The following is a 58,369-nucleotide window of genomic DNA, read 5'->3' as shown; positions in this document are numbered from 1 at the left end:
ACTTTAAAGAATCTAGTTTTGTGATTTTAATACACTGCATAATAGCCATACTTCTATTTTATTTTATTTATTTTTTTGTATTTACTATTATTCTAAAATGTGGTCTAAATATATCAGTCAACAGGATTACTGATTTTTGTTTCCCCTTGGAGTCTACATTATCATTTCTTTAACATTTTCATGTTAAAGTGAAAAAATAAAAATTGCGTCTAAAATATAGACTGACATTTGTTAGGAAATCATTCACCCTTGTTATATAAAAAAACAAATGACCCATGAGTCATAATAAGTAATTAATTTACACTGCAGCAGTATAGAAACTATGAAAAGATCTGTAATCTTTAAAGTCGGAGCTCCACTAGAGAAGTTTACTCTTAAGCAATTCAGCAACATATGATTCTGATTAATGATCAAGACACAAAAAGTGATCAAGACACAAAAAAGAAGCTACCATTAAATTAAACTATACGTTACCTTTAGGTTGGTTATCAAGAAAGTGAATTTATGAAGGCCTCAGACCTAATTTGACATTAGACGTAATTTTAAATAAATTATTTAATACACAAATATACAAAGCTCAGGACTGCAGTTAACTAAATTATACCAGGGAATTAGTTGGTGCTGATCTAAGCTTGCAGCTGTTTGTTCAAACTGCTTATGGTCCATGTTAGCAGTTGGCATGGTCAGAAATAAATGTAGCTTTGACAGCGGAAACCAGATAGAGGAATGTGGGTGTCCGGTTCAGACGCTTTTCACGTGTCAGCACAGGAGTCGTCTGATTGGGGTCACAGTGCCCAAGTGTCATATTTCAGGACCTTGTATGGAACACGACCAATAAAAGAAAACTTTGGATGTCTTGATAAAAAGCTATTAAACATTTTTCCTTCAAACATGATAAACAAAATAATTGTTTATAAAAGATTGTTCTTTCTACTGCAAAAATGTAAAAATGATCGATTGTCAAAAATCATTAGGACATTAAGTAAAGATCATGTTCCATGAAGATATTTAATAAATTTCTTACCGTAAATATATACATGTATTTTTGTGAGTGAATGCAGCACAATCGTGAACATAAATGCATAATTCTTTAAAGGAGATTTTCTCAATGTTTATATTTTTTTGCACCCTCAGATTCCAGATTTAAAATAGTTGTATCTCGGCCAAATATTGTCATATCCTAATAAACCATACATCAATGGAAAGCGTATTTACGCAGCTTTCAGATGATGTATAAATCTTAATTTTAAAAAAATTAACCAATGTGACTGGTTTTGTGGTCCAGGGTCACATATATTATATATATTGTGATTCAAAACACTGTCCCTTACAAACATCTTGCCACTAACATACCTTGAAAATGTCGTATATACAGTGCCCGACCAAAAAAAGTCACTGGTGTCCTGGAGGAGACTTTGGAGGAGGCATATATAAAATTACCAAGAGAGCAAGTATATATATATATATATATATATATATATATATATATATATATATATATATATATATATATATATATAATGTATATATGGTTTAGTTTCTCTAGACTGTTTGGCCCAGACGAGCTGCAGGGCACAACAGGGCAGTAATTCCAATTAAAATCATGTTTGTTTTGCTATACTTGTGAGGATATTCCATAGGCGTAATGGTTTTTATACTGTACAAACTGTATATTCTATAATGTATATCCTAACATGCCCTTACACTGCCCCTATCCCTAAACCTACCCATCACCGGAAACATTTTTAATAAAACATTATTTTTTATGTTTTTTAAGCTATTTCATGAAATGTCATCATAAACCACGTTTAAGCTGTAATACCAGTGTAATACACATGTAATTATACAAATGTTGTCCTCATAAATCAAATAACAAGAGCACTCTCTCTCACACACACTCTCTCTCTCTCTCTCACACACACACACACACACACACACACACACACACTCTCTCTCTCTCCCTCTATCTCTCTCTGTCTCTCTCACACACACACACACTCCCTCAAAACATGAGTTGCCGTCGCAGTAGGTCACTGGTCTCTGCAACCTTGTTTATAACCCCATCATAGTCCAAGGACATCAGAATGTCTGTCTCTGTTGACTTAAGCATAAATGCTTCCAAGTGCTCTTGGGTTAGAGTACTCCAAGTGCTCTTGGGTCAGAGTACTCCAAGTGCTCTTGGGTCAGAGTACTCCAAGTGCTCTTGGGTTAGAGTACTCCAAGTACTCTTGGGTTAGAGTACTCCAAGTGCTCTTGGGTTAGAGTACTCCAAGTACTCTTGGGTTAGAGTACTCCAAGTACTCTTGGGTTAGAGTACTCCAAGTGCTCTTGGGTTAGAGTACTCCAAGTGCTCTTGGGTTAGAGTACTCCAAGTGCTCTTGTGTTAGAGTACTCCAAGTGCTCTTGGGTTAGAGTACTCCAAGTGCTCTTGGGTTAGAGTACTCCAAGTGCTCTTGGGTTAGAGTACTCCAAGTGCTCTTGGGTTAGAGTACTCCAAGTGCTCATGGGTTAGAGTACTCCAAGTGCTCTTGGGTCAGAGTACTCCAAGTGCTCTTGGGTTAGAGTACTCCAAGTGCTCTTGGGTTAGAGTACTCCAAGTGCTCTTGGGTTAGAGTACTCCAAGTGCTCTTGGGTTAGAGTACTCCTAAGTCTATTTTTAACAAACTTAAGGGTGGAAAAGCTCCTCTCTCAGGCCACTTGAGTGGTCGATAACGTCAACAGAAATTTGTAGGCCAGTCCAATGACATGGTATGCATCTGTCAACAGATTGTATTGTGCCAGGACAAAATACACACAAATGGCACAGTTTTTACACATACAGACATTCTTATTAACCAGCTCTGGCCCTTCCACATCCTCTCCGTCACAGTGTCTGTTATTACATTATAAACTCTGACCTCAAAGTCTCTCTCAGCTGTTGCAAGTGGTTCATCTTCTGCCAACTCTCCTGGCATGGTCTTCTTCTTTCTCACCCGTTTTTCAGGTAGGGCTACCTGCACCACCATCTTACAGTCTTTTTCCAGAAGCTCATCATTGGCCCACTCCACAAATTGGCTCACAGCTTTTTGGGCCCCACTGAAATCCCTCACACGCTTCTTTAAGCCATCTGCCGTGCCCACAACCAGACGCATCCCGCTTGTCTGGAGATATTTTGTTAAGGGTCCAGTGTGCTCAAAAGCCTGAAGAAAAGTTTGAGCTGTGAGAATGGTCTCGTAGCCTTAACCCTAGCAGTTGACTGCATTGTTTTGTCCTCTACGATCACTGCTAATGTCAAGATCAGGTCAAGGAACATGACACTTTCAGGCTTTCCAAAACACCCAAACACCTTTCTCAGAGCAGCATCCTTAGCCCACCATCATGTTTGCCCAATTGGACAAAGTCTTCTTTGACGGTTCCCAAATTCTGCAGTTATGTCGTGACACTTCTGCATCCGTTTATACGACTCATGTAGGAAGACAGCAACATCATTTAGTAGTTTGTAGTACAATACCTGTTGTGTCCGACAACACTAAGTTCAGAATGTGTGCATAGTACCACACATGAATTTGGTTAGGGGCCTGCTCACTGAGAAAGGCAGAAAAACCTTTGTACAGAATTTTTTCCACCAGCAGTTCCACAAAATACTGCCCATTAGACGCCTCGCAGTCAACCACAGCAACCAATCTCTCATTGGATCTGTCACATATCTGAGGATGACAGAGCACTGATCATTGGATGTTATGTCCTGTATGGTGTCAATTTGGACAGAAAACATCCCTGCTGCTCTGACTTCATTAGCAACTGTTTATTTAATTAACGGGCTGATAATTGTGATGATTTTGTTCAGTGTCTTTTAAGAGCAGAGTGACAAGTGACCCTCTGCCTTTCCCCCCAGCCTCATGTTGTTTCTTACTTTTTTCAATGCACTCTGTGACATGCTGTTGCATGCAGGAGACATATCTACTCAGGAAAAGTATCAATTCTAAGAAGTTGCCATGGTCAATAGTGTTATCTTCAAGGGTGTAGGCAGATTCTGATTTTGATCCCCTGTAGCCGAGACCACGCACACTTTCACGGCATTAACAACACGCTCCATCACCTGCCGTTTAATTTTCACTTGTTGTCGATGTAATGAAAGCTGGTTTCCACTTCTGCTCAAAATGGCTCCTCAATCCTCTGATGTACATGCTTCCAGGCTTGCATGCCTCCTCTGACAAAAGAACTGTCTGATACAGAAGGCTTTGAAAAAGCGATGCAAACAGTGCAATAAAGTGCATGACTTGCTTTACAATATGTCAGCCTCTTACGATTGAGCCCATCTTTTGTGTAAAAAATATTTGGTAGGGCTCTTTTTGGGGTTTGTTGGGGGTGGAACTGCAAAAATAAACTGAGGTCTTTGGACTGGGGGCGGGCAAAGTAATCAAAGCTTTCCTCATTCACTTCCATGATCTTTTCTGTTTCCTTCCATATTCTTCTCTCCTGTTTCAGTCTCTACGCTTTCAAAGTCCTCAGCTGTTTCTTTCTCTATTCTGGACCCTGAGGTAAAAGCGCCTCTGTCCCTTGCACTGCTTGACAGATCATCTACATCTGCTTTAAATTATATACAATAAAAAAGCTAACTATCATCAACAGTATTACTACTACATAGTTAAATGTAACCTCATTGATTAACACAATATTTAAACAATAGTTGTTTGATAGTAATTGACCATAATGATGTAATGATACAACACAATTCAGATTTTTTTTCTACTATAGCACACCTTTACCTATATCTCTCCATATGCTACATTAATTCATTTCACTTTTCATGAGCAAAATATAATATTGCTGAAGTGCATTGATAAAAAATTTAAGTGCATTAATGAAAAATTTTCAGCAATGCACTTCTGCAATATTACATTTTGCTCATGAACTACATTCTACCCTGTTGCACTCATAAATAACATTGTGCAATGTGCACAGCTGTGACTGTAGCTGTGGTTTCTCCTCCTAGCCCTATCTCGTCGTCACCAGTTTCATCACTGGGCTGAGTATGACTGACTTCTTCTGATACTGTGGGAGGTAACAAGAACAGGGGCAGGACATAAGCGTGTGTGATAGAATTACACATGCAACGGCCATGTCCCTTTTCACATTTCCGGGTTTCTCTGAAGCGGAAATCGTCATAGTTGGGTTAAATTCTATAGCGGTGAATGAGAGAATATATTAAATATATTTTTTGTGTTGCAATTAGCTCAAATAGCAAAAGAAAAACTCCTCTATAGTTTTATTCACAACTTTCAAAAAGAGGAAAAAAATTGCGAAAGATTGATAACAGCAGTCAGAAGAGGGACATAGATGTCAATTTGTCATCACTCCCACAGACACTGTAGTAGAAACACCCTCACTGCAGCATTAACTAGTTTTTTGTGATTTTATACAAAGGTAATTTAATATAAAGTATAGTGTTATAAGTAAGCAATAAGGTACGAGAGGCTGTGCTGCAGGCCCGGTTGCAGGATGAAATGATAATCATATCACAAATGCTCTCCTTGCTCTGTTCTGTGATGCGCGTTCGTGACGTCATGTAATACGCAGTTACGTTGGAAAGGTCACGCTTCTATGAAAAGTAAAAAATTCTGTCCTGACGAAAATTTTCTTTTAGGCTTTTTAATATTACAAAACCCAGGATACGCACACGAAATGGGCATTTTAAAAGATAAACTGACACAAAGACATTTGAATTTGTGTGTATGGTCCTCCTTCCGCACATTTGTAAACACTGACTCTGTACGTCAAGTGTGACCTTTTCAACGTAATTGCGTATTACGTGACGTCATGAACGCGCATCACAGAACAGAGCAAGGCGAGCGTTTGTGCTTATAAAACTTAAACTTTTTTATTTATTTTTGAAATGACCAAAAGTTTCGCTAGATAAGACCCTTATTCATAGTCCGGTATCGTTTAAAGCCCTTTGAAGCGGCACTGACACTGTCATTTGGACCTTTCTTTTCAACTGAAGAATGAAAGACATGGACATCTTGGATGACATGGGGGTGAGTAAATTATCAAAAGTTTTTTTTAAAGTGAACTAATCCTTTGAGCAATTCAGCAACATATGATTCTGATTAATTCAAGACACAAAAAAGAAGCTTCCATTACATTAAACTATACGTTACCTTTAGGTTGGTTATCAAGAAAGTGAATTTATGAAGGTCTCAGACCTAATTTGTCATAACGTGTTGCTATTAATAATTAATTTGAAATAAATTATTTAATATACAAATATACAAAGCTCAGGACTGCAGTTAACTAAATTACACCAGGGAATTAGTTGGTGCTGATCTAAGCTTGCAGCTGTTTGTTCAAACTGCTTATGGTCCATGTTCGCAGTTGGCATGGTCAGAAATAAATGTAGCTTTGACAGCGTAAACCAGATAGAGGAATGTGGGTGTCCGGTTCAGACGCTTTTCACGTGTCAGCACAGGAGTCGTCTGATTGGGGTCACTGTGCCCAAGTGTCATAAAACTTTGGATGTCTTGATAAAAAGGTATTAAAATTGTTTTGTAGATAAGTTACAAAAATGTTAACTTTGATTGAAAAAGTTATAAATGATAACAAAGCAACATAATATATACGTATCAACTCTAAATTGGGGCGATTCAGTGAGTTTTGACATTTCACATGTGTGTAAATCATGTCCTGCCTCATCTGTTTATTTCTGAGCTAAACACTATATCCCCTGAAGGTATTTAGGGTTGTGAGTGATGAGAAGCTTGATAGTTGTTGGCTGTTAGTGGCTGTAGAGAAGCCTCGATGAGCTGCTGAACAATGCGAGCTATTCCTAAACAGTTCAAAACACAGCAGGTGTGAAGTTGTCAACCTCTCATCTCAATGCGTTTTAAATGTTAAAGATCTATGAAGCCAAGCTGCCCGACTGCATACTTCTCTAATATGTTTTGGCATGTAACTGACAGTACTTTCATACAGTTCATTCACTCAGAGGGCATTGCCATTTAGGCCTGAATGTACTTTACATACAGGTCATTCCCACTACTGTCCCTTACAAACATCTTGCCACTAACATACCTTGAAAATGTCTCACATATTTCTCCACTGTTTGTCTCAGATAAAGAAAAAAAGTGACTTCATTTTAATTTAGTTTCAGGCAGGGTTGTAACCATCACTGACATTGACAAAATTCAGAAAATAAGTTGATTTTTAAATGTATGTTTTTCTTATATTTTTTTTATAGGATTATTTACCATAATTGAACAAGGATTGACCCCACCCTCTGATTTTTTTTTTTGAGCCACTTGCATCACACAGGCATATATTACACGTCCTTTAAGAGAAATGACCAAGAGAGCAAGTATATATATACAGTTCATGTTTCTGTAGACTGTTTGGCTTGGACAAGACTGAGCTGCAGGGCACAACAGGGCAGTCGTCACGGTTGGCATTTGGCAACATTTTCAGGAACGTGCAATTAGGATGCCAAGCAAGTTTTGAACATTAAGGAAATGGCTTTGAATGCGGTAAAGACTTTAATGCATATCAGATTTAATTTCTTCAATAACATCTTACTTTTGCATGGACTGACAAATTTAATTTGTAATTACTCAAAGCCAATTAGTATTGAATGCATGATGGTAAAAAAAAAAAAGTTTTGACTACTAATTGGCAGTAAACATATTGAACATTTATCTAACTGTACTAATATATGTATTATATTATGTATATATATATATATATATATATATATATATAAATGTTTATAGAAACATAACATTGAATACAAACATCATTATTGGTCAGGAAAAAACATACTGTTAATTTTAATTTACAGTAAAAAAATTTAATGTTTTTTATTTATAAAATGTTTTAGCAATATTTTAAGCAAGTAAGTTAATTGCGGAAATACATTTAGCAAAAGCTCAAAAATAGAAAAAGTAACATACTACTAAAAGTTCGGGGGGGAAATGTCAGTGGTGCATGCCCATGCGAACTTGTTCTGTAAAAAATCTAACTTGCAAATTGTTAACTCAGTATACAATTTTAAGTTGAGTGGGCACATTTTTGAGTGCAATGTTGAGTTTACTTATAAAAACTATTTAACTGCACGTGTACTACTATTTTGTCCAATGAACACAAACAACTAAGTTGATAAAACGTAATATTTTGATTTTATAGTTCGAACGTTTAACTTCCCGTCATGCGCAGTCTGTCTCGCTGTACGTTACTCTGGGTTTCCTCCTTCAACCACGCTTTCGAAGGGACTGGATTTCGTCTGATTGCGGTAAGTTTTCTTTAAACTTTATGAATGAAAATAGGCTATAAATTGCACACATATGTTGATCAAATATAGTATTATGTTAAAATATATATTTTGTGGTGATGATAAGTTTCTTGTTAGAGAATGGAGATTATCCGCATAGCACATTGCTACTTAACGTTATTGTTACCTAGACTAGAGTGAGGAAACGTGCTTGAATGAGAAAAGGACAAGGACGTGCATGGTGTTTAGAAGATGTTAAAAATGTTAAGCTCAGTAAGTCGTGAATAAAGACTAAAATGCGGTGCTTGTGCTGATTGAGAGACAGAAAGCTGCTTCTCTCGGACAGAATCTGAGTGCGAATTCAGGTTTTCAGAATTTAGTGGCTTATTGCGATTTAATAGTGAAATACACATACAAGTATGTCAACAACAAACAAACAAACAAACAAAAAAACACAGTGTGTATAGTATTCAAGTAAACACAGTCGACAATGTCTTAAGTAAACATAACCAATTTGCTGAAACCCAGATGTTTCAGTATAAGATCCATGCATGAGCTATTAAAGTGACCGCAGTTCGTTCAATTCAATTTAATTTGAATTGTATGGATAATTTAATACAATTCAAAGTTTATTTGTCATGTATACAAGCGTCATTTACAATTTGTACATGCTTAGGTAGAGGCTCTGGCATTCTACAGTAGTGCAATATAATTCAATACAATACAATTTAGAGGGGGAAAAATAAATATATAGGCCTATATATGCAAAACTAATGTGTTATGTTAAAAATATGTATGTTAGCTTTGTATATTAAATAATAGAATGGGTAGTATGTATGCAGTGTGTTTATGTATCCAAGTAAATATTGGATAAAAAATATTGTGTATCCTTAAACAAATATTAGGCTAAATGTTAATCATGTTAATGTTAATGTTAACCAATTAACTAAAGACAAAATCGTTTACTGCTCTTATAATAACTTTTGTATCTTTAAGAAAAATGATATTGAATTAATACAGTGAAGAATATGCATTGATTCTTTTTCACATTTGATTATTACATTTCTGTATTAATTTTACCACATGTTAAATTCACCTACTGTTTTTTTTTTTTATATGTTTAAACTGTAAACATATTTTGTTCTGCTGTATTTGTCATTTTTAGACTAAAGAACATCAGTACAGTGACAAGATCCTTGGATGTGCTAAAACAGTGGCCTTTGTTTTTTAAAAGATCAGGTGAGTTTATATTTTTAATTAGCTGGACTGAATTTACTTGTGTTGTTCTACACTTAATTCTTACTGTTTTAACCCTTTTTTTCAGGGTCTCTGCCGAGTATTACAGGATCACAACCTAACCCGAAGAGCACCTTTTTCTCTTCGTTAGATGAATACACATCTAGTTGTACAGAGCAAGTGGTGGAGCGTATGGAGATGAGATGAAGATCCTCGTAGACCAACTTGATCGTCAGGTAATAATTTTGCGTGTGATCATATCTCTCTGATTAAAGGCTGAATGGTGCCATCTCCTTGTTCCATATTCATTTTTCTGTCTTTCAGACACAGTATCTCCAATGTATTTTGTGCATAGTCTTTTGTTTTAAATAAATCTTGAAGAGTGGAATATAATGTCATCACCTTCTAATAGAAAATGTGCCGTTTTGCAGAATTGTCAATAAATAAGTTATATAATGATAGCAATGTCTTTTGTATTGTGTTGTATTTACAGTGTGGTTTACTCCCAGCATTTGGATTCTTAGTGTGAAGGCTCTACAAGAATCGGTGAGATATTTGAAGAAGTTGAATCAACTTAAAAAAGTAAAGCAACCAGCTACAAAGCTTTTTTGAGTTTACTGAAGGTATAAGTAAATTAATCAAATAAGTTTAGTGAACTTTAAAAAATTATTTGGCACAACTTCGACCACTTAAGTTGAGTAAACTCAAAAATGCTTTGCAGCTGGATGCTTTATTTTTTTTTTTAAGTTTACTCAACTTTTTTATTTGTGTTACTATCCAGTTGCTAATGTGTTTTCAGTGGTTGTTAGCATATTGCTATGCTGTTTCTAGAGTGTGCTGGGTGATTGCTATGTGATTAAGTTCTGGCTAAGTTAAAGTCTCTATATGAGATTCATTAGATCTGGCTCTGGCCCCTCCTTCATTTCAAGTTTATGGGGTATATTGTACTGTTTGAAATTTTTTTTACAATGTTTTTGACTTCAAAAATTGTAGTTATTGATTTGTATTAAATTACAACATGTACAGTACAACAGAAACAAATGAGAAAAGTGTGTTTATGTGTGAGTGAGTATAAGAAATCAATGTGACATGTAAGAACAAGTTTTCTGTTAAAGTTTTCAGGTCAGTGATGTAGTTAAGTGTTGCCTGGCCTTTAGGCAAGTTTAATCAATGACTGATACAAAATAAAAATAAATGAATAAAGAGATGTTTAAATGTGGCAAAAAAAGGTGTTTGAAACCAACATACTGTAGATAACATTGCTAGACAAAAAGCTTTTATGCAGTAGGGCTTGTTGAAGAATGTATCCACCTTTTTCCTCCGTCCCATGACTTTCCTCAAATTATGGGAGTAACTTCTGTTAAACTGTAAACAATCAGCAAACGGCTCTGTGAATGCAATAATATCCATTATCAAAAACTGGGTACAATGAGATGATATTATTCTACTCACCCTTCAACCATCGAACATTAATATAAGTACATTTTAAATATTTCACTGTAGTAATATATCTCTGTAATGTGTAACATATGTTGCCTTTACCAAAAATGCTCATTAACTGGAACATTAAGTGATAATATTTCAGTGATATTCGTAATTTTGACAGACAATAAATATTGTTTTTCTGCTTTAGAAGCATTCCAGTAAACTCTTCTCATAAAAATAAATATTATTATTATTATTATTATTATATTATCAGTACAATTACATTTTAATGCATCTGTGAAAACAAATCTGGAAGGAGATGTGAGGTTCTTAGTGCATTTCAGTGAATTATTCATGGATATTTCATAAATCGGGGGGGCAGACCACAAATGCAAAAAAAATATATATATATGTTGTCTTTATTCATACTGTTATACAGTGAAATACAAAACATAAAAGAGCTCTTGCCATAGATATTCTTCAACTGATAGATAAGGATTATTTGTAGCACAACCTTATGATTTGAAATGATTAGTTTCAGTGTTTTTGAGTGGATTTTCTCCAAACCGTAAGTGCCTCCCATAGTCTAAAAAGTAGTAGGCTCATTAGGAAAAAGGTGCATAGCCTTTGTGACAACTAGCCTCTGCCATAGGAATACACACACATGCATCCACTAGTAGTCTATATGGCCATTAGTATGTTCACTCTTAAGAAAAATAGTTTTAAACAATACCAGATTAGGGTCCCTTGGCTTGTAACAATTGCAGAACTTTTTTTGCAACTCTTTTCCCCCCCATAAAGAATTATGTTTTGCACTGTGTTATAAAGGACCTTAATGGTATAATAAGCAATATATTGTTATACGCAATAAGCAATAAGGGTTGTTGTTAAATCAACTAAAACACTCTTAGCTGTTCTAAATTCACTGTAAATCACAGCTTCAATGGGCTTATTGCCTTTGTAAAACGGTTATTTTGCACAAGGCAAGGTGTCATTAAATAAACACGCAGACACAAAATGTAAAGCTATTGATAAACAAAATATTCTTCCGCCAAGCAATATAGTTCTTCAGAAGTGGAATGGTTGCCAAGCAAGTGACAGACGCTGCAGCACAAAACTCAAGACAGTGGTGCAGTGATACTGATGTAATGAGGCCACAGGTATGTTTATAGATTAATTTACAAGTCTTTGAACGTGGCTCAACCAATTATAATCAAGGACTGGAACTATCCATTTAGCAAAGAACCTTTTGAATAATACTTTATTTTTTATTAATATTATTATTTATTGATAATGTTTTGATATCTTCAAAATCCTCAATAATGTCTTTACATCCTTCATTATGTGTGTATTTTGGTATAATTGAGTGCAGATGATACGGTTGTTGGTCATCTCTCTGGTTAGAAATACACCTTTTTGAGTCTTTGCACCTCTTCAAATAAGACCAGTTGTTGTTATGATAGCCTGAAGAAGCGATTGTAAAATTACAGTATGTGAACCCTTCATGCTGAAATATCCCAAACAGTTTCAACCTCAATGTTGAAAGCCCAAAATGTTTGATGTCTTCTTTTTGTGAAGTTTTGCTGCTACAACATTGTGATTTTCCCACCCACAGAATAAAGACAAACCCTACCAATGAAAGTGTGTGTTAATGGTTTTCATTATTTGTAACTTCCCCATTATAACGCAAGTAGATATATTCAAGCTGTATTTGTATACTGTACCTGGCATACAGACAGAAAGTCCACTGGAGAGTCCCTAGTCACTGCAGTCAGATCAAGAATGTCTGTTTTAACCTGTTTGAGGATTCAGTTGCGTTTTATTTGAAATGTTCACAAAAATGCACAACATAATAAACGGATTATAAATTATTCCATCCAAATCGTAACTAAGCTTTTAATTTAGACAAGCCAATTCATTCCCCTGATCATGTTCACAGTGTGTATATCAATGGGCTTTATGCACAGCTGCACTACTTCCTGAACTTCAGCCAGCTCCTTTGTTTCCTGTCTGCCATTATTGGACAAACTGAGTAATCCAGGTGACCAACAACAATAATCAGACACACCTGGATTAATCAGTTTGTCTAATAATGGCAGACAGGAAACAAAGGAGCTGGCTAAAGTTCAGGAAGTAGTGCAGCTGTGCATAAAGTCCATTGGTTGTATAAGCTGAAGTTTGTTCAACAATGTACATAAAATACTGAAGCATTCTTTTGCCTTATAAAACAATGAATGAATAAAAACAATGTATAAGAAAACGAAACACCAACAGAAGTATCTTCCTGTATGTCTAAAGAAACAAAAGTGTTTTCCAAGCACATGTTTTTGCTAGAATGGTAGATGAGCTAAAAACACTTTACCCCCCTTTACCATTTACCCTGTCCTCAAGAAACATCAGGTCATTTTTACCAGCATGCAAGTCAATCATCATGCAAGTCTACTGTCCCCTTAAATCCTACTGATGACATTTCTTTCACATCGATTTAGCTATTAAAAGATCCCCTGAATATTTACTTGACCCTTGATATTGTAATCACGATCAAAAACTTAGAATTGATATTGAAATACTTATTTTGTGTGAGTCGCATTAAGGTCCTTGCACACTGAGTTGTCAAAAATTTCGTGAAAATTGTCGAAAATCTGCCGTTATTATGTTAAGCCCGCCCACCGACTCTATACACGATGTGATTTGGCTGACTAGAGTTTTCAAGGCAACGGAGAGTTGCTAGATTTTAGTTTTTTTTTAGTTTTATTGAAAGGATCCCCATTAGCTACAGCCGTGCTGCAGCTATTCTTCCTGGGGTCCTGAAAAATATGTACAGAAAAAATAAAAAGTAAATCCACAAACACATACACACATACATATACACATGTACAAACACATAGCAACGTACATATGTACCCTCATACGGGCATGAGATATACACACATAAAAACACATTCTACACATGTGCATGTACATACATATTCACACACATCTATAAATAAATAATTATAAACAGTCAGATGTATTATTTTGATAGATGCTGTTTTACATTTAATTTAAATTTATTAGCATTGTTAGTAAGCATGATATGTTTCGGCAGTTTATTCCATTCCTTCATACCTCTGAACATAACAGTGTTTTTTATGGCATTTGTTCTTGCTATGGGTAAGGTGAAGTTGCCTTTAGTTGCATGTCTGGTACTGTACTGATGATTGTCTACACTAAAAGAAAGATGCTTGAACAAAACAGAAGGCAATTTTGAGATGGAAATGTTTCTTATGAAAATTAACAGTGAATACAACAGTCTATCTTCGACCAACAACCAATTAAGATCTTTGTGCATTAATATAATATTTCTCCTATAGCTGCACCTAAGTACTACACGAGCTGCTCTATTCTGTATAAGTTGTAATTTATTAATATATTCACCAGTGGCATTCGACCAAACTGCTGGGCAATAGTCGAGGTATGTCAATGTTAGTGCTTTCATTGCATAATTCATAATATTTGTAGTCAAAAAATGTGCATGTCTTCTCATAATAGATATACCTCTTCCCATTTTTGCAATAATATTATTAATATGTTTTTTCCATGATAATCTAGAGTCAACTATTACACCCAGCAGTCTAGTCTCATGCACCTGTTCAATAATTGCATTATTAATTTTAATATTAATTACAGGATTTTGATTGATGTTATAATTTGAACCTAAAATCATGCAGTTAGTTTTTACTGTGTTTAATGCCAGTTTATTTAATTTGATCCAATCTACTACATATTGTAATTCTATATTTAGAACAGTTTCTAATTCCATTTGTGTACTTGCTGATGTATATATAGTTGAATCATCAGCGTACATGACAATGTTAGCCTTGTTTAAAATATGCGGTAAATCATTAGTAAAAATATTAAATAATAATGGACCCAGACAACTGCCTTGGGGTACTCCACATGTGATATTTCTGATACCTGAGAGACTGCCATTAAAAAACACTGTCTGTGTTCTGTTTGACAAATAACTGTACATCCATGTGATTGCTGACTGCTCAAAACCATAACAAGATAATTTTGTTAATAACAAGTCATGATCTATGATGTCAAAGGCAGCCGAAAAATCTAAAAATACAACACCTGTAATATTTCTCTTTTCAGTCTCTCTAAGCCAATCATCAGACATGTGAGTCAGTGCAGTGGCAGTGGAGTGACTTTTTCTGTATGCATGCTGAAAATCTGTAAATAAATCATTTGTATAAAAATAGTTATTAATTTGATCGTATACTATAGATTCCATTATTTTCGATAATACAGGTAATATACTTATCGGACGGCTGTTGGGACCAGAGAAAGGCAGTTTTTTATCTTTGGGCAGAGGAACTATTTTAGCCTGCTTCCATGCCTGTGGGCAGGTACAGCAGATAAAACTGAGGTTAATGATATGGGTTAGAACAGGGGCAATAAAGTCAGCAGCTAGTTTAAGGAGTCTGCTGTCAAGACCGTCAACACCCGGTGGTTTATTTTTACAGGATTTTAAAAGATTCTTTACTTGATCTGTATTTACACTTTCTAATTTAAAACTTAAGTTTTTATTTTTCATCAGTTCATTTCTTATTAATCGGTAAGACATGTCATTACTTAGATTAGGCATATTTTCTCTTAATTTATCTAATTTTCTTATAAAATAATCATTAAGATAATTTGCAATATCTATTGGCTTAATTATAAATGTATCCCCTGTTTCCAAAAAAGATGGATTTATTTTATTTTTCTTACCAGTCAATTGATTTAAAACATTCCATAACCTCCTGCTATCATTACCTATATTTTTAACATGATTATAAAAATAGATTTTCTTCTTCTTTTTATTAAGTTTAGTAACAGAATTTCTCATTTTACGATATAGGTCCCAATCACATTTATTTCCTGTAGTGACTGCTGTTTTTTTCATTTGACCTCTTATTTTCATAGAATTTTTCAGTTCATCATCCAACCAAGGTGTGACGTTGTTCCTGACAGTAAACTTCTTTAACCTGTTAACCTTCACCAGAGCGAGGACGCTCTGAAGCGTTTTTTTTTTTAAATAGTTCAAAGTTACTATCAGATTTAATGTTATTACCTTGACAAACTATACATCATTAAAAATATATAAGTCTCACGTTTCAGTATTTGACCACTATTGTATTCTGAGAAACTTATAGTGACAGTTATGTCTTAATTTGTGTCAGGATTTATGTAATGAAAAAATGAGTCGATACCTTTAATATGAATTATGAGCGTCAGCTGCTCCATTCAGAAAAAAACTCCGGTGCTGTTGTCTTGAGAACGCGTGACAAAACAACGTTCCTCAGGGCTTTTGGCTCAAAAATGTGCAGATTTGGAGAAATATTGATATATTATCATAGGTTTACATCATATTTCTATAGACAGGAATAATATTTATTGAATTTATATCCAAATGCGTCGATGTATACATAAAGAGCGCTGGATACTCTGATGTACTGTGTTTTCAATCCATACAGCAGGCTGAGGGCGCCATTTGCACAGTTTTTTCCAAATATGAAAGCTCACGAAGAAGAAATAACCTGTGACCTTCCAGGACGTCACTGACATAAACAGCTAACGTTAGCTTTCAGAGATCGCTATAACATGCAGATAAAGATGTTTTGAAGACAATAAACATGATTGCAATGATATTTGATTTACCTGTGTTCTTCGAGCCATGTCAGGTATTTTTATAATAATAGATTATATGTATAATGTAGCAGTGCTAATCGGTATAGACTTTACAATAGTGCAGAATAATATCAAATCATATATTTTCTGTCTGATTTTCTTTTCTGAAGCCAAATAAGCTCATAGAATATTATTTAAAACACTCGACTTGCACTATAAAGTAAGTTTGGAGCTCAAACAGGGTTTTAATCTCATAAATTGTCGTGTATTGATGGTGTGCTAAGCTAACATGCTAGCTAGCTCTCTAGTTGCACCTGCCATCTAGCTGTTATTTTTTATGATTTTTTTTCTAAATCGGAATGCTTACTGAAATATTTCTTTATTTAAGAAAGGCATTTGATACAGTTTCAAATGTGAAGTGAAGATTATGAAAGAAATTAGGGGGTGAAACACCGTGATTAGCCAGTCGTTAGCGATTATAATGGAGACAAAGGAAAAGAATATTTATGGCCATAAGCCGGCTGGAAAGGTGTAAATGTGTGCAGGAGAGAGTGACACTGAATGGGGCTCGTTTGCACCACAAAACAATAGAGACAATAGACTGAATAGATGCTAATAGATGACAATAAACACAAGTTTGCATTTTAGAGTCAATTCAAAATAAAGTCATTTGAGATGATCTTGAAAAACATTTAACAAAATACAGAGTTTTAGACTTATCACCTTCAAATTTTAAATATAACATGGTCAGACATGTGTCTTTAGCTGGAGTGCATTTCTAGAGTGCTGACGGGCCAACTTCAATTTAATTTTCATGAAGATGTTTCATAAAAATAAATTTCTAATAACTTACACAACTTTGAAGCTATTCATAATTTTTTTTTCATTATGACAATAATTCATTCTACATTTCCAATAAAGTGCCAGGTGTCAGCTTTCAAATGAGACCATACTTGAGCTTTTAGGACAAAGGGTAAATTAATTGAATCTTTTTTAGGTTGGGTATGCTATTTCTGGGGATTTTTCAAAAGTGGCGCTGAAGGCTAACAGGTTAAAGGCGCATGTTTCTCAATCAATGACAAGAATAGATTGTTAAATTTAAAGAGAGCAATTTCTGGATTACTGGCAGCCAACACATCAGACCAGCATATAGCTTGAACATCTTCAATAAACTTGTCACTTTTAAACAATTTATACGATCTTTTAAATAAGACTGCAGTTCCAGATCCACTCAGCTTGGTTGTTAACGCAGAAATGATCAAATTATGATCACTACTACCAGTGGGAATAGACAGTACCTTTTTACACAGTTCAGGACGGTTTGTGAAAATATGATCTATACAGGTAGATGTTCTGGAGCCATCACTCTTGAAACATGTTCTTGTAGGCTTATTTATCAGTTGAGTAAGTCCACATGCATTTGCAGTAGTTAACAGTTTTCTTTTTAAGTGGCAGTCTTTAGAAAACCAGTCAATGTTTAAGTCACCCATGAAATATATGTCCTGACTTACATTAGTATTTATATCCAACATTTTACAGATAGTGTCAAGATATTCACAATTGGCACTTGGTGACCGGTAACAGCAACACAAAAGTATCGACTTCCGATGAGGTAGATGCATTTGCAACCATAATATTTCAATGTTAAAACTCATTAAATCAGTTCTTATTTTTACTGGCAAGTGATTCTGAATATAAAAAGCAACTCCACCACCAAAACCATTTCTGTCATTTCTGTATATGTTGTAACCTTCAATAAATAGCTCTGTGTCATCAAAGGAGGAGTCCAAGTGGGTCTCCGAGATAGCAAGAATATGTATTTTATACTCATTTAGCAGTTCAGCAACTTCATTGATTTTATTCCTAAGGCTGTTTATATTAATATGTGCTAGTCTTAAGCCTTTTCTTGGTAATGAGTACATGAGTTTTATGTGCTATCATACCTTCAGAGTTGCGCAGAGATTACTCAGGGGTGCTAGTGCGGGAATGGATGATGAGTTTGTCGTATCTGAGGTAGGCAATGTCTCCTTTGTCACGTGCTTCTTTCAACTTTGGCATCAATTCCTTTCTTTTTAGCCGCACAGCATCCGTGTAATCGTCATTAATGAACATTTTTGTGCCCTTGAGGTTCTTTGCTCTTTGCATAACAGCAGCTTTGTCCTTGAAGTTCAGAAATTTAACAACCATAGATCTCGGTCTGTTTCTAGCAGCTTCCGGTTTTCCTATTCGGTGTACACGCTCTATCTCCATGTCTCTTTGTAGTTGTAGTTTTTGCCTAAAAATTACCCTCACTTTTTCTTCAGAGTCTGCCCAGGATTCGCCAGTTGATTCAGGAACTCCATCAATCACAATATTATTTCTCCTTGATTGACTTTCAAGATGTTCTTGTTTTTCACACATAACTTGTAGATTATCACAGATTTTCACTATATCAGTTTCTGTGATTTTTCCATGCTCAGATTGTTTAGCTTGAGTAACTTTAAGATCATCTACGTCCTTCTGTGTGTATTGTAAACTTGTTTTTAGCTCTTGTAGTTCTTTGGAAACATTATCCATTCTGGTGTTCACTGAGTCCATAATGATTTTAACAAAATCCTTGAACATTTCCTGCTGTTGCTGTAACAGAGCCATGAACATATCTTTTTGCTGTTGTAACAGTTCATTTACATGAATGATGGTTGCATATTCCTCCTCTGTGTTCCTCAACTTTGGAGGAGCCATGTTCTGCTAACTCTGGAAGCTGAAAGCCTGAAAACCGGCCTGGTGGTGTTGGTGGCTGGAAGCCTGAAACCGGCCTGGTGGTAGTGGCTGAAGGCCTGGAGCCGGCCTGGTGGTGGTGGTTAAAAGCCTGAAAAGCCTGAAAGCCGGCCGGGTGGTGGTGGCTGGAAGCCTGGAGCCGGCCTGGTGGTGGTGGCTGGAAGCCTGAAGCCGGCCTGGTGGTAGTGGCTGGAAGCCTGAAGCCGGCCTGGTGGTGGTGGCTGGAAGCCTGAAGCCGGCCTGGTGGTAGTGGCTGGAAGCCTGAAGCCGGCCTGGTGGTAGTGGCTGGAAGCCTGAAAGCGGCCTGGTGGTGGTGGTGGTGGCTGGAAGCCTGGAGCTGGTTTTAAAGATGGCTCCACTACAACCGGCAGGCCCAATCTCAATCCACCAAATATCACCCTTCAGTACCTCAATCCACTGCTTATAACCATCCAAATGACTAAACATCAATCACAAAATCTGTTCAGAAAGTTCCTTTTTTGGAGGATAATAAGCGGATCACTGATTATTGTTGAAGATGCGAGCTTAGCAAAGCACAAGCACACCCAACCAGAGCCAAAATCAGTGTTAGATGACACTGGCTGCAAAATTACATTTGCTGCCTCTAGGGTGCGTCTAGATTTCTAGGCTAGATTTCTGCAGTTATACCTTCTTTTCTTTGTTTTCTAATATCACAGAAAGAATCTGTAAACTATCACTTAATATTTTAGGTAAAATTACACAATTATAATTCTGTAAAAATACAGACAATTTCCTTTAAAAAACAACAACATGTAAAATTGATGTAAAACCAAAATACCGGTACAAGCAATTACCTGTAAATTTAATAGTGGGCATAGTGGACCTTTAAATTACAGCAAATATCTGTAAAATAACAGGCATTTAATAAAACCTGTATAATGACAAAAGGGTAAAATTCTGTAAAAAACTGTAAAAAATAAAATAAAAAATACAGACCATTACCTGTAAAATTACACTTTTTTTAAAACAGTGTAACTCACAAAACTGGCATCATAATGGTTTGAGGATCTACAACAGGGTAGAGAGAGCTTTGGTGATCACAAAGCACATTTTTAAGTAATTGTAACACTACAATTCTAATTTCTCGCTAGAAATGACAACAAGTAGACAACATAGATTTACACACAAACTTATCACCAACTGTGACTTTCAGACGTAATCTTTATTTTTTTAGCTCAACTGTCACAGAATGGAACGCACAGGATTGCAGTGGGATATCAAAGCCTTATTAAAGCTATTTAAATTATTCAGTCAAGATCAGTGACTTATTTCCCTTTGTCATTTGTTGTTTGATTATCATTAATGATAGACTGCAGCAGGTATATTATGTTGCTGTCAAATTAAGAGCTAATGTACGGATCTAATATACTGTCTGTTAAACATTTCTTTCTCAGCTGTGAAAGCCTAGAGGGATAGTTCACCCAAAAATGAAAGTTCTGTCAGTAATTACTCACCCTCATGTTGTTCAACCCCGTAAGACTTTCGTTCATCTTCAGAACACAAATTAAGATATTTGTGATTAAATCTGAGAGCTGTCTCACTCCTCCGTAGGCTTCTACTGTAGAGTTATTGAAAACATTGTTAAAATAGTCCAGGTGACTACAGTGGCTCAACCATAAGTTTATCAAGCGACGAGAATAATTTTTGTGCGCAAAAACAACAACAAAAATTATGACTTTATTCAACTATCCATTTTCTTCTCCGTGGGCCTCGAGTGAGTTCACGTAGTGTAATAGCGCAGCGCTTCTGTGTTGTATGTCATACGTTGGCTCACTATTGGCTGACGCTGGTCATGTGTGTTATTCCGAAGATGAACGAAAGTCTTACGGGGGTTGGAACAACATGACGGTTAGTAATTACTGACAAAATTTTCATTTTTGGGTGAACTAACCCTTTAAGACATAACCACTTGTGTTTCCTTGACTACTCTCCAAAAATAAATTTTTGTGTATGCGTGTTTATGATCGTATCTAAAGCCAATTTGCTTATCCATTTGGGCTCTGACTCGAAACACGCACACTGAAATTTGCTTTTTAATGTGCTTTTAATAACACAGTTTAATATCAAACATGTACCGCAGTTTAGTAAGAGTAAACTGCGTTTTACAACACACACTTATTTGCCTAATTCAGATGTTAAGTTTGGGCTTTTAGAGAGAAACGCAAGTGCACCACAGTGAAGGATTTGGACTAGTTTAAATACAGATCGGGTTATTAGGGTCCATGTAAATGAAGCTTCTGTCTCCACCTTAAAAGGGATGATTATCAGCCCATGACCTAGACACATGAAAGACAATACTTATTACACTCAAGAGAACCGCCAAAGAGAGAATGTCAACAAAACTATTTCTTACTGGCAACAACCTTTCCCTAAATAGCTTAATTCTTGTTTGATAGGTTGTCTTAATGACACCCAGATCAGTACAACCATCCCTTGTCTTTGCTCATAAATACTTTCCGTAAACACAAGTTACACACCATTAAACTTCAGGTTAAATGATGAAACTTGGGTGTAAAAATAAATAACCTACAGTATGTGGCACACATACTGTACATGGGAAACAGCTGATAACACATTAAAGCAGAGATAATCTCTCTTTAATTTTTTATTAGGTTAAAGGGCACACTGTGGGTTAAAGCAGCACAAAAGGACCATGTGTGTTTCACTGGCTGGAATAGAAATGGGTTTTTCCAGCATTTAAACTTATTTTCTATTAGGACTTTCTTAAATGGAAACATAACTAAAAAGATATAAATACCAGATATGAATCTTAAGATGTGGAAAAGCATATTGAGGAGGCTGAAATTACAGCTTGGTTAATATATCACGGGGTAAGGGGAATGACTCTGAGTACGTGCATGAGGTAAGCTAGCCAGCAGGATCAGGGGAAGGTATCTGTTGGTGTAGAGTGTTATGAGACAACATCAGGGCTCTCAAGTTTTGAAGACAGGCAAGAGTGACCCCCCAGTGACCAGGGGTCCCGGGGGTGTTTCATTAATAATATTATTATTAGTGTTTTTGTTGTTGTTAATAATTGCTCAGACTTGCAGAAGAAAATATTTGACACATGGAACTGACAATTCAACCAAATACAAAGTATACTTTTTACCTGACATCTTTGAAAGACAGATGCAATGATTAATGCATCCATGGCCAGGATATAATTATAAAATATGACATGATTTTAAAAGTGACCTATAACATCGACTATGCAATACACTTTAATTTATTAAGTGCTAATAAAATGATAACACCTATTTGGAGAGAGAGATGTTTATAATGTGACAATATGGCAGTCATCGTGTGATAACGAAAATGACTACTAGGCCTAGACTACTTGTTCTGAGCAGGTGTTGTCAGTGAACAGGCTGTAAAACTTTTGGGTATGGCATGAGTAGCTACAGACACTCATGAAAAACTGATGCTAATTATCTGGAAAACATTCTCTAACAGCAGTCAAGTTACAACTTACCAGATACAATAGTGCTATTTTCTGATTGGCTATTGTGCTACACAATAGCCAATCAGAAAATAGCACTATTGTACCCTTTCTTTTTTTTTGATTGGCTGATAAGTGGCAGGCTCGACTAACCCCCAATTTCCACCAACTGCGGAACGGTGGCGGAGTCAATAGGTTTACATTAAAGTCAATGTGTGTATTTTCACTGACTGCGGAACGGCTGCATTCCGACTCCGTTATTTTTTGGGGGAATTATTGCTTTTGAATCTAATTTGGATGTTTTTGGATAATATTTTTCCATTTTTTGTTTATTTTTTCCATTAACGTTATATATTTAGGTTAGGATTTTTTCATGATTTTGCACGTTTGAATGAATATTCATTAATACTTAAATCTTTTTGTATTCACTCTGCCTCTGTTTAATTGGGCCACCCATTTTTTTGGTGCCCATTACTGGGTTCCTATTACAACTGGTGTCAGAAATGGGATGGCCAGAAGAGTGGAGTAGTGATTAGTAAAAAACAAATTTTTGTTGTTGTTTTTTTATTCTCCACTGCAGGCAACAGTGTTGGCCCAGATTGCCTCCTTAAAAGGTGCGGGCGGTGCAGCAGAGGCTGAGGAACCTGTTAGAGCTGAGATGGAGGGAGATGATGGTGAATCAGATGCTGAGTTGGGGAGTGTCTCTGAGGATGTCTCACGGGCGTAGCTGAGCGACATGTTCCGATCACATCTCGCACTGCAGCAGACTCGAGACTGCCGTATGGCACGATGGAGAGGAATGCAGCATCAGTTCTCTCTTCTACAGCATGAAGTGCACGTGAGAACGACACCAGATCCAAGGCCCGGCATTGATATCCAGAATGGCCTTCCATCACAACCAACGGTCCAGCGAGTACCCTCAGCTCTACAGGATGGTCCAAGCAGCAGACAGATGGCATCACCAGCAGCATCTTGTCTGGAAAGTCAAGGCCAGAGTCAGCTGAGAATTGAGAGGGAGCCACATCTGCAACGATTGAGTGAGACAGACGATGTAGAACATTATTTAGCTACATTTGAAAAAATCGCTATGGCGTTTCGGTGGCCAACAACCGATTAAGCAGTTAGGTTAGTGCCCCTCCTGACGGGCAAAGCTAGGGTTGCATATCGGCACATGGACATGGTAGACTCCCTTGATTATGAAAAGGTCAAGGCAGCAATTCTTGCTAAGTATGATATCAACTCAGAGACATATCGTTTTCAGTTCCGGTCTACCGAAGTGAAGGAGGATAAAACCCGAAGTTCCGGTCTACCGAAGTGAAGGAGGATAAAACCCGAAGGAGTTGTATGCCAGACTTAAAGGTATAGCGGAGGATCTTTCCTAATTTTAGAAAAGACCCGCCCTCTCCAACTTTTTTTAAAAATGCACATGTGCAACACTCTATTTGCTCCCGAGAGGGAACACCTACTAGCAGTGATTTTAAATGGATTTCTCCAAATAGCATGACAAACTTTACCTGTCTAGTAGAATATTCGCGACTGCGGCATCAGTGGGAAGCCCAGCCTGTGCTTTTAGCGCACGCCAGCGTGTGAACGGCCTTACGTAAACATATCACCAGAATGATTGACACTTAGGTGGACCAATAGGATAGGCTACCCACCCGGAAAAAGAAAATCCTCCGCTATACCTTTAAAGAACATTATTCCAAGTGGGTGCAGCCACAGCATCATACTAGGAGTAGATTGGAGAGATAATTGTTTTGGAGCAGTTTTTGCACATGCTGGCACCTGACCTTCAAGTCTGGATTAGGGAACGAGATCATGGCTCTGCTGCTGAAGCTGCTGCTGACACCTTTGTGGCAGCTCGACGCAAGACTCAGCCATGGACATTCAAGCGGTCGAAGGGGATTAAAGACACAAACAAGCTCCAGCACTCCTTACTGACTACAGTTTGAGCCATCAATGAAGGCAAGTCTGCGAGTGATAAGGTTAGTTAGCTTTTAAAGTTAGGATAAAGTTAGCCCTGGTTTTAAAGTTGGTGTGTGCATAGGAGTCTTATATGTTATCATTGTGGACAGGAAGGTCACAAACAGTCAAGGTGCCCTAGTAAAGCCCCGTTTACACCGCCAGCGACTTTGTCGCTGTATGTCTCTGTACTGTGTAGTCGCTTGTGGGCGTTCCTAGTATTGTCACTCTAATGTTATTGGTAGACTGCATGTCTGGCCATATCTATACCACAAAATACCATCACAAGTGATATATACAACTATATAATTTTAATTTGACTAGGAATTAGGCTCAAAAGAAACAGTATGCTGTTGGGAGAGTGTTTTTATTTTTCCACAGCAGTGTTCAGTGGATTAAATAATTTACTAGATTACCGATCGATCAATCAACAAATTAAACTCACTCATACTGTCATAAATTACTAAAACGTCATTCGAATTTGACAAATAATAAATTTTCTTGTTCCTAATAGTCAACATAATGCAAGGGAAACTGTAAAGTGAACTACAGCAGTGCTAAACTTGCATCATAAAATTACACCACTCGAACTATAAATGTATGAATTAAACTCACTGAGACTGTCGACAGTTTCTTTTCCATGCATCATTTTATTATATCTGTGAATATGGTTACAGTCAAATCATATAAAACAGTGAAATAGCCCTCGAAATCTTCTGTCTTGCCTGCACTCGAGACGGTGACGTGAGCTCCACTGAAAGTCTTCTTATTGGTTGTCGCTCGCGAAAATCGCTTCTCATTTGCATAAAGTTGAAATTTCAGAATTTTTGTCGCGTGTTTCGCATCGCTTGACACGCCCACATTCTGTCGCCAACGGTCACTGTCGCCGGAAGTCGCCAGCGATCCATTGAAATGAATGGGATCGTGTCGCTGCGTATCGCTGGCGGTGTGAATGCGGCTTAACACTTCCACCCAGGCCAATGTGTGTACCGTTCCAAGACCCAGCTGTTTGGCAACTCAAGTGGTATTGCCATATGTGGATGTAGTTCTTAATGGAATGGAATGGAAAATGGTTTTATTTGAAACAGGGACAATGCACAAATAAACATTAAACTTGTTAAACAAGAGAATATGTCTTGGGCCAGGTTATAGCAACAGTTGCTAATTTCCACCTGTAGTCCCTGGGCAGGTATGACAAATAAAAAAAATAACAATTTAAAATAGAAATTTTCACAGGATTATGGATACAATGATGTCAATCATAATTACAAACAAACAGGTTTGCAAAAACAGACACAGGGAGGTCATCAGCCCATTTACTATCTGTCTCCCCTCTCCCCAGCAAACACACTTAAACAGTTTAACAGCATCTTAAGCACATTAGAGTACAATCCAACTCTAATGGACAAAAGGTTACGGTGCTTTTAGACACAGGAAGTATGCAATCACTGGTGCGTTCTGACTTGGTACCTGTAGTTTTAAGGAGTCATACGTCTGTAGCACAGATTTGTTGTTCATGGAGAGGAAAGGCAGTACCCCACTGCAAGTATTGAGGTTAATGTACATGGACAGGCCTATTTATTGAAAGTAGGTGAAGTAGATGGTTTACCATATCCAATGATTTTGGGCCAAGACTTACCAGTGTTAGTAGATCTACTTACTGATGGCAATGAAAGCATTGGTAAGGAATGTAGTGTAGCTCTGATCCGGCTAGGGCTCAGAAACAAAAGGAAGATGTTGAGGACCTGTGTATGTTACCTTACTTTGGGGCAGATTTGAAAGCTCAGCCAGGTACTGAGATACCCTTTGGGTAAAGCCTAGGAAATCTAAAAAGCAAAAGAGACTAGAAAAGACTAGACTTTTTTTTCCTTTTTCTTTTTGCAGCGGCACCTGGTGATGAACCTATTGTAGAGTGTGTAGGCCCAGTAGAAATCCTTCGGGAGATTGGGTTGTTGCAGCAAGAGGATTCGGTGATTGGTCCCCTATATAGGCAGGCTCAGGAAGCAGTACAAGACAAAGACTCGACATCAGGTATTTCAGGGAATGATGTTTATTAAAGATGGTGTGCTGTATAAGGGGAAGGGAATAGATGCACGAATAGTGGTCCCCCAGAAGGCAAGGGATATCGTGCTTGAGTTGGGCAATTCCCTGGGCAAAAGATGTCAGCTCGGATTAGCCAATATTTTTTTGGGCCAAATATGAATACAGATGTGACACAATTTTGTAGAACTTGTCCTCAGTTCCAGAAGACTGCCAGTAGAGGTCCTCCTAGAGCCCAGTTAATGTAACTCCAGTAATTGGTGTGCCATTTGAACAGTTAGGGATGAATGTAGTAGGGCCATTAGAACAAAGTAAAGCTGGTAATCACAGATTACGCAACCAGATATCCTGAGGGTTTTCCTCTCAAGACAGTCAAGGCCATGACAGTTTCAATTTGTCTTATGCAGTTGTTCTCGAGAGTGGGTTTTCCCAAAACTGTATTGACTGATCAAGGATCAAACTTCATGTCTAAACTTTTACAACAAGCGTACTGCTTGTTGGGTGTCAAGGGTTTAAGAAGCACACAGACTGATGGTCTGATGGAGAGATTCACTCAAACACTTAAACAAATGCTGCCAAAGTATGTGAGTGAATCTGGATCAGTGGATTCCTTACCTATTGTTTGCTTACAGGGAGGTCCCTCAGTCTTCTACTGACTTCTCACCTTTTGAGTTGCTATATGGCTGGGAGGTCCTTTGTCCCTATTGAAGGAGAGCTGGATGGGAGGCCAGGCCCCAGAGACTCAACATGTTCTCTCTTATGTTCTCCAGATGCAGGAGAAGTTGAAGAGCATGACACAGCTAGCCCAGTCAAACCTAGTTCAAGCACAGCAACGTCAGCGGCAATATTATGATCAAAAGTCCAAGGTCAGAAGTTTTGAGACTGGAGAAAAGGTGTTGGTAATGTTACCTAGTGATACCAGCAAGCTGCTCGCTAAGTGGCAGGGGTAACTTTTGAAGTGGTCCGTAAGCTTGGACCCAGCACTTATGAGGTTGCCAACTCAGGAAAGCGCCGCTCACGTTGGGTACTGCATGTTAATTTGCTCAAGAATAGGCTACGACACACATAAGGGTCTCAGCGGCAAAAGTGAAAGTACCAGCGGGTGAAATGTTTCGAAATGTCTCTTTGCACAGCAAAGCACCAGTTTCAATAAAAGGATATATTTATATATTTTAGTTTGTTAAGCCTTCTTTTACATTTCCGCCACTGTTCTAAAAATCACCATCAGCCTACCTTATATTGCAGCTGCTTGAATCCCAGTGCAGGAGCTGTAATTTAGTGGTTAACGTTAGTTGATTGCTGTGGTGACTCGTGAGTCGTGACACTCGCGATCAGCGCTGAACACGCACTTTTGCCGGTACAACTTAACAATATTATTATTATTATTATTATCATAAATTTGTAATTAACTTCGTTAGGCTGTACAACAAGGGAATTGTAATTGGCTGCTTTTTCTGCAGAAAGCCGGTCTCGCAAGTTTTATTTATTTTTATACCGTGTATTCTCTGTGTAAATTCATGCACCGAACCGTGATGCCCGTACCGTTTCGGTTCAATACGAATACATGTACCGTTCCACCCCTACTAAGTACATGTAGTTAATTAGTGTTACTCTTTACTTAAATTTATAATTATACTGTAACAAGGACACCTTAAAATAAAATGTAACTGAAAATACACTTTCTGGGTACTTTTAATTGAGTCTAATGGGCTTCTGGGCGTTTAAATTAGAATTTTAACAGCCATGGCTCACTTGAACATTCCATCAATATAAGTCTATGGGATTTTTCTGAGTATTGATCATCATTTTAGGAAAACTGAAAGTCCAATCAGTTAGAAATGATATTGCAACCCGAGTCGGAACAGTTTGAAGGTCTGAGCCGAGTTTGGTGGATGTATCTATAAACCTTCTAAAAGGAAGCTCTAAGGCCACGTACATATTGCAGCTAAATTCAGTTGTCAGTTCACCTTTTAGTGCTTAATCCTGTTCTGTACACACACAGTTCAGTAATTTAAGGTAGTGACAACTGCATTTACAAACATTTTACAAAAATTGAACATTTAGTGACGTACAACAAGAGATTTGAGAGACGGCAGACGAGATATTCTGTTTACAGCATGGTAGTTAGCATTGATTGCTGGCTTTGACCACTCAAGGGTGAACATATTGTGGTTTTGAATCATTTTATTCTCCATGTGCCTGAGGCTTAGACTGTAGCTGTTTAAGGCCAAGAAATGTCTACAATCTTTGAATATTTGCAGAAATTATAACAAAGGGATTGACGTTTCGGTTAGGAGGGAATGGAGATGTAGTCGATTGTGTCGACTGAATGGGATCACGCCATGGAGCCAGTCATCTTCGAGTAGTATACAAACGAGCCAATGACCATTGGCCTGCGTGAATTGCATCACATGCTCCGTCCCGCTGCGCGGGTATAAATACGGAAGTGGATGCACGCATCAGTTCTTTTTCGCTGAGGAGCTGAGCGGAACCCGTAGTAGTGGTCCAGCGGTGGTCCAGTAGTAGTGGCAAGGGGACTACGTCTCTGTTCCCTCCTTTAGGGAACGAGGGTTACACAAGTATCCGAGACGTTCCTTTCAGTCAGTCACGTTCGACGTAGTCGATTGTGTCGAATGAATGGGATCCCACTAACACGCCACTACTACTGCCACCTTCCACTGCCTAAACAAAAGCCTCCAATCTTTTGTGCTTATGGACAGGGTTTAGGCCAGGAAGTTACAGCTGTTCCACAGGACCACAGGGAAAGCGTACCTTTTGTTGGAAGGTCTACGCAACGGAAGCCACATCCTGCTAAGGAGGTAACATGTGGGGATACACATATGGACTGAGCGCACTTAGCAGGCAGAACAACATATGGCATGTCACTGAGGTGGCTCCAGCCAGAACAGGGCAACCGGTCAATGACGGCAGAGCGGGCTCTGCCAAGTAAGACACTGGCTCGCCGCAGGGAGCAAACCGTGGAAGAAACACATATGGGATCACCGTAGGGATCACAACATATGGGCCCCACCTAACACAAGTTACACAAGCTAACAAGTGATAGGCCTAGTATCAGACGCTCTGCCACGTCCAACACCGAAGGGGGTGAGGAGGAACTCAACATGGTTCGGAAGTGGAACTAACTGGAGCAAAAGGTGCACTTATCCAGTCCATAAGAGGGGAATGGCGCAGTAAGCTGACACTACAAACCGGGCTTAGGTAAGGGAGCCTACTAAGCAACTGGCCTAAACACATAAGCTAACTTCTTAGCGAATGTTCGGTGTCGCCCAGCCCACAACTCTTAATCTGTCAGCGAGGCACTCATGTCAACGCCCAGGAAGGAGCTACACTCTCTTTATGGAGGAGCTCCTTACCCAGGTGCTTGTTGGGTGTCAAATTTCCACACTAATCCTAGTGGGCCAACCTCTGCATGAAAACCGCCTTCCTTACTGCTGGTTTTCCGGGACAGACAAGAGACGAAGAGGTCCTGCGACTTTGCATTCTCTTTCACACACAAAGATGATTTTTGCGCATCAGTTGGAACAGAGAAAAGTCAGGGCTGGGTCTGCCTCCTCCATGGGCAGCGCTTGCAGTCTCACCACCTGGTCCTGTTTAAAGGATAGGTAGGAACCTTGGGCACATATCCATGCCAGGGTCTCATTAGTGAGAGTTAGCCAGCCCGAAACCAGGCACGATCCGTTGACCGAAAATGTGTGCAGGTCTACTTTCTAGATAGAGCAATCAAAGATTTTCAGACTCAACTACCTGAAGTACTCAGGGGAGGTCTCAGAGATAAGTCCCAAGAAGGTAAGAGGGGGAGCAAGGAAGATTCCTCTTCTTGCACCACTCAGGAACCTGACGACCAAGTCGTACTCCCTATATATCAACTGCATCCTGATGTGCTTTAAGGGCAACATCAGTTGAGGGTGGAGCAGAGAAGCCGCACTCCAACCCCTCTTCTGCAGGAAGGAAGCACAGAAGTGATCGACCACTCTCAGGGGTCCTTAATAGAAGAACACCAACAACGAACAGGTTCTACTTCAGATGTCTCCGGTTCGGTGTGGGTGCCAACGGTGCCCCATCCCTGTGGAGTCTTAGAGGAATGGGTCAGGAAGGCTGTCTAGGGGACAAGGTCCTAGATGGGCCATGACGGGGCAACTAAAGAACCTGTTCCTCTTACCTGTACTTAACACAGTGGTGTGCAAGAGGGATCACTGGGGTTTTATTTAACGCAATTTGCGTAGACCCTGGCGTCAGCTGTGAGCCAGTGTCTCCGTGTTTAAGGGAGTAACAACTGGCAAGGGAACAACAGGGACAGCTGGAACGCCTGGGGATGGAGTGTCCACTCTCCTCGGCAACAGGCTGTCGTGAAGCCACCTGGGTGGCACGATTGAGCAGGCCAGAATTTTAAGTGGAAGAAGCGACCTCAAGAGCTTCTGACCCCAAAGGAGGAGATGGCAGGCGAGTTGTGACATGTGAGGGAAGCGTTGTGAGCAACGGTCGCTGTACTGGGCAGTGCATCTTGCTGAGCAGCGGCATCAAGCAAGGAAACCGCTAACAACTCGAGGCAATTGAATGCCAATGCAGTGTGAGGTATGCCCAAGCCCTCCTGACTGCATGCCCGTTGTACGTGGCCCCTGTTAGCTAGTGTTAATATACATTTGTTCAAGGGACGATTAGCCCGGAGAAGCAAAAAGTCTGCACACTGCTGAGAGTTTGGCAGCACACCAGCTATTGTTAATACACATGGAGCGTGCTGCTCTGCCACGACCATTCACAGGGATGGCATTAGTAATGTGTACTGTGTAGTAACCTGAACGGGGGCTTAGAAAAAGGGTACGAAACAAACACACAGATCCCTGATGGGCTAACTCACAATACATTGAGTACAATGAAAAATAGGCCTCACTTAGAAGCGTATTTTCATATCGTAAGGAGGAACGGCTCTATCGCAACCCTCACCAGAAGGAAACGATGACCACACATACGGCAGCATTATCTGCACACAGATGTGTAACAAACAGTGCTGCACATAGGTGGGTGCCGGACGAACTGAATCGTCTGAGTCAGTCGGGAGCACTCTCGGTGCTACAACAGTCCAACACAGGGGGCTAATGTATCAGAGACGTACTCAGAGTGAGGCAGCGGGTTAGAGAGAGGGACCCAGCTCGGAAGGCCCGGAGCGGGGTCTGAGTTGTAAGACACCTGGCAAAGAATGCGTGAGAAGGCGTAAGCGGGTCCTCAAACTCACTCAAACCCAGCTCATGAAGCCGAATCTGTAGTTACGGGGGAAACGCTGGACCAGCCAGGAGCACCATGTAGTGCTACAACTGGGTGAAACAGCGGAACTGTGAATACCACAGACTCTAGGCAACAAAAAGAGACCAAGCTCCGAAAGGCCCGAAGGTGGTCCGAGACAGGGTCTGAGTGTGTTAAGTGCAACTCTGACCTGTTTTTTAGAAGACCCCAGCGAAGTGTGAGAGAGTGCAAATCAGAGGTAGCTGAAGTTTGCAAGACTGTCAGGGTCGCACACCACTAGCTAACTTCTCTGGGCTCAGGAACAGAGGAAATTGCTCTTTCTTTGAAAATGTAGGTACCGCTTGCTCCACTTTTACAGGAGCCAGCGGTGGAACAGATATACACAACAAAGACTCCCCCCGGTCCTCCACCGAAGGAAGGGAGTGGATCGGTGACCATCTCCAAAAACTCTCACTCCATCCCTGAGTGGCCCGCTTCTGGAGCGCTTGCGCTTACCACCTGGCTTGGCAGCACCTGGAGTGGGCGGGGTGTCACGTTTGCGCCCGGGTCAACGCTGAGATCTGGGTGGAGGCTGCTGTGATGACTCAGTGGAAGCAGGGCGGATGCAGATGGACGCCCTCGACGACGAGCAGGCAGAGGATCTGCCCCAGCCGGACAGTGGAGGCAGTAGCAGGATGTGCTGGATGGCCTCCGTCAGCTTTTGGACAGCAGAGAACTGTTGGGAAAAGTTCTCCACTATGTCTCCGAATAACCCAACCTGGGAAATAGGGGAGTCCAGGAATCAAACCTTGTCCGCTTCCCTCATACCCGCCAGGTTGAGCCAGAGATGGTGCTCTTGGACCACTAATGTGGACATCGCCAGACTGACTGTGCGAGCTGCAACCTTCGTGCCCCATAGGGCAAGATTGGTTGCAGTGAGAAGCTCACCCATGAGTTCTCGGTCTGAGCTACCCTCGTGCATATCCCTAGTAACCCTAGTAACCATAACCCTAGTGCTTGGGCCTGGTGGACCTGAAGCAGCGCCATAGCATGCAGTGAAGATGCAGCCTGCCCACAAGCTCTGAAAGCTGGGCCCATAAGGACAGGCGAAAACTTACAGGCCTTAGAGGGGAGACAAGGATCCCCCTTCCATGAGGTGGCGGTCGCCGGACACAGTTGCATCACGACAGACTGCTCCACTGGAGAGATCGCCTCGTAACCTTAGCTGCACCTCCATCAAGGGTAGTGAGGGCGGTGGAGCTACCCAGGCGGTTTCGGGCAGAGCAAGGTGCCGTCCACGACCTAGTAAGCTCCTCATGCACTTCAGGGAAGAAAGGCACCGGGGGGTTGGGCCGAGAACCAGCCCGGCCCGCCCCGAGAAACCAATCATCCAGTCTTGACGGTTCGGGACGCGGTGGAGAATTCCAGACGAGCCCTACCACTTCAGCGCCCGTTTTCAGCAGCCGAATCGTCATCTCCAGAGCACAGCTCTCCCTCCGATGCTGCGATGGACATCCTGTCCTCTGGAGGGGCCCCGAATGAAACGACTGGTCGGCCCACTACAGAGGGACCAGCATGTTCCTCGGGGAGCTCCACCGGCTGCGGTGTAAGAGTGGAGGGAGGGATCCACAGGGCTTTTCCGGGCAGATTTCCCCTCACCATAATCCTCAAATCACCCACACCCTGTGGCGCTCCACGCTTCCCCTGGAGGATGCTCTAGAGCGGGACATAGGCGTGGGGACTGCGCCCTCGCTTTTAACGAAGGCGAGTCTTAATCTTAACACCGAGATGGTCATGTCCCCACAATGAGAACATTAATCATCCACAAAAGCTGCTTCAGCGTGCTGTAAGCCTAAACACGTGATGCATCTATCGTGACGCATCTATCTAGAAACGCACGGATGGAATGGCATCTTTAAAAAGACGCAAACACACCTGTGATGCTCTTTTAGAAATGTCATACGTCACCAGTGCCGGAGCACACGGGAATAACTTTTCAGTGAAGCACTCACTACTTCCTACTTCCGCCCTCAACCGGCCGTCAACAAAACACTCTTTAGAAAAAATGCTGTGAAAACAGCAGTTGAGAGCTTCCGTAGCTCGCTATCACCGCTGCCCTGCTGTAAACACCGACACTGGGAGAATCTTCCAGAAGAACACAGACACACTCGCTCGTTGTAGCCACACTCTTCAGAGATATCAGTAACCCGATCAGCTCCAAAGCGAAAGACAACTGATGCGTGCATCTAGTTCCATATTTATATCCGCGTTGCGGGCGGATCATGTGATGCAATTCACGCAGTCCATTGGCACGTTTGTATACTACTTGAAGACGACTGGCTCCCTGGCGTGATTCCATTCAGTCGACACGATCGACTACGTCGAACGTGACTGACTGAAAGGGAATTGACACTTGTTGTGTGTTTTCACTGTATTAGGCATATTTTACAGTATTTTTCTATATTCTTGAACTATATATCTTGTCAGATCTGTAACATATTTTATTGTTTAGCCCAATTGCTGCCACATTAGCCTGCTACAAGAACTTCCATGGGTGAATAGATGAAATGTTTTCTGATTCAAAAAAGAGGGATGGGGAGGGCTGAATGTAGCCTCATCCCAAAAAAGGATTTATTTACTTCAGTGTGTGTCATATGTCAAAGTAAGTTATTAATAGACTAAACATAAATAATTATAATACACATGAACTTTAAGACGGAAGCCGTGGCCTATATATTATTTTGAAGCATTAAAAATGTTTGACTTATAACTGATTTCATTAGGTAGGTTGTCTCTGAGTCTGTCCATACATTTATTGTGTCAAGAAAGCGCATCATAAATCTAAATATATGAGGTTGCCCATGAATAGATTCTGCTTAGTGTGCATGATCAACTTCTATAAAAGCCAAGAGGGTAGACTAGAAGAGATGCAGAGAAGACCTCAGAAGTTCCATCAAGTGGTAAGAGCCTATGCTGACTGTGACTGAAAGGAATTTAACATCATCACTTATGCGTCTGTACTCAAAGTAATTGTGTTTTTATTTATATTAATACATTTTAATGAATTTATTTTTTTTAATCCAAGGGTAGTGAACATTTCATCTGGTCTCAAGGACAAAAGGCAAGTGAGTTTAAGATTCAGTGTGTGGATTAGGGTAGATGAAAACAGTTGTTATAGTCTGTATTATAGACGAGAACTGGAGAAGCATGCTGTTTTTAAAAACTTATGTAATTTATTTGCAAAGAAATGTGTTTAAAATGTATTAGTAAGATTAATTTAAGGAAGAGGTCCCATTGACCCTTTATTTAGGTGGCAAACATAGGCACCTATTGTATTTGTTTTTTATTGTGTTGTATTGACTGTTTTTCTTCTTCAACTTTTGAGTCTATGAGAGCCCATAAAACCCCTTGTGGGAAAGTTATACAAATTTGGCCCAAATATAGAGGACATTCGACACATTTCTGTGCAGACTCAGTTTGTGGAAACAGAAAAAGAAGCGGGAAAGGGACAATTGATTATGCTATAATAGAGCGAAACATGAAATTGGCTCTAACTACAGAACTGTGCATCTGATCAAATTCAAAATTGGGATGCAGTGTTGCTATTATAATCCATGATGACATTTGCATAAATATAAATAATTAGAAATGTCTCAAGTTTTATCATAAAATATTGAATTAATAAATAAATAAAATCGTATTCATATATGTTAGGAAATCTTATGCATCCATTGAGAGAAAAAAAAATTCAAGTACACTTATCTACAGAGGAGAAAAACTTCTCTTTAGCTCTCTTTGTGAGCATTAGAGAGTACACACATTCAATGTAATGTCCGTTTCATTCATACTTGTAGCATAAGTATGCACTCAGGCTGAGAGTCCAAAAGTAAGCCTAATAGTCGGCAGTGAAAATCTCTGTATTGTCCTGAAACTTCATATATGCCACAATTCATATTTCACTGTATGTGCCATCCACTGACACCAGCGATTCAATTTCATCACCAGAAAGACATATTCAATCAACATTTTTACCATTAATGGGCCCCTTACCTGCTTCTTGCTTGTTTTATGTGTCTGTATTTATGTGTAAGCCTAAACTTAGGAATATGCCTCATTCCTAACACAATTCATGTGTTTTATATTTTGTGTCTTGCCTTTGTTGAATTTTTAAGAAATTTGTAATGGATAAGTTGATATTTTCTCTCTATAGTAAGCCGCCACCATGAGTACGGACGCAGAGATGGCCGCTTATGGCAAAGCTGCCATTTACCTTCGTAAGCCTGAGAGGGAGAGAATGGAGGCTCAGGCCAGACCATTTGATGCCAAGGCTGCCTGCTATGTGGCTGATGTCAAAGAGTTGTACCTCAAGGGAACTATCAAGAGCAGAGACGGTGGCAAAGTCACAGTTGTTTTGCTGGATACTAAGGAGGTAAATTTGAATTTCCATTTCATGTAGATGCTCATTAAATTACTTATTACATTGTTTTATTTTATATCTAATTTATAGGAGAGAGTTGCTAAGGAAGAAGATGTCTACCCAATGAATCCTCCCAAGTATGACAAGATTGAGGACATGGCCATGATGACCCATCTCAATGAAGCCACTGTGCTGTATAACCTCAAAGAGCGTTATGCTGCATGGATGATCTACGTAAGTTCTGAAATGACATAAAAAGCATTAAAGTTCATTTTTTCTGTGTTGTTGGAATCTGACAATGTCTCTGCTCATTTCAGACCTACTCTGGCCTCTTCTGCGCAACTGTGAACCCCTACAAGTGGCTCCCAGTGTACGATGCAGAAGTGGTGTCTGCCTACAGAGGCAAAAAGCGTATGGAGGCCCCACCCCACATCTTCTCTGTGTCTGACAACGCCTATCAGTTCATGCAGACTGGTAAGACATTATGGAATTTAATTCTATAGAATTCATTAAGATGAATTAGATGTTGCTGTTAATATAATAAATATTTACCGGATATTTTACAAATTTCAATCAACAGATAGAGAAAACCAGTCTGTCCTAATCACGTAAGTATTTTAAATGAAACGCCAGTGCAAAAATGAAAAGTATAACATAGATGGAACATTTATGGAGATATTTACAAAATAGAATTTAGGATTGAACAAAGATTGAATATAATTTGAAAAGTCTACATGTATTTCAATCTTCTGTCTTCTAATCTCTTATAAACCAGTGGAGAATCTGGTGCTGGAAAGACTGTGAACACGAAACGTGTCATCCAGTACTTTGCCACAGTTGCAGTGTCAGGTATCAAGAAAGAGGCCAGTAAAATAAAGGTACGAGATACAAAACTATGTCATATTATTTTAAAAGAATTTGTGAAATGTGTGAATTTGTGAAATGCCTATAAATTGTGTTTAGTCATGAAATAGAAAAACAATTGAAAATAAATGAAAACACTTCAAACATCACAGGGCTCTCTTGAGGACCAGATCATTGCTGCCAACCCTCTGCTTGAGTCTTATGGTAATGCCAAGACTGTGAGAAATGACAACTCCTCTCGTTTTGTAAGTTAACCACTGTTTATTTACAGTACAGTTGTGTTAAATTTGACTGTACAGAGTTTTCTATAAAGAGATTATAATAATTATTATTTATGTATTATACTATTATGATTTAAACAGGGAAAATTCATCAGAATTCATTTCGGCACAACTGGAAAACTGGCTAGTGCTGACATTGAGACATGTAGGTGGACATGATTTCATTGAACCATCCTCAACATTTGTCTTTATCTGTCACTCTTCAGATGATTGTGACTCAAGTACATTCTCTCAACAGATCTGCTGGAGAAGTCTAGAGTGTCATTCCAGCTTCCAGATGAGAGAGGCTACCACATCTTCTACCAAATGATGACCAACCATAAGCCTGAGATTGTTGGTAGGTGCACATATTTCATTAAATGTTTCAGATAATATTGCGAGATGCTTTTTCATATATGCTGTGTATTTTACAGAAATGACGCTCATCACCACCAACCCCTATGACTTCCCCATGTGCAGTCAGGGTCAGATCACAGTGGCCAGCATTGATGATAAAGTTGAGCTGGATGCTACTGATGTGAGTCATTGCTATATGAATATTGACATATTCTATTTAAATATGGCAAATCATATATTTTATTATTCTCTGTAATTTACAGGAAGCTATTGACATTCTTGGTTTCACAAGTGAAGATAAAGTGGGCATCTACAAGTTCACTGGAGCTGTGCTTCATCATGGTAACTTGAAGTTCAAGCAGAAGCAGCGTGAGGAGCAGGCTGAGCCTGATGGCACAGAGGGTGAGACTTGGCTTTAAAATAGTAATCGTTGGATCGACTTTGCTGATAAACCACAGAAACTGTGTATAAAAGGTTTAGTGTAAATTTAAACTAGAAGTTGCATGCATATCAATAAATCTGAAAATAAAATGTAAAGTACCTAGTGCCTGATTTATTGAAATTTAACACAAAAGACTCTATAGAGCAAAGATAATTTATTTTAAAATGTATTCAACAGAGTCTGACAAAATCGCCTACCTTCTGGGTTTGAACTCTTCTGATATGCTGAAGGCTTTGTGCTTCCCCAGAGTTAAGGTTGGAAATGAGTATGTGACCAAAGGCCAGACCGTGCCACAGGTATAGTAACATTTCCAGCATGCCATGTGTTTAACCTAAAATTCTGGCTAATTATTGCAGAAGCAGAATAAAATGTCCACTCATTCTACTTACAGGTGTACAACTCTGTTAGCGCCTTGGCCAAATCTATCTATGAGAGGATGTTCTTGTGGATGGTCATTCGTATCAACCAGATGTTGGACACAAAACAACAAAGAAATTTCTACATTGGCGTGCTGGATATTGCTGGCTTTGAGATCTTTGATGTAAGAATGATTATTTTATCTCTTTTTATGTCAAAATGAATGATATTCAGAAGGTAGTAAATGTTTCTGTCATTTTTTGTCCTCCAGTACAACAGCATGGAGCAGCTGTGCATCAACTTCACCAATGAGAAACTGCAACAGTTTTTCAACCACACCATGTTTGTGCTGGAGCAAGAGGAGTACAAGAAGGAGGGCATTGTTTGGGACTTCATTGACTTCGGCATGGACTTGGCTGCTTGCATTGAGCTCATCGAGAAGGTTATCAATTGTTTATGAATTTATTAATTTCCATTGATCCTATTCTCAAAATCTCCTATTTTTGATAATAAACAACATTCTCTTATAAACAGCCCATGGGTATCTTCTCCATCCTTGAAGAGGAGTGCATGTTCCCCAAAGCTTCAGATGCTTCCTTCAAGAACAAGCTATATGATCAGCATCTTGGCAAGACCAAAGCTTTCGAGAAACCAAAGCCTGCCAAAGGCAAGGCTGAAGCCCACTTCTCCCTGGTTCACTACGCTGGAACTGTGGACTACAATGTCACTGGCTGGTTGGAAAAGAACAAGGATCCACTGAATGATTCTGTTGTGCAGCTGTACCAGAAGTCTTCTGTCAAACTGCTGGCTACTCTCTACCCACCTGTTGTTGAGGGTAAAGAAAACATCTATTTAACAAAACTTTGATTCAGTTTTGAACTTTCTTTCTTGTTTTTGCATTTATACATGTTCCTTTGTATGTTTATCTCAATAGATGCTACTAAAAAGGGAGGCAAGAAGAAGGGTGGCTCCATGCAGACTGTGTCCTCCCAGTTTAGGGTATGTATAGAGATCACAGCAATATTGCTTTATTTGAGAAAAAAAGATATACAAAGCATGCCAACCTTTTTCTATTCTCCACAGGAGAACTTGGGCAAACTCATGACCAACTTAAGGGCCACTCACCCTCACTTTGTGCGTTGCCTAATTCCTAATGAGTCCAAGACTCCAGGTAAAGTTTTTTTGTTTTGTTTTTTAAACATACAGATATTTTGGTTCTCAATATATATGATGAAGTGTAAACTGTTCATTATAGGTCTCATGCAGAACTTCCTGGTTATCCACCAGCTGAGGTGTAACGGTGTCCTGGAGGGTATCAGAATTTGCACAAAGGGCTTTCCCAGCAGAATCCAATATGGTGACTTTAAGCAGAGGTAAATGGGACCCCATGAAAACAACATTTCCGGTGAGGCTCCTAATTAAAAGATATGAATTATTTTGATAAATTTTCCACAGATACAAGGTGCTGAATGCCGCTGTTATCCCAGAGGGACAGTTTATGGATAACAAGAAGGCCAGTGAGAAACTCCTGGGATCCATTGACGTTAATCATGACGACTACAGATTTGGACATACGAAGGTTCATATTTAGCTTTACAAATTTCAAAGATTCAGTGATCATGGTCATTTAGCTTAGACAGTTTAAATCAATATATTTTGATTGACTGTTTTACATTAATTCAGGTGTTCTTCAAAGCTGGTCTTCTGGGTCTTCTTGAGGAGATGCGAGATGAGAAACTGGCTACTCTGGTCACGATGACTCAGGCTCTCTGTCGTGGTTTCCTGATGAGGACGGAGTTTGTGAAAATGATGGAGAGGAGGTGATTATTGTCATGAGTAAAGATGACATCAATGATAACTGTGCAAACTTGATGATTATGCCATTTAATGATGAATTATTCACAGGGAGGCGATTTACACCATCCAATACAACGTCCGTTCATTCATGAATGTCAAACACTGGCCATGGATGAAGGTTTATTACAAGATTAAGCCTCTGCTTCAGAGTGCAGAGACTGAGAAGGAGCTGGCAACCATGAAAGAGGACTTTACAAAATGCAAAGAGGCTTTGGTTAAGGCTGAAGCCAAAAAGAAGGAGCTTGAAGAGAAGATGATAGCACTGCTGCAAGAAAAAAATGATCTGCAGCTGCAAGTAGCATCTGTGAGTATATTTTATAATTAACTGAATTTTGGCTTCATTAAAAATGAGCGAGGTTGTTTCCAATGAAATAGCAATCTATTTTACTAACAGGAATCTGAGGGTCTCTCAGATGCTGAGGAGAGGTGTGAGGGTCTGATTAAAAGCAAAATCCAGCTTGAAGCTAAACTCAAGGAGACAACTGAGAGACTGGAGGATGAGGAAGAAATCAATGCTGAACTGACAGCCAAGAAGAGGAAACTGGAGGATGAGTGCTCTGAGCTGAAGAAAGACATTGATGACCTGGAGCTCACTTTGGCTAAAGTGGAGAAGGAGAAACATGCCACTGAGAATAAGGTTAGAGATTGAGTTGGTTTAAGATTAGATTTAATCTCTGTCTTATGAATTGATATAGAAAATGAATTGTAATATTTAAGCTTATTTGAAACAAAAAATCATACAGGTCAAGAACTTGACTGAGGAAATGTCAGCTCAGGATGAAAGCATTGCTAAGCTTACGAAGGAGAAGAAAGCCCTCCAAGAGGCACATCAGCAGACACTGGATGATCTTCAGGCCGAGGAGGACAAAGTCAACACCCTGACCAAATCCAAGACAAAGCTTGAGCAGCAAGTTGATGATGTGAGTTGATTATGTAAACTAAGTATATTAATTCATCAATTCAACTGTTTTCTGCTGTTAAGACATATTTTATAAATCATTGTCCTGTAGCTTGAGGGTTCCCTTGAACAAGAGAAGAAGCTCCGCATGGACCTGGAGAGAGCTAAGAGAAAGCTTGAAGGAGACCTGAAATTATCCCAAGAGTCCGTCATGGACCTGGAAAATGACAAGCAGCAATCTGATGAGAAAATAAAAAAGTAATTAAAGCAGGAAATCTTGGATTTCTTTTATTTTTTAAAAATGTTGTTGTTGTGTTATGTTTTTTTTTTGTTTTTTTAACAACTACTTATTGTTGAACGCCAACAGGAAAGACTTTGAAACAAGCCAGCTGCTTAGCAAGATAGAAGATGAACAATCTCTGGGTGCTCAACTCCAGAAGAAGATCAAGGAGCTTCAGGTATTTTGAGATTTTTTCAAACATTACATCATTATGATCAAATGCAGATCACCAAAAATCGAATTAACTACTTTCCACCATAGGCCCGCATTGAGGAACTGGAGGAAGAGATCGAGGCTGAGCGCGCTGCTCGTGCCAAGGTTGAGAAGCAGAGAGCTGATCTCTCCAGGGAACTTGAGGAGATCAGTGAGAGGCTTGAGGAGGCTGGAGGAGCCACTTCTGCTCAGATCGAGATGAATAAGAAGCGTGAAGCTGAATTCCAGAAGCTACGTCGTGATCTTGAAGAGTCCACCCTCCAGCATGAATCTACTGCTGCTGCCCTCCGCAAGAAGCAGGCAGACAGTGTGGCCGAGCTGGGAGAGCAAATCGACAACCTGCAGCGTGTCAAGCAGAAGCTTGAGAAAGAGAAGAGCGAATTCAAGATGGAGATTGATGATCTTTCCAGCAACATGGAAGCTGTTGCCAAAGCAAAGGTTGGGAAAAATTCTAAAGAATATATGTGATCCATGCTGGCAAAATTAGTCGGAATGCACGTGTTAATTACAAGCTACAGGCAAATGTACATTTTAGTCGAATTTAATTTTTTATTCACAAAAATTAGTTCATTAAGGCCTCTTCTAGCAATCCCAATGCTCCAAGTAGTAATAAGTAAACATCTAAAATCATCTTTATTTTTACGTTTTCTGAGAGGTGTACCTTCCTAAATCTCTCCTTTGTTTTAATACTCCATGAAAAAATGCCATTCTTCTTTGCTCGCTTCTCAACTGGTGCTTCCCCTCAGCACAAGTTTTAATATCCATCGTGAATTCTCGATGGCATAAGTATGAACCAATGAAATATGATTTTTAAACTCATAATGTAAACAAAACGATCTTACTCACACTGACTGACAGATCAACACAAAGCACAAAGACAGCACGGAATCCCGATATACACATGTACACAGAATTGCAGTATTTAAAAATATCTTGGCGAATATTCACGCAAACATTATCTGTTATGCCTTTAGTGCACGTTAGGTTAACTGTTGGGGGAAAACATCAGATATATAAAATTATATTAGATACGTGCATTACAGTAGGTCTCAATATACAGGCTGCTGTCTCATTAATTGTAATCAAACAATTGTGGTATCATGGAAAAAAAAGTAATATATATTTTTTCCTATATATATTTGCTTTTGATTTGGTGTGTGCCAAATTTGGTGGTATTACCAGGAATTTTAAGGTATGGTTGCTAGGTGATTTTTGTTTTGGATCCTTCTTTAATAACAATAAAAGTAAATAACAATAACTCATTTTTGAAAATGTGCTCATTGTGACTCCTTTTGCCAGCACAGGTAACATACAACAAGTCTTGAAGTTCTTTCAAATATCTAATGGCTTTTGTATTTGCAGGGCAATCTTGAGAAGATGTGCCGCACACTTGAGGACCAACTTAGTGAAATTAAGTCCAAAAATGACGAGAACATTCGTCAGTTAAATGATCTCAGTACTCAAAGAGCAAGATTTCAAACTGAAAATGGTAACTCATGAACAAATTAATATTATATTAAAAGTAATTAATGTCAATAATTAACAATAATTATCAACAATAATCAATTATAATTATTAACAATAATTAATCAAAAATAATAGTGTATTATGATTATTCAGCTGTACATTTCTGACTGTAATACTGATAAAATCTTACATCCATTTGTTTTGAAATAAACTATTAGAGACATAGAAAAGTCTGACAGTGAATCTAAATCTATTCAGGTGAGTTTAGCCGTCAGCTGGAGGAGAAGGAGGCTCTGGTTTCTCAGCTCACCAGAGGCAAACAAGCTTCCACTCAGCAAATTGAGGAGCTTAAGAGGCATATTGAAGAGGAGATTAAGGTAACAAAGCATAATCAATTAATGCACATACTTGTCAATTACTTTACTGTAGAGACAGGCTAATATTATGCGACTCTGTCCCTTAGGCTAAGAACGCACTGGCCCATGCTGTGCAATCAGCCCGTCATGACTGCGACCTGCTCCGTGAGCAGTTTGAGGAAGAGCAGGAGGCAAAGGCTGAGCTGCAGCGGGGAATGTCAAAGGCCAACAGTGAGGTTGCTCAGTGGAGAACCAAATATGAAACTGATGCCATCCAGCGCACTGAGGAGCTTGAAGAGTCCAAGTATGTATATTATTGTATAATATTCCCAATTCTCACAGCTATTTTATAGATTAGAATTCAAAATAATGTGTATTACTTAACAGGAAGAAGCTGGCTCAGCGTCTGCAAGACGCAGAGGAACAAGTTGAGGCAGTGAACTCCAAATGTGCATCTCTGGAGAAGACCAAACAGAGACTCCAGGGTGAGGTGGAGGACCTCATGATTGATGTGGAGAGAGCCAATGGTTTGGCTGCCAACCTTGACAAGAAGCAGAAGAACTTCGACAAGGTAAACCGTTTTAGTCATATTATATTCTCTTAGTAAAGTATTGCTAAAATGGGCTTTGTTCAACATTTTTAAACAAACTCTGTCCTAAAATATCTCCACTAAAGGTCCTGGCAGAATGGAAGCAGAAATATGAGGAAGGTCAGGCAGAGCTGGAAGGTGCTCAGAAAGAGGCTCGTTCCCTCAGCACTGAACTGTTCAAGATGAAGAACTCCTATGAGGAGAGTCTGGATCACCTGGAGACCCTCAAGAGAGAGAACAAGAATCTGCAGCGTAAGAATGAAACCGTTAAATTAGAAAAAACTTAATGGGATTGTTCACCCAAAATGGAAATTATTTTACTAAATACTGACCCTCATCGTTCCAAACTCTTGAGACGTTTGTTCATCTTCAGAACACAAATTAAGATCTTTTTGATGAAATCTTAGAGCTCAATTCATATGGATTAGTTTGTAACTCTTTGTAACCTTTTTGAAGCGTCAAATAATCAATTGTATAGCTGTCTATGGAGGGACAGAAAGCTTCAAATGTCATCAAAAAGATCTTCATTTGTGTTCCAAAGATGAGGGTGAGTAATTAATTAATGATAACATTTACATTTATGGGTGAACTATCCCTTTAAATGTTCTAATTCACAGTGAGCATTAAAAAGGAAGCACATATGATTAATGAATGTGCATTATGATAAATATTATATGTTTTTCTCTCTATAGAGGAAATTTCAGATCTGACAGAGCAGTTAGGTGAGACTGGTAAGATCATCCATGAGCTGGAAAAGGCCAAGAAGACAGTGGAGACTGAGAAGTCAGAGATTCAGACTGCCCTGGAAGAGGCTGAAGTGAGTATCTGGAGATCAATATGGAGTTCTTGCTAGAACCATCATACTGTGTTGTTGTATTCATCAATACACTGTGTGTATTTTCATTTTTATATTTAAATGTTTGCTTTATTTGTCATAGGGTACACTGGAGCATGAGGAGTCCAAGATTCTTCGTGTCCAGCTTGAGCTAAACCAGATCAAGGGAGAGATTGACAGGAAGATTGCAGAGAAGGATGAGGAGATGGAGCAGATCAAGAGGAACAGCCAGAGAGTCATTGAATCCATGCAGGGCACGTTGGACTCTGAAATCAGGAGCAGGAATGATGCCCTGAGAATCAAGAAGAAGATGGAGGGAGACCTTAATGAGATGGAGATTCAGCTGAGCCACTCCAATCGCCAGGCTGCTGAGGCCCAGAAACAGCTCAGGAACATTCAGGGACAACTCAAGGTATGCATAGGAATTATTATTTTCTGACTTTGGGATGTATTCATATTTTTGTTTAAATAATCGAACATATGGTAAGTACAGCCTAGCAGAAACCACATCAAAAGCTCATTCTAAAGCTATTGTTATGTTCAGGATGCCCAACTGCACCTTGATGATGCCCTGAGAGGACAGGAAGACATGAAGGAGCAGGTGGCCATGGTGGAGCGCAGAAACACTCTGATGCAGTCTGAGATTGAGGAGCTGAGAGCTGCTCTGGAGCAGACAGAGAGAGGCCGCAAAGTGGCTGAACAAGAGCTGGTGGATATCAGTGAGCGTGTTGGGCTGCTGCACTCTCAGGTAAGGGCATATTGTTTCTTTGAAAATAAGGGAATTGAGAGCATCATTCAAAATGTTCAAACTGTTGCTTTCCATTTTGTAGAACACAAGTCTCATAAACACCAAAAAGAAGCTTGAGGCGGACCTTGTTCATGTCCAGAGTGAAGTTGAGGACACTGTACAGGAAGCCAGAAATGCAGAGGAGAAGGCCAAGAAGGCCATCACTGATGTGAGCAACAGTAGCTGCCAAATGTTTCATAAGACGCTTACGTACTTACAAAATGTAGATCTAATGACTTTCTGTATTAATGCAAAAGGCTGCAATGATGGCAGAAGAGCTGAAGAAGGAGCAGGACACCAGTTCTCACCTTGAGAGGATGAAGAAGAATCTGGAGGTCACAGTGAAGGACCTGCAGCACCGTCTGGATGAGGCTGAGAATCTGGCCATGAAAGGAGGAAAGAAACAACTCCAGAAGTTGGAGTCCAGAGTAAGCCTCTTTATAGTTATGATATGGGCAAAGTGTTATATTATGATTTGTTTGAATAAAAATAATATTTTCTTTAGGTCCGTGAGCTTGAGGGTGAAGTTGAAGCTGAGCAGAGACGTGGAGCTGATGCTGTTAAAGGTGTCCGCAAATATGAGAGGAGAGTGAAAGAGCTCACTTATCAGGTATGACCATATTCCTCAAGTTTGTTCAGACAAAATAGTCTCTATACTAGTGTATGTAGTACTGACAACGCCTATTTTTAGTAAAGGATCAATGCTTAATTTTGTAAATGTGTATTTTTTGAAGACCGACGAGGACAAGAAGAACATCACCAGACTCCAGGATTTGGTTGACAAACTGCAGCTGAAGGTTAAAGTCTACAAGAGGCAGTCTGAAGAGGCGGTATGTAAAATCTAATAGAACATTTTGACACTGTAATTATTTATATTGGAATGCTAATTTGATGAAACGTGATACATGAACCATATAAAAACCCTTTAGGAGGAGCAGGCCAATGTTCACCTGTCCAAGTTGAGGAAGGTGCAGCATGAGCTTGAGGAGGCTGAGGAGCGTGCTGACATTTCTGAGTCTCAGGTCAACAAGCTCAAAATTAAGAGCCGGGATTCTGGAAAGGTCAGACTAAGTAGATTATTATTTTCTCCGTTATTTATTCAACTTGTTTATCCAAATGCATGAACATTTCAGCAGATGTAATGGAACTATAATAATTGCATTTTGCTGATGTTACATATTCTGTATGACATTTGCACATCTGTATTCTATTCATTAAGTAAAGTGAAGAACATTTTTGTTAATAAGACTAATGTTTGCCTCTTCCTTCTTTCCCAGGCCAAAGAAGAATGAATCTGTAACACTTGAAAGGAGCATTTACGGAAGTCATATAATATGAATGTTCATTGTAATAGTACCTTTCTTAATAAACCTGTTTTTTTTTTCACCAAATATTTAGCCTTTGTGTGATTTTTCAACAAGATACACTATTACAACACTAATCTGATCTATATGATTACATTAAACCTTATTATTCACATCATAAGATCATTCACATCATTCTTATTCACAACATGCTGAGTATCAAGAGTGTCTTGAATCCAAATGTGAACTTTTTAAGGTTCCATAAAAGGTTTCATAAAATTGAATTCTCATGTTTACTGAATGCATTTGCTCAAACATTTCTGCTATAAAGTTTCCACCCTGGATTTATGTTATTGACTATTTCAATATTCTGTGAACTAGCCTTACAGTTAGCACAATTAAGCCTCTAATGATGATCCAGAGATCTAAAGAGTAAATTTAATACCTGTACAAATCTGTTACCTATAACATTTATAATTTTCATTAAATTATATTATAGTATAATATATATTTATTATAGTTATTATTTTTAATATAATATAATATAAATTAATTTATAATATAATACCCTATATAGCAAAAAGGTGTTTTTCTGAAATACAAAAAATATGAGTGAATGACACGTGTGGAGTGTACTGTGAGGTAACCGGACAGTACTGATCAAGGCCAAAAATTGTACATAGATACAATTTATAATAACACAACTGCATAAATTAAGATTGATATGTTAGACACACATGTGTCAAACTCCAGTCCTGGAGGGCCACTGACCACTGTCCTGCATAGTTTAGCTCCAACCAGCTCCAAAAACACCTGCCTGGAAGTTTCTAGTAATCCTGAAGACCTTGATTAGGTGGATCAGGTGTGTTTAATTAGGGTAGAAACTAAACTCTGCAGGGTTGTGGCCCTCCAGGAACTGAGTTTGACACACCTTAACAGTCTTGAGTCAGCATAAATGATCATCTCAACAAAATGGTGGTTTATACACTTCCTTTTTTTGAACCAATAGACCCCTTCACGGTTGACGTCACAGGGAAATTAGAAGTGCGTAGTGCGCATGTCGGGGTCAGAACGTTCCATGTACTTCCACCGTGTGTTAACCAGATAATTTCTCGTCAAAATGCCTACTTGTTGTGTCGTGGACTGTGCAAATCGCACCAGTTGCGGAGTCAAGTTTTTCAGGATTCCTGCAGGAGCACATCCTTTTCAAAAAAATAGAAGACTTCTGTGGCTGCAAGCAATTAAACGGGCAGACTGGGACAATGCTACGATTAAAGAGGCTGGTGTTTGTAGTGCTCACTTCATATCAGGTAAAGTCATCCTTTATCATTCCTTTCTATTAGATTAAACTCGAAAGCCTGGATTGCATTAACAGTTTTCTGTACACTAGCCTATAACGTTAAGATATGCTGGTTAATCTTTTTTTTTTTTAATGTCATCATGGACCTGTGTCCAGCTGCTAGCTATCAGTTAGCCGCAGGCTAGCGCCAACTTTGTGACAACAACATTTGTTTAACCGTTAACTTACTTACCATGTCTTAACTCTAGACATAGTAAGTAAACAACTGTTTTCTGTAAACTGATTTAATAGTTAGGGGAAATTTGATATCTGGCATTAATTGTGACCTGTGTCATGCTAGACTTCGCAGACTAGCTTTACATTTACAAGTAACGTTACATTAATGGGTGTATTTTTTATTTTATTTTTTTTGTAGGAGAGGCATCACTTGACTCCAGTAGTCCTGACTTTGTGCCCTCCTTGTTTGTGTACAAAAAACAAAGCCAGGCACCTAAGACAAAAAATGGAAAGGTATGAATAAAAAAAAAAGATATATCTATAAGGCTTGTCTGTTTCTCTAGCAACGTCCAGAAAACTGGCGGAGTAGTTTAGACCACCTAGTCTAATCCTTATCCAAATGTCTTTGAACTCCTCTCACTAGCCCTCTCTCTCAATATACTCATATTGGTCTGATGTTTGTCAGTGCATATGCAAGCCTCAAGGATATACTATAATATTGCATTAAAAAGATTACATTTACAGCATTTTAATTCACTGTTCATGTATAGTATTATTAATTAAATTTAATTAAAGCAATATTGTGCAGGCCTAGTTTAACTAGACAATGACTAAATGTTTTCACACAGCACTAATTGTTCCTTTTGTTTTCCTTTAGGTATCAGAGGAAAAGGAAGAGAGATGAACGCCCTGACATGCAACCTGCTTCTTCTATGGCTGAGATGGAACAAGACTGTACCATTGATCATTGCAGTGGTATGAATAATCTTTTTAACGCAAAGCTAAAACTAATGCAGTCTAATACATCAGCCCTGTGGTCCCACAAGCTACACCCTCCAAAGTGGTCATCATTTTTCACTGAACTTCTGTATGTCTGTTTGTTTTCTGTTCAAGATGAGGAGGAAGCTGAAGGGGACTGCCCAGTGTCGAGAAGGGAACATGATGATCTTTGCTTTACACACCATCAACTACAGGAAGACTACATCAACCTGCAGCAGGACTGTTTCAAATTACGCAGTGAGAATGAAGAACTTAGGAATGAATTAAAGAAATCCAGATTTTCATACAGCAATGTTAAGAGTAGCATTCGACTATTACTGTTTTTCACTGGACTGACCTCTGTAATCTTCGAATGGCTCCTAAAAAAATTAGATGGCAGTATTGAGATAAGTCACCAAGCCCTTCCTCTAGAGGACCAACTGTTGATGGTCTTGATGAAATTAAGGATGGGCCTCAGTAACACTGACCTGGCATATAGATTTCATGTAACAACAAGCACCGTATCAAATATTAATCGGAGCTGGATCTCTGTTATGTCTGTCGTCCTCAAGCCATGAATTAAATGGCCAAATAAGGGAGCTATACTTAATATGCCCAAAACATTCAAACGTCACTTCAAAAAATGCCGCTGCATAATAGACTGCACAGAAATTTTTATAGCTCGACCTAGTAATTTGACTGCAAGGGCCCAGACCTGGTCTAATTACAAACACAACAATACATTAAAATATTTGATTGCCATCACACCTGCTGGGGCAATTTCATTTTTGTCTCCAGGGTGGGGTGGGCGGGTTTCTGATAAACAGATCAGCAAAGAGTCAGGTTTTCTGGAACTGTTGGAGCCTATGGACGAGGTTCTAGCTGATAGGGGATTTTTAATACGGGATGAGCTTGCAGCTTGCGGTGCCATTCTTCGTATTCCTCATTTTACTAAAGGTAAAAAGCAACTGTCTGCACTGGAAGTAGACACATCCAGACAACTGTCTCGGGTTAGGATTCATGTTGAACGAGTCATTGGTCGGTGGAAAAACTTCAAGATTTTACAAACTGTTATTCCTGTGTCTCAGGTTGATATGCTAGATGATGTAGTGATTGTGTGCGGTGCTCTAACAAACCTCTGTAAAAGTGTAGTTCCCAAATAAGTCATTTATTTGAAATATTTAATGATTAATGCTATTTTACAATTTATACATTTGTTTGTATTTTGTCAAAATATGTAACATTGTTTCTGGACATGTTCCAATAAAGAAAATCTTAACACATAATTTACTGTCACTTGTTTTATTTAAGCTACTGGATAATGACATGGAATTGTACATGTCTTAAATTGATGTGCATCTGTATACAAACAAGTAACAATTACAAGTGCATCTGAATATAAACAAAGTATACAAAGAAATACAACAAACACATAAGTGAAACGGTAGTTCATTAGTCAACAATTGGCTTCTGCCATTGACAAAGAAAACAGTCAGTTGTTTTGACATTCTCTACATAACCAAGTTGCTGACTTCCTTTTGATCTGTGCGCAGCTGTAATGGAAGAGGCAATTACATCTGGCACAGTTGATCATTTTCCCGAAATCTGGCCTTTCACAGATTTTGCAGACTGACTGTGCCCGTAAGGAAGGGTCATGTCTTCTTGTTAGGATCACAGGCAACACAGTTGAAATGAAGGCATGTTGAGCCTTTGGCAAATTCTCCTGCAGAAACTCTGCGTTTTTAAGGATGCGTTCCACTATAACCTCGTTTCTCGTCCACAACACGAAGTCACAGTAGCTGACGTCACTTACAAACATATGTAGTTGGGTTTGATAGTAGTATGGGTGTGAATTCTTCAAATTTAAAGACTTGTCCAGGCAAAACTGCCTGTCCTCTGCGCTTCCCTGAAGACCATCACGGTATTTGTAAGGACACTTAATTTCTAGTAAACCTTTGCCACAACAGGTACATCTTACTATGCCATCTGGTGATGATCCGAGGTGTGGCTCAGAAGGCAGCAGCATTAGGCCACAGGAACTTACACTGAAGTCTTGATGGTTTTCGACCATAAGGGACGTGTAGGCTTGTCTTGCAGTTTCTTCCATGGACTTACCCCAGAGAACAGATGGGACATTTAGCTGTGTGTGGTTGTACTGCATTATCTCACTCAGGTAGGTGTTGCTGATATTGTCAGCTGTAGCCACACGATAAAACCTAGTACTTGTAATTCGACCAGCCCGGTAGGTTTGCCAATCCTTTGAGCTTGACTGTTGTCGTGTGACAAATTCCAGTCTTTCACACTGATGAGGTTGCAGTTTATTCTTCAGTCTGTGAAATGTGTCCTCACTTTTCACCTGCAATTCTTGTGGTGAGAGTTCCCTGAGTCAAATAAAGCAGTCAAGCGCTCGGGTATGTTTGAGTGTTCCTCTGTATCAGTTTCGGATGCTGTGTCTGTATCACTGTTTTCTAGACTTGTCAGTACTGCAGCACCAGGGGCTATAATCTGCAACTCTTTGATGTCATCATCTGTCAACACTATGAAAGGAGAACTAGACAATTATAACACTATAGGACATTTACAACAGTAGTATCACATTTTCACAAAAAAATTGTGTATCTATCTCTCCTCAATTTGTATAATAATATGTAAGGGATAATGTATAGCGTGGTGGTTGTTATAGCGAATACAACCCCGACAGGCTGGATTGTATTCGCTATAACAACCGCCTCGCTATACATTATCCCGCTTATTACATGGCTACCTACTAAATAAATCAATAATTTGACACAAAATATTGATTTAAAAAGGAGTTTATTGATTTAACAATGATTGTATTGCAACAGTGTGTTATACTTAGCAGCGGTCTGTTATCAAAAAATAACATGCATGGCATGCAATTATGCATTACAGTGTAAGTAGAATGTAAAAAGACTTGGGAGGAGTAATGAAAATAAACAAAATTAACTTTTGGCAAAAGGAATCTTATCTCTGTCAACTATTACATGCCTGTGGCTCTGGCGGTGGCACTAGATCTACTCCTGACCATTTCTGGAAGCTGCCTATCTAGCCTGCCTGTCCTCTTTGGTTTGTGGAAGCTGATTTTCTTTAATGGGGCTGGTTCGACTTCTTTCCTGCTTAAATCTTTCCACTTGCACTCTCCAGAAGTGACTGCTGGTTTCTCTGTCCATCCCATTCTAACACAGATTTCGATTTTGAATAAAATTGCAGCAGCATGACTGCAGCATGACCCAAGCCTGAAATTAAATAATTTACATGTCAAACCATTATCCTTCATGAGTGGGTCTTGAAATTAACACTTGCTCTCAAGACATAGCTACAAACTAAATACTACTAACATGCCTACTATGCCTACTACTATGATTATTTTTTAAAGTTGGCTATGTATGCATGTTCTAACCGTGCGTGCGCTATGTGTCTTAATGACATTTTTTGACCTCATCACGCACTGACGCGATTTCCACGCATCTCCGCGCTAACTGGTGAAATGACAGACACACGTTTAGTTTAGCAGTAACATTAGCTACCCTAGAGGAAAGGTGACGGATGCAGGGTATAAGTGATTAGTAGTCGTGACAGTTTTTATAGGAAAATAAAACAATCAAGTCAAGAAAATCAGTCAACAGTGCATCCGTCTCCACTGATAAATACTTAACGTTACCCTGCCATGCAGGTGCAATTTGCGGTATGGATGTAGCCTTCCCGCTTGTTGATCACAACCCAGGCTTGGTACATAGAGGTGTTTTTCCCTTGGCGCTGGCTCGGTAAAACCTCCGCTTTTAACACACAAAAGTCATCGCCTATATCGCTATATAAAACCGTCTGGACATGACCACAGACTACATAACTATAAGCGTCTAGCGATTTGTAGGCTCTTAGTTTTTCTTGCGTGTAAACACTCGGCTTGTCCACCAGATAGCTGTATATGGCGGGCCAGTGAATATCTGGCCACTTGCTGACGTTGTCTACCCATTCTGTTATGAGCTCGGGATCAGGCAGACAATCGCCATTAACTAAAACAAGTTTGTTATGGTACTGTTCCCGTTCCTGTGGTGGCAAAGACAGCGCATAAGTTGACACAATATGCCGGTCTATTAGCCGCGCCATTTTTCTGACCCCTTGCTGCGCGCGCACCTAACCGACCATTCGAATGTTTACAAACATTGAAGGGGTCTATAGCAACCTTTGTTAATTACCATGCCAACTAATCACCTGATCCATGAACAAGGAACGCCTATTGATCTGATTTGCCCCGCCCACTTTTAAAATTTTAAAGATATATATTTTTTAATTTTCCTTCATTCATTTTTTATATTAAAAAAATGTATATATATATATTTTTATTAAATGTGTTTATGCATTTTTTTTTGCATCAAAAAAGACAAGACAAAAGGAACTTTTCATCAGCGTTGTTCTGCCGCCTGCTTGGCGTCCAAATTCAGGGCGTAGAAGCGGTCAGCCGTGCAGGTGTCGTGGCACATAAACTGTGCCACCTTGTGCCGGTTCCCGGGGCTGTGGGTGTTCTTGGCCTGTACAGAGAGAGGAAAGCATAGTTAGAAGCAAACACACACATGTCAGAAATTCACAGGGCAGAAACACGCCCGGGAATGCTCACGTAGGTCCGGAGGTCGGTAAAGTTTCTAGCAGGACTTAATTAGATCCAGGGAGTAGGCCAATGCCACGGTCGGGTTGGTTGCCTGCAGCTCGGTGAGGTTTTAAGACTATTGACAGTATATTCTGATTTACAGGATAACAAAAGTAGATATCCATAGATCCCTCAGTAATTTTTCCCCATCTAATATGTGAACACAATGAAAAGAAATTTGAACCTGGCTATATCCAATACTCAGATTTCGTTTTTTTTTTAATATATGCAAATTAGTATATATTTAATTAGATCATGCCTAATTTGCATATTTAAACATTAAATTACAGAAAACTTGTAATACATTTTCTGCTAGTTAAAATGTTTAGCCTATTCACCTGTAGTGTCTCGCCTTAAAGGGATTCACCCTCAAGTTGTTTCAAACCTGTATGAATTTCTTTCTTCTGCTGAACACAAAGGAAGATATTTTGAAGAATGTCGGAAAACCGAACAGTTAACTGGTCCCATTGACTCCCATAGTATTTGTTTTTTCCTACTATGGAAGTTAATGGGACCAGTTAACTGTTTGGTTACTGACATTCTTCAAAATATCTTCCTTTGTGTTCAGCAGAAGAAAGAAATTCATACAGGTTTGAAACAACTTGAGGGTGAGTATATGATTATAGAATTTTCATTTTAAAGTGAACTATCTCTTTAAATAGCTATTTAATGATTTGTAGACATCGGGATAGAAATAAAGCACTTCGAATAACTTAATCATTTATTGCAAGTCAATTGGTTCAAATGACTCTGATTTTCAAAAAGCTCAGTTTGTTTGCCAGTGACTGAATTCGTGTTTATGATAAACGGATTCAAGATATAGTGAGCGAAATGAGACTAGCCATTAATTTCACTCATGCATCTTTTGTTACTTTGCTCACACAACGATGATAAATGTAAGATAAAGCTATAAAATGATACATTTAAACACATTTCTTGAAACAATGCCTCGTATTCTCAAAACAGTAAACACAAATCCATAACGTCTCACCCAATTCCCCTAACATCCTATTTTCAGGTCAAAATGAAGCTCTACATTCAAAACCATTCACTCTTGCTGAAAAACCAAACTTTGCCCTCAGACTGGACACACAAGCCCTCACAACACACACACTACAACATAGTCTAACACATGGTGCAATAAATTCAAAACAACATTTTCAAAACTGGTTGTGTTCAAGTTGTGTTGCTATTTCAAATTGGAAAAAAACTAAACAAACAATCAAAAGGGAACTTACATGGTCAACAACACAACAATTCCACACAGACCATGTCTGAATGACAGCTTCTTGGTTCAAACAAATGGAGACTGAAGCATAATTAGTAAGGGACCACAGGTGATCTTATTACAGTTTTTCTCGATTGCTTAAACACATTTCTTGTGTTACGCATCTGCTCAGAGACAAGACGTTGAGATCCAAATGCAGCTTTATTAGGGTTTATCCAGACACGTAATCCAAGAAACAGGCAATGGTCGAAACACAGGTAAGCAGTCCAAACAAACAAACCAGGAAACACAGACGGGGTCAGAGGCAGGAAAATAATCCGAGGAACAGGCAGGGGATCCAGGAAACGTGAAACCATGAAGAAGCGCTCAGGAGTGCAGTGTAACAACATACAAAACTTCACAGTGAGTGATGGGGTGAACCAGGCTTATATGGGGTGAACTAAACAAGATGATGAGATACAGGTGAATGTGATAACAAGTGCTGATGAGTCCAGGCAGAGAATGATGGGAGATATAGTCTGTGAGTGAACATGAAAGTCTGGTGTGGAGTGCCCTCTGGTGGCTCTCAAGGGCACTCCAGCTGGTGACCGTTACATCTTGAAACTATGCCTCATATTCTCAGTAAACAGTAAACACAAATCCAACGTCTCACCCAATTCCCCAAACATCAAATTAAGCTCTACACTCAAAACCATTCACTCTTGCTGAAAAACCAAACTTTGTCCTCAGACTGGACACACAAGCCACCAAAATCACACACACCACAACATAGTCTTACACACTGGTGTAATAAATTCAAAACAACATTTCCAAAACTGGTAAGTTATGTTGCCACCCCACCCCCCACGAACCTTTTCACATGATGAACACAAAAGATACAACCAATGGATACATTGGCACATTTTTATTCATTCATGTACTCTTGTAAAAGTGACCATCTTGTGTGTGACCATCATATGACAGTAAAAGAGCACACACAAACCTTATTCAAATATGGAATTGTATTGGAATGGTAAAGAGTGTTGTACGTGACAGGAGGGCCTCCACTAAAGGATAAAATATGATGAACAAGTTTAAGAATGTTCCACGTATGGTTGAAAAACCATCATTGGCCTGGAAAGATAACTTTCTGGGAGTCAAGACTATAAAGGAGGAAAGATGCTCTCCCTTCACTGTCACACTCTGCAGCCACTCTGTGTGACTGTACGACTGCTGGCCTTTTCTTGCTAGAAAATAAACCTCATCAAAGACAATTGGAAATGTTTGTCTCTTATTCAGTGATAGAATTGTGTTTGCCACCACACATCCCTGAAGCTTCTGATGATGGAGGCGACGGTGAAGTGTCTGAAATTCGGCCTCACTCGTAGCCCAGCCTCCCCCATAGTCATACCATGGACAAGGACATGGTCAACTAAAGTGGCTTGAATTTCATCCGAGACAGCTTGTCTTCTTGCCCTTCCCTCCTCCTCCTATCCCTCCTCGACTTCTTTCTTCATGTCTTTCTGGATCTATTGTTCCAAAACTCAATAAACTGATTCGGGCCCTTTTATCTATTGAAGGATCTGATTGATGTGTGTTACATTTTGACTCTTAGTGTTTTCACCTGGGGAATTGTGTGCTAACTGAGCTGAAGCTGTGCTGACTTGAGTGAACAATACTGAATACTAGTGCTTTCTAAATGACCACATGGTGTAGGCAATGAGAAATGAAGGGATTTGTGTTTATAATTTAGTGAAATGGGTGTGCTTTTTGATAAAATGCATTACGGTTTTGAAATTTTAGTTCAAAAGCCTGGCTATAGTGTTTAAGCAATCGAGAAAAACTGTAATACACATTTATAAACTTAATTATTGAAATTGTCGTCTCATGTGCTTTCTCTTCCTTCATACAATTGTAATGACAGTTTTTTTTTACTCGAGTGGGGCCAATTTTCATGATCTTGCCTAGGGCCCCACAACCCCACGGGCCGGCACTGACAGTCAAATGCAGCCTTGGTGAGCAGAAGAGACTTATTTTAAAAACATTAAAAATCTTTCCGATCTAAAACTTTTGACCGGTAGCGAATTAGTGAGCATTTTGTAGAGAAGTGTGGTGGGATCCGTGTGTGTGAATACTGTGATAATTACGGTACTCAAGGTCTCCCACTACATCACAGGCGGTATTATGCAAATTAGTGTGTGATGCGCTACTGTGTATATTTCTTATGTTTTCGTATATTTTTCATTCTATTCTTATGTATTTAAATTTATCATGTATGAACTATAGCCTACAGAGCTATCCTTTTAATGTGTGTAGTGGGTCTGGGTATTTTTTTAGCTACCGTCTTTGTGAACTGTATCATGTTTAGTAAGGTCCACGCAATGATTCGTTTTAATGCGCTCACCCAAGCTTTTTGTAACATTATTAATCAATAAATGATTACAGACGTCTTAAGGTTTAAGGGGGCCCCCCATGCAAGGCGGGGCCCTAGGCGACCGCCTATATCGCCTAATGGACAGGCCGGCTCTGTGTCCAGTCCAGGCAGCTGGTAGGTTAGCTAACAGTTTGACCAGAATATGTGAACTAGCCAAGCTAGCCGGTAGAATCCCTGCTAATTTCAGTAGCTATTCTGACATTTGTTTAGTATTAGTTCTGATTCAGAAGGAAATAAAAGGAAAGAATATACTAAAAATATTCCAAATTATTATGGAATATTAATTTGTCATTTGCCTCTTCCCTGACATCTTTGAAATAGACAAATGCAATAATTAATACTATGCATTGTCTGGATAAAATATAATGAAATATTATTTTCTATTTCATTATGTTTTATCCAGACATTGCATAGTATTCATTATTGCATTTGTCTATTTCAAAGATGTCCGGGAAGAGGCAAATGAGCATTCTTTCATGCTTCACTCTG

The 58,369-nt window shown here is 39.1% G+C and overlaps 2 protein-coding genes across 6 annotated transcripts; both read left to right on the top strand.

The window, feature by feature from the left end:
* Positions 1 to 7,365: 7,365 nt before the first annotated feature.
* LOC307004693 (myosin heavy chain, fast skeletal muscle-like) lies at positions 7,366 to 47,375 on the top strand. 5 transcript variants are annotated; one of them, XM_079624089.1, is made up of 46 exons: positions 7,366 to 7,499; positions 8,155 to 8,260; positions 9,405 to 9,478; positions 9,564 to 9,711; positions 9,969 to 10,021; positions 23,356 to 24,740; positions 35,101 to 35,136; positions 36,226 to 36,444; positions 36,523 to 36,666; positions 36,750 to 36,906; positions 37,013 to 37,040; positions 37,208 to 37,310; positions 37,449 to 37,541; positions 37,659 to 37,722; positions 37,816 to 37,914; positions 37,991 to 38,094; positions 38,177 to 38,315; positions 38,533 to 38,651; positions 38,747 to 38,896; positions 38,984 to 39,154; positions 39,247 to 39,547; positions 39,647 to 39,711; positions 39,796 to 39,883; positions 39,968 to 40,085; positions 40,168 to 40,291; positions 40,396 to 40,532; positions 40,618 to 40,873; positions 40,964 to 41,206; positions 41,313 to 41,489; positions 41,580 to 41,725; positions 41,835 to 41,925; positions 42,009 to 42,398; positions 43,323 to 43,449; positions 43,686 to 43,804; positions 43,891 to 44,087; positions 44,171 to 44,354; positions 44,459 to 44,624; positions 45,065 to 45,189; positions 45,311 to 45,619; positions 45,752 to 45,955; positions 46,038 to 46,163; positions 46,252 to 46,422; positions 46,500 to 46,604; positions 46,729 to 46,824; positions 46,924 to 47,055; positions 47,272 to 47,375. In XM_079624089.1, exons 8-46 carry the CDS (start codon positions 36,238 to 36,240, stop codon positions 47,284 to 47,286), a joined length of 5,790 nt encoding a protein of 1,929 aa, XP_079480215.1. In that variant the 5' UTR covers positions 7,366 to 7,499; positions 8,155 to 8,260; positions 9,405 to 9,478; positions 9,564 to 9,711; positions 9,969 to 10,021; positions 23,356 to 24,740; positions 35,101 to 35,136; positions 36,226 to 36,237; the 3' UTR covers positions 47,287 to 47,375. The 5 variants fall into 5 exon arrangements, with proteins under 5 accessions (XP_079480215.1, XP_079480214.1, XP_079480217.1 ...); XM_079624088.1 differs by having other exon boundaries at positions 23,356 to 24,760; XM_079624091.1 differs by lacking the exons at positions 8,155 to 8,260; positions 9,405 to 9,478; positions 9,564 to 9,711; positions 9,969 to 10,021 and having other exon boundaries at positions 7,372 to 7,499.
* An 8-nt stretch (positions 47,376 to 47,383) lies between these two features.
* LOC307004725 (uncharacterized protein) lies at positions 47,384 to 51,801 on the top strand. The gene is made up of 4 exons (XM_079624143.1): positions 47,384 to 48,608; positions 49,014 to 49,108; positions 49,473 to 49,570; positions 49,709 to 51,801. The coding sequence occupies exons 1-4, from the start codon at positions 48,561 to 48,563 to the stop codon at positions 50,149 to 50,151; spliced, it is 684 nt and encodes a 227-aa protein (XP_079480269.1). The 5' UTR covers positions 47,384 to 48,560; the 3' UTR covers positions 50,152 to 51,801.
* The last annotated feature ends 6,568 nt before the right edge of the window (positions 51,802 to 58,369 follow it).

This window comes from Phoxinus phoxinus (genome assembly GCF_949152265.1).
Source record: "Phoxinus phoxinus genome assembly, chromosome: 9".
Taxonomy (NCBI): domain Eukaryota; kingdom Metazoa; phylum Chordata; class Actinopteri; order Cypriniformes; family Leuciscidae; genus Phoxinus; species Phoxinus phoxinus.
The sequence above is the reverse complement of the archived record's forward strand: the minus strand, read 5'-3'. Positions and strand labels throughout refer to the sequence as shown.

Coding starts and splice junctions, on each gene's coding strand:
- LOC307004693 (XM_079624089.1), top strand. CDS start 36,238: ATGAGTACGGACGCAGAGATGGCCGCTTATGGCAAAGCTGCCATTTAC. Junction 40,874..40,963: donor TGCAGCTGCAAGTAGCATCT/GTGAGTATATTT, acceptor TTTTACTAACAG/GAATCTGAGGGTCTCTCAGA. Junction 45,620..45,751: donor ACATTCAGGGACAACTCAAG/GTATGCATAGGA, acceptor TGTTATGTTCAG/GATGCCCAACTGCACCTTGA.
- LOC307004725 (XM_079624143.1), top strand. CDS start 48,561: ATGCTACGATTAAAGAGGCTGGTGTTTGTAGTGCTCACTTCATATCAG. Junction 48,609..49,013: donor TAGTGCTCACTTCATATCAG/GTAAAGTCATCC, acceptor TTTTTTTTGTAG/GAGAGGCATCACTTGACTCC. Junction 49,571..49,708: donor TACCATTGATCATTGCAGTG/GTATGAATAATC, acceptor TTTCTGTTCAAG/ATGAGGAGGAAGCTGAAGGG.